The sequence below is a fragment of the Cibotium barometz genome, chromosome 18, assembly GCF_041138505.1.
Source record: "Cibotium barometz isolate CiBa-2024 chromosome 18, ASM4113850v1, whole genome shotgun sequence".
In the NCBI taxonomy this organism is placed as follows: domain Eukaryota; kingdom Viridiplantae; phylum Streptophyta; class Polypodiopsida; order Cyatheales; family Cibotiaceae; genus Cibotium; species Cibotium barometz.
The window spans coordinates 41,579,049-41,651,137 of NC_141063.1; positions in this window are offsets into that span (position 1 = coordinate 41,579,049).

The following is a 72,089-nucleotide window of genomic DNA, read 5'->3' on the forward strand; positions in this document are numbered from 1 at the left end:
GAAAGTTCTCTCAGACTCCAATGGAGGTCTAAAATTGATTTTATTCCTTTCTAAGACCATTTAAGATCACCAATACCATATCATCATCATCTACTAGTGATCTAATAAAAGCAAGGGCATCTGCAATCCCTTTAACCTTTACTAAGTAATTATTAATACTCATCTTCCCTTTAGAAATACTATATAACTCCTGCTTTAGCTGCATCTTTCGAGCTTAGAGTGTTTGTACCTGTACATCTTCACCAAGGTGTCTCAAGCCTTCTTAGGCATTTGTGCATCTTGTATATACATAATCATAGAGTCTATCACATTGAAATACAACTAGTACATCACTTTTTTTGCTCTTTCATGCCATGCTTTATATGCCTACCCTGTTGTGGGGTGGGATTTTCTTCAGTGATATCTGGCTCCTTTTCATTTCACCTGAATGAACTTTTAATATCCTCTTCCCATATGGTCATCCCTGAACTTCCATACTTGGAAGTTATTTTGTCCACCTTTTCATTGACAATATGGGATAGACTATCATACATGGTTACCTGCAATAACTTAACAAATAGCGCTTGTACATACTTTTGCACTTACAATAAAATTTGTAATCTTCAACCCAATGGTACCGTACACCTATTATACTACAACTATATATGGAACAATCACACAAACATACATCCACACTAGAAACCTACAAAGCTCAAATTCTCTACACAAACTATCTGACCAAATTTTTATGACTAATTTTCTCCAACTAGAACTTAAACATACACAGTCAAAATTGACACTTTCATAGTGTCCCTGCAAAAAATTTACAGAGCCAAAACGGGGCCTAAAATGCCACGAAACATGTAACATTTTGGTTCACAAACTTAATACACACAGTAGGGTCTTCTTCCTTCACCCAAGAGGATGTCTCAATCTGAGGGTATATACCTATACTACCCAAAGGTGTTGCTCCAAAATTAAAGAGGGAAAGAGATGGAATTACACTTACTTGTGTATCACTTTCTTTTCTTTCCTCTTTCTTGTCTCTTGAGCTCTTCACACAAACCCATGCCTAGATACCATGACAAGAATGTGGTGGAGAGGGAGAGCTTAATCTCCTTAAGCAAACACACACACACATAAGAGTAGACAAGCACATAAGAGAGATGGATGGCTGAATTTTCTTTCATTCTCTTCTCTTCTCTATAAAACTACAACATAAAGAGATAAGAGTACATCCTATAGGGGAAAGTACTCTCCTACCAAACATTTAGAGGTCGGTCCATAATGTGAATCGAACTACATAAGTTGGCACTATAACTATGCCGCCATAACTCTAATACATACTATAAGGGAAAGTTCTCTCGAACTATAACATACAAAGGTCGGTCCATAGTGTGAACCTGACTACATAAGATGGTGCTATAACTATGTCATAACTTTAGTACACCAAAGTGGATGTTGCACACAACTTGTAAACCACTAGCGGCATATCGCTCATAATCTCATCAACCATGCTAGTGGCATAAGTGTAGAAGCCATCACCCAGGTAGATCATCAATGGCTATAGCACTAGTTGAGCGTTATATCTTAATATTAACCTAGATTAAAAGTTCATGTATACATTAAATGTTATTTTTTCTTTAAACTAAATTAGGCTAAAGTTTTAACATAAAAAGAAGTGTTATTAAAAGTAGGTGTGCTTATGTTTCACCATTTTGGAAAGAAAAGTGTGTGTGCAAGTAATTTGAATTTAATATTCATAGTAATACCATTGCAATCTCATGCTCTTGAAATCTTGTTATAATTTTCAATTAAATCCCAAATAATATCAAGAATTAATGTATACACAACTAAACTAAGGACTAATGCCTAATAAAATGAATAAACAAGAATTAATGTATATGCAACTAAACTAAGGACTAATAATATCAAGAATTAATGTATACGCAACTAAACTAAGGACTAATGGCCAATAAAATGAATAAAGTAGATCCGGTTAAATAACTCGACGATCTTGGTGAGGTTATCCCCACTTGCGTTGAGTTAAGAGAAGGGAGTCCAAGGTATGACCCAATTTAAATTACGGTTCCTCCGACTTGGCATGTGTGAGACTAGTCAAAGTAGCTTATTTGGTGCTCAGGCTTGACAAGAGGCCCTTAGGCAAAGTATCCACTAAAGTGTTAGTCTTGCTAGCTGGTTCGACACCAATGTCAAGTGTTGAGTAAGAATTGAGGAAAAGCATGGTGAGCTAACGTACTAGCCGAGTTCAGGTCGGCCGGATGAGTCCACTGCTTTTCCATATGGATATGATAGTTTTTAAAATCTTTCAGTAGAAGTTGACATTAACATGATGTATAAACATAACACAAGGTTTTAAGTTTGCATTACCCTCTTGGGATCAAAAATAGAATTTTAAAACCAAAGGAGGAGGCCACCTAGACATGCCAAGTGATCGTTGGACCAAGGGCAAGTGGGTAGGGACCTCACAAATGGTATTAGAGCCATGCCTTGATATGGCTAAGAAATGAAAAACTAAAATTTTCTTGATGAAATTCCAGGTAACTATATTTTGGTCAAAGATCTCTACAATGAGATAATGGTTATACCGATTTAATAGTAGCCAAACTTTAGATCCATAACACCTATCCAAGGGCTCATCAATGCAGGGAATACGATACTTATTCTTAATGGTGCATTGATGATTGAGACTTAGGTAATCCACACAGTCTCAAGGTGCCTTCTTATTTAAGAAAAAAGAGAATGGGAGTACCCCATGGTGAAACAATTGGTTAAATAAAACCTTGTTCTATAAGCTGAGAGAGTTGTGCCTTGAACTCAATTGGTTTAGGAACGTACCATGGGTTGTGAACCTAGTTCAAGCTTGATCTCATGATCAACTTCTCGATGAGGAGGTATCTCTAAAAGATCCTTTGTAAATACTCCTCAAGCTAAATACAAAGGATCTCTGAACGATCCTTTATAAATACATCGGCATAGGCTAGTTATTTAAAACCTGTGGGCTTCACCTTAGATTTATTTAGTTGCACTACATAAATAGTAAGCCCCTTGTGAAGCCCTTTGATAAGAAGAAGAGCTTTATCCACATGTAAGAGAACTTTACCTTGGATTCCTTGACCTTGCACTTTATTTTGAAAAGTATCAAGGAAATTAATAAGGCCAAGGTTGCAATGGATATTTGCATTATTATTTTTCAGACAATTTATGCCTAGAATGCCATCAAAAGAACCTAGCGGGAATGACTTTAAACGCTTGCAACAAGGTTGGTGACTATGGTGGAGAGAAAAATTAATCTCACTAGTTTCAAAGTTATAAATTTACACATTCCCACTAGCCATTTGAACCTTCAAGAGTTTTCCATGAATGAATGAGAAGATAAAATCTTTACCTCTAAATTAATGAAAGTATTGCTTGTTTGACTTGTTCTTGTGTTCTTTGATGGCATCCTTATATATTCTAAGAATGAGTAAGGGCGTGCGACTCATGTAAGGAAAGTTCTTGACACTCTCCATAAGCACAAGTTGCATGCAAAAAAAAGTAATTAAGAAGGTGGATTATCTTGGTTTTATCATCTAAAGACTTGTCTCTAGATCCTGCCAAGATCCAAGCAATGATCAACATCTAACCTACTCCTAGGGCAAGGGAATTTGTAGCTTGTAGGATTTGACTAGATAGTGCTGAGAATATGTCAAGATTGCCTCTCCTCTGCCTCTCCCCTCTCCTCTTAACTACTTAAAAAGAATATGCCCTTTTCAATTTTAATGAAATTAACGCTTTTGGATTTGAAATAAATTCCCTTATGCATCTTTCTATGCATAAAATCAAAATTAATGAGAATAACTCCCAACATAGTACGAAAGTACTCAAACTTCTCCCTGGTAAGTGGCTTTGTAAAGATGTTGGCCACCTACTCTTCAGTCTTCACATACTGCAAATCCACTGTACCATCCAACACTTTCTCTTTGACAAAATGATAGTGGACCTCTATATGTTTGGTCCGCGTATGCAAAACTAGATTCTTGGCCAACTGTATGCTGCTCATGTTGTCACAATGAATGACAATCTTGCCATCAATAGGCTTATCCAAATTAGCCCCAAGAGACTCTTTAACCATACTCCTCCACATGTAGCAATGGTTGCACCCCTGTATTCAGCCTCTGTACTAGATAAAGCAACAGTAGGTTGCTTCTTGCTGCTCCAACTCACCACCACTACACTTCCAAATGTAAAGGCATAACCACTAGTAGACCTCTTGTCATACGAGCTACCTGCCCAATCTGCGTCTGTGTAGTCGTGTACATCCAAGCCTTTACCATGCTCATAAAGAAGACCATAATGTGCAGTGGCCTTTACATAGCACATAATGCGTCTCACTGCATCCAAATGAGGTTTTCTGGGGCTTTACATAAATTGGCTTACTAGCCCCATAGCATAACTGAGATCCGGGTGTGTGATAGTCATGTAAATAAGACTGCCAACCATCTTTCTATACATAGATGGATCATCCAACTCTTCATCAAAATCAGCCCGCAGCTTCACATTCTGCTCCAAAGGTGTACTCATTGGCTTACACCCTGTCATCCCATATTTTGCCAACATATCCCCAATACATATTGGCATTGCACTAACCATGTACCTGCATGGTCTTTGACCATTTCAATCCCAAGAAAATATCTCAATTCACCCAAGTTTTTTATATCAAACTGCCCACTCAATGCCTTTTTGACATGCATAACATCTATAGCATGATCTCTTGTGACAATCAAGTCATCCACATAGATGACAAGTAAGACAATCCCATGATCTGTTTTATTCACATAGAGTGAAGAATCTGCTGAAGAAACTTGAAATCCAAGGGAGATAAGATATCGGCTTATCTTATCACTCCAAGCACGAGGTGCTTGCTTCAAACCATATAATGCTTTCCTTAATCTGCATACATGAGTGGGGTACCTCGGGTGTACATATCCTTTTGGCTGTGCCATATAAACTTCCTCTTGTAAATCACCATTTAGAAATGCATTTTTCACATCCATTTGATGCATTTCCCATTTATTTGCTGCAGCCATAGCAATGACTGCTCTCACTGTTCCCATCCTTGCAACTGGACTAAATGTTTCATTACGGTCCAAGCCTTGGGTTTGTGTATAACCCTTAGCTACCAAACAACAACTGTGCTTTATGGCGCTCAATGGAACCATCTGATTTGCATTTCACCTTATAAACCCATTTGCAACAACCAAGGACATTTTTGCCTTGTGGTAAGGCAACCAAATCCCAAGTTTCATTATGAACCAATGCGTCCATCTCAACATCCATTGCCTTCTCCCATACATGCTTCCCAATAGCTTCTGTATAGCATGTAGGTTCCACATGCTTCACCAAAGAGGTCATATATGCGTAATGCATATAGCAAAGTCACAATATGTCAACCTGTCAACTGGATACCTGACCCTTTGGGACCTCCGCAATGCACCTGTCACTCTAGCATGTGGAGGCACATATCTATCCTGCCTTGCACCTGGTGTGCACTATGCCAAGTTCCTCATCCAAACTTTCTGAACTTGACGACTCATAACCTGTAATGTCAATTCCTTCAACCTTCTTTTTCCCTTTATCCACCACAGCACTACTCCCAGTGCTCACACTCTCATGTCTCAAGTGTCCTGACCATGGACGTATAGTGCTACTCTTAAACTCTGCTGGCCCAGACATAGAAATAGAACTTGCTTGTGGCAAGTTTACATGCACATCAGCATCAACGGAATCAATGACACCCTCATCCTTTGCCTTGTGCCAACTAGCAAGTTCATCAAACACCACATCTTGTGAGATAACCACTTGCCTAATTTGTGGGTTGTAACATTTATATGCCTTGCGATCTTGCGCATACCCAACAAAAATGCACTTTTCTGCCTTAGGATCCAACTTCTTCCTTCTCTCATCTGGCACATGCACATAAGCTATGCAACCAAACACTTTGAGGTGTCCAATGTCTGGCCTAAAACCTATAAGACACATCTCTGGCGTACTTCCATGTATGGCTGCTGTCTTATTAAGTACATACACCATTGTGGCACATGCTTCTGCCCAATAATAATTTGGCATGCTCTTTTCATTGAGCATCGCCCTGGCCACATCACAAATGACTCTATTTTTCCTCTCAGCAACACCATTTTGCTGAGGTGTGTACCTGCAAATTAGCTGCCTTCGTATGCCATGCTTTCTCAAGAAATTTTCAAAAGCATGTGAGGTGTATTCACCTCCTCCATCTGTCCTCAAACATTTTATCCAAGAGCCATATTGCTTCTCTGCAAAAGCTTTGAAGTCCATAAACTTTCCCAACACTTCACTTTTCTCTCTGAGAAAGTCATTCTACTGAAATCATCAATGAATGTCACATAATATAAGCTGCCTTTAATGGATGGGTTTTTTGTGCAAGACCCCATACATCCCTATGAACTATCTGAAGTGGCCTGCTACTCATGTTGCCTTCTTTAGGAAATGGCAACCTTGCTTGCTTTCCAAACTGGCAAGCATCACAAACATGCATATTCCCATCATACTTGAATCTAGGCAGTCCACTAACAATGCCTCTTGCCTACATGTTCTTTAACCTTTGTATGTTCAAATGTCCAATCCTTTTATGCCACATGTCAATGTCTTGTACCACATTTTGGCTTTTAGAGAACATGGCTAATTTCAACTCAGGAATCCCAGCATCCCAACTTAAATAACCTGCATTCTTTCTTGCCTTTGGCAATGACTCTACATCCATTTTTGAAATCCTCAACGAAGCAACCATGCTCATTGAAACAAAACTGTAAACCTTGTTCGACCATTTGACCAACTGAGGCCAAACTTTTTGTAATAGAGAAGGCACATACAAGACATCTGCCCATAGACTTTGTTTCACCATTGTGCATCACCAATGGTACTATGACACAAAGTTGGGGTTTTGACTTCGATCACTTCTTAGAATCAAAACACACTTGTATGAAACCTCACAGCCTCCTCACCTCCCTTTCTCTCCCTAGGTTAAGATAAAGGTTACACATCAAAGGTGAGATCATAATTCATGGAAGGAAAGATGAAAGGCTCAGGAGAAGCAAGAATTTCTGCCAGTCTTGCAGCTCCAAACAAGAGGGCAATTCTTTGTTGGAAGAAAATCTTCCGACTCAGGATTATGTGAACGGAAACATACGGGGAATGTTATAAAGGTTTATCCGTTCGAATCGGGCAATTTGGACGAAACATCTTAAAGTAAAAGAATATAGCAATCACTTACAAGAGGATAAGATACATGGGATTTGCTTTTTGATAAGAGATTAAGAGGAATTAATCATTATTAAGAAGAAATAATGGCCAAAAGTCTATAAAAACAGAGATACACAGAGAATTACAGTTTTAAATCCATATAGATTATACAAAAGAGGATTACATAGGTATGTAGAGCTTGAAGAGAGCTTCGCGCCTATATAAAAACTTTTGAAAACGGGCAACCGAGCGAAAAGTTATGAGCATTTTACTACAAGACTATAAAACTGTCAAAATTCACCTAGCAACTTTGGGAGAATTTTTGATCATCAATGAAGTAAAGGATTAAGAAATTAGTTACATGAGTGGAAAGAGCATATAAAGAGCTTCCTAGACATATGATCAATTTTAGAAACCAATACTCGAGTGATGAGTAATTACCGGTTGAAATTTGGGTATTAGACCACAAAACTGCACTTCCCTCTCTTTGCATGAAACCTCAATTTTCACATAGCCTCTTGCCTTTCATCTCCTCATGATTCAATCTAGAGGGTAAGGGTTAACATTGCTCAACGGACAATTGTAAAGATTTACCTATGGTCCCCAAAGTCTTTCCACACGCTCATTACCGTTAAAACCATTGGTACCTCCAAAGGAGGGCGGCAATAAGGCAAGGGCTACCTTGAGAAGTCACAGGCCCACCACGATAATAACTCCTTATCCCACTTATCATGAATCATCAAAGAGGTCCAAAATTGGGTTAAGCATGAGGAGCTAATGCTAAATGAGACATTCACATGTAAAGAGAGTGTTTGAATAAGGGTTTGAAGATAAGAGAATGGCAATGACACAAAATGCTCAATTGAGGAGGCTTCATTCATTGATTTGAAAGGGAGAGGAGAGCTCCTTTTATAGGTGGAGAATCACCCTCTCTTCCATTTTTACAAATTACAACATAAAAATCTTCAACCCTTCAGTGACATAAGGGTAGATGTCACCATCAATTGTCCTCTCTTCCATTTTTACAAATTACAACATAAAAATCTTCAACCCTTCAGTGACATAAGGGTAGATGTCACCATCAATTGTCCTCTTAGGCTAAGTCTTCCATTGATTATTAAATTGAAGACTTTTTAACTTTGAAAGTGTGATGAGATAATAGCCAAGTCTAAGTGGCATGTAGGTGGAGATCCCAGTTACACATGGCAAAATTCTCCTCTTCCATGTAGGCATTCTAGAAGAATCTTTTCCAATTATGCACCTACACACACTCCTCCACATGCCTTCCACACTCCCCAACTTGTAGCCTTATGGTGAATACTATATTAATAATACAATTAAAATCCATGTGAGCATGAAGGCCCACTTTTATTTTCCACATCACTAGCCTATCTCCCATACCAAAGTATTTATCAAGCATACTTGTGGCATTTACAATGTGTGCACCCTAAATCAAGTAAAACCATTATATTTGAAGATAGAATGCTGTTATCAGGGTAGCCGCCAAGCCGCCGCATCACCACGTCGTTATTCCATTGTGGGTGCGGCAATGTTCTTGGACAAGCTTCCACCTTATTACCATTGAGAAACCATCAAAATATGTAAAAAATTGAAAATGAAAGATATCAATTTTTCATGTCACATCTTTCCCCCCAGTAGATCCTCCATGCTTGTCTTGGGGGTCTGCTGGCCATGGTGCTCGAGGGTAAAATATCTTTAGCCAGTACTCATTGGCACGTCCGGGAACTTTCTGGCTACTTGCATCCTCTAGAAGATAGGTGTTATTTTTGAACTTTTGCTTTATCTTGAAGGGGCCTTCCCAGTGTCGAAGAAGCTTCTTATCTAGTCATTTCTCCACACGGCCATCATACCTCATGAATGACTAAGCTTCCTTGCTTGAGTTTTGGCTTCTTCTTCTTCTTCTTCTTCTTTATGAGAGTGTCATGTCTTGCCTTGCACCGTTGTTGTGCAGCCTCCAAGTTTTGAAGTGCCTGAAGTCGCCTCTCATCCAAGGTCTCCAGTTGTACTAGGCATTGGGCATGTGTTTCTTCTTCATTATTCAAGCGTGTAAAAGATATGCGATGGCTTGTGATTTCCAATTCTAGCCTCCATTCCATAAACTAACTGAAAAGGTGTGAAACCAAGAGAGAGTTTGTGAGTTGTCCTATAGGCCAATAGGACCTCTGGCAAATGCACGTCCCACTTTCTCTTCATAGTATCCACTAGCTTAGACAAAGATCCACAAAGCAGTCCATTAGTTTTTTCTACTAAACCATTACATTGGGGATAATAGGGAGTTGACATAGTATACTTTATTTTTAATTTCTGCACCAAAGCTTCAATCAAGTCATTCCTGAAAGACCTCCCCCCATCCGTAAGGATTTCTAATGGACACCCAAATCGGGCACATATGTATTCCCTGAGAAAGGATGCCACAGCCAATGCTTTATTATTGACCATGGTCTTTGCATCAGCCCACCTTGTTGCATAATCTGTGGCCACCAATATGTAATACTTCCCATGTGAGGAACGCGAAAGTGGGCCCACAAAATCTAATCCCCACCTTTCAAATGGACCATATGCTGGGATAGGGTTTAAGGGTGCGGGAACCAATTGCTTATGCCCATATGCCTCGCATACTTCACAACTTCTGCACCACTCATAGACATCTTTGCTGAGTCGAGGCCAATAATAACCTGTGGTAAGGATCCTCCGAGTTGTGCTGCTGAGGCAAAGTGACCTGAACATTCATGACATAATTCCATAATCCTTTTAGATTCTTCCAGGATCACTACCCTCCTATCCTTACCTTGCTTGTAAAGAACATCCCCTAGAATTGCATAAAGAACATACCTTGCTTGTAAAGAACATCCCCTAGAATTGTGTAAGGATGAGCTTTCCTTGTAAGCCTTTGCTTCTGTTGAGGATTCAATCTAGGAGGGAAGTATCTTGTATCTAAATAGTGTTGAACATCTTGGAGCTCAGGCCAACCTGTATCCATTAATGTAAGAATAGCTACTGTGATGAGACACTTGGGTTCACATAAAAATCCTCCCCCCACCTAGGAGACTGCACAATTGGACTTTGACTCATGCATTCATTGAGTAGCAAACAAAAAGATTGAATTTGATCGGGCCCCCATTGGAAAGAAACATTCTTCTTTGTCAACACATTTATAGTATACATCTTCTCAAAGAACATGTCAACAAAGCATTTGTAATACTTTGTTTTACCCAAAATCCTCTTTACCTCCCTTACATTGGTAGGTGGTGGGAGGGCCACAATTGCCTGGACCTTCTCTCAGGATCCATCTCTATGCCTTCTTCTGAGATAACGTGTCCCAAGAGAACCACCTTCCTTCGTGCCAAAACGGCATTTTCCAGGATTAAGACACCCTTTTGCATCATCAATACTTTGTAAGGCCAACCTCAACTTTTCCAAGTGATCCATGCGACTTGAATAAATGCAAAAATCATCCAAAAATACCCTTATAAACTTTCCCAAGTAAGGTGCAAATACCTGACTCATGAAGCGTTAAGTTGCTGGTGCATTGGTCAAGCCAAATGGCATCACCCTATAGGCATACACTCCCCAAGGGGTGATAAATGAGGTTTTCCTTTGATCTTCTTCACAAATTCGGATTTGAAAGTATCTAGAGTATCCATCACACACTGAGAATACAACTCATGACCTGCAACTTGATCCAAAATCTCATCCTGAAAGGGAAGAGGATAATAATCCCTCTTTGTGCATGCATTCAAAGGACGAAAGTCCACACACACATGCCATTTTCCACCCTTTTTGTTGGGAGTGGCTACAACTGGGTAAATCCACTCTAAATTCTCTACTAGAAAAATAAATCCAGCTTCAAGCAAGTTAGTTACCTCATTCTTAAATGCCTTAGCTGCTGTACCACTAGCTTACTTTGGGGCTTGAGATCAATCTTGTGCTCTACTAGGGTGACTTGGTGTAATTGTGAGTAGCTGTTTGCAAAAAGGCTAGGAAATCCATCCAACATTTTTAAGTAATTCTCCCTTTCAGTACGTGCTATGGATTCATCAACAAGAAGTTCATTCTATTGGTGAAGACTAGTGAGGTCCACATCTCCTTTCTTGAACATGGTTGAAGAAGCTTCCCCTTCCAGGGCTCCTTTTATAGGTGGAGAATCACCCTCTCTTCCATTGTTACAAATTACTGTTGAGAGTCTTGATATCCCAAGCTCATCTACATCTTCATCTATGGCAGTACATCATGAGCTTGAGAGGGGCTGTTGAGATTCAAGCTCGATGTCAGTGTGAGCCAGCTATGCTATGTGCTGGCATGTTAGGTAGGAACATGTGTGAGACATAAATGACCGGGTCCAGCTGGTCATAGTGTGTGGACATTAGCTAGGGTTAGATGTGTGTGGACACAACTCATAGTGTGTTGTGTGTATTATGGATTATGGCTTTATGCATTGTGTGAGAAGGGAGATGGCTTCCCTCTATGGTTAGGGTTTGCAATATACATTAGGGTTTGCTCCTGTGTGTGTGTCTCCTCTCCCTCTACCTATTTTTCAACATGGTATCAGAGCCTTGTGCTGTCTATTAGGGTTTATGAGTGAGTGAGTGAGAGAAGAGGGAGAAGAAGCTGTGAAGCTTGCCATTGAAGCTGTGAAGCTTGGAGCACACCGATTACTATCAGATCTGAGAGCTTGGCCTACTGGGTAAGGTCTTCTAAACATCCTTGAGCGGATTGCAGGTGATTTAGGCAAAAACAAAGCAAATTAGAGCAACTCAAAGCAAAGAAAAATTCTGGTTTTTTGGAAGCTTTCCATTAAAGCTTGGAAGCACTGATTTTTAAATTGATTTTGGAGCAATTTACATGCATTTGAATGAGTGAAAAATTCTGGTTTTTGAGCTCTCACAAAACAAAGAAAAGGAGGTCAAAATTTGATGCATTTGGAGCATGTTTTTGGCAAAAATCAAAGCATTGACTGGTTGCACACATACCTAGGTGTGTTGGGTACTTGTTTACCTCATCAATTAACCTTACAATCACTCCCAAATCCCTGTAGGGCAGGCGGCATAGGCTGGATAGCAGAAACAGAGCTTTGCCCCTCTCAAGCTCATGATGTACTGCCATAGATGAAGATGTAGATGAGCTTGGGATATCAAGGCTCTCAACACTCCCCCTCAAGCTCATCCCATGTACTCCCAACATAGTACGGAAGTACTCAAACTTCTCCTTGCTAAGTGGCTTTGTAAAGATGTCAGCCACCTGCTCCTCAGTCTTCACATACTGTAGATCAACTGTACCATCCAGCACCTTCTCTCTGACAAAGTGATAATGGACCTCTATGTGTTTGGTCCTCGCATGAAACACTGGATTCTTTGCCAACTGTATACTGCTCATGTTGTCACAATGAATGACAACTTTGCCATCAATAGGCTCACCCAAATCTGCCAAGAGACTCTTTAACCATATAGCTTCACTAGTAGCAATGGCTGCACCTCTGTATTCAGCCTCTGTACTGGATAAAGCAACTGTAGGTTGCTTCTTGCTACTCCAACTCACCACGACACTTCCAAGTGTAAAAGCATAACCACTAGTAGACCTCCTGTCATATGAGCTACCTGCCCAATCAGCATCTGTGTAGCCATGTATATCCAAGCCTTTACCACTCTCATAAAGAAGACCATAATGTGCAGTGGTCTTTACATATCGCATAATGCGTCTCACTGCATCCAAATGAGGTTTTCTTGGGCTCTGCATAAATTGGCTTACTAGCCCCACAGCATAACTCAAATCTGGGCGTGTGATAGTCATGTAAATGAGACTACCAACCATCTTTCTATACATAGATGGATCATCCAACTCCTCACCAAAATCAGCCGCAACTTCACATTTTGCTCCAAAGGTGTACTCATAGGCTTACACCCTGTCAAGCCATATTTTGCCAACATATCCAATGCATATTGGCGTTGCACTAACCATGTACCTGCATGGTCTTTGATCACTTCAATTCCAAGAGAGTATCTCAACTCACCAAGGTCTTTCATGTCAAATTGCCCACTCAATGCTTTCTTAACATGCATCACATCTGTACCATGATCACCTGTGATAATCAAGTCATCCACATAGATGACAAGTAAAACAATCCCATGATCTGTCTTCTTTTCACATAGAGTGAAGAATCTGCTGTAGAAACCTAAAATCCAAGGGAGATAAGATATCTGCTCATCTTATCACTCCAAGCACAAGGTGCTTGCTTCAAACCATATAATGCCTTTTTCAATCTGCATACATGAGTGGGATACTTTGGGTGTACATAACCTTTTGGCTGTGCCATATACACTTCCTCTTGTAGATCACCATTTAGAAATGCATTTTTAACATCCATTTGATGCATTTCCCAACCATTTGCTGCAGCCATAGCAATGACTGCTCTCACTGTTCCCATCTTTGCCACTGGACTAAACGTTTCATTATAGTCCAAGCCTTGGGTTTGTGCATAACCCTTAGCTACCAATCTTGCTTTATGTCGCTCAATGGAACCATTTGACTTGCACTTCACTTTGTAAACCCATTTACAACCAATGACATTTTTGTCCTGTGGTAATGCAACCAAATCCCATGTGTCATTATGAACCAATGCGTCCATCTCAACATCCATTGCTTTCTCCCATACACTCTTTCCAAAAGCTTCTATATAGCATATAGGTTCCACATGCTTCACCAAAGATGTCATATATGCATAATGCATAGCAAAATCTCGATATATCAACCTGTCAACTGGATATCTGACCCTTTGGGATCTCCGCAATGCGTGTGGATCACTCTGAACACCTGTCACTCTAGCATGTGGTGGCACATATCTATCCTACCTAGCACCAAGTGCGTAAAACAGGTATGCCAAGTTCCTCATCCAAACTCTCGGAACTAGATGACTCATAACCTGTAATTCCAATTCCTTCAACCTTCTTCTTTCCTTTATCCATAGCACTACTCCCAGTGCTCACACTCTCATGCCTCAAACGTCCTGACCATGGACGTACAGTACTACTCTCAGCCTCTGCTCTGCTGGCCCAGACATAGAAGTAGAACTAGAACTTGCTTGTGGCAAGTTCACATGCACATCAGCATCAAGTGACTCAATGACATACATCGCTATGTACTATCTCAAGTGGCCTCCTACTCATGTTGCCTTCTCTAGGAAACCGCAACCTTTCCTGTTTTCCAAACTGACAGGCTTCACAAACATGCATATGCCCATCATACTTGAATCTAGGCAGCCCACTAACAATGCCTCTTGCCTGCATGTTCTTTAACCTTTGTATATTGACATGTCCAATCCTCTTATGCCACATATCAATGTCCTGTACCACATTCCTGCTTTTAGAGAACATGGCTGATTTTAACTCAGGAATTCCAACATCTAGCTTAAACAACCTGCCTTCTTTCTTGCCTTTAGCAATGACTCTACATCCATGTTTGAAATCCTCAACGAAGCAACCATGCTCGTTGAAACGAACCTGTAATCCCTGTTCCACCATTTGACCAACTGAGGCCAAGCTTTTTGTGATAGAAGGCACATACAATACATCTGACATAGATTTTGTTTGACCATTGTGCATAACCAATGGTACACTTCCAACATGTGTAATGGCATGCTGAGTATCATCTCCTATTTCCACATAGCCTTTCACATCCATAGGCTTCATATGCTCAAACCATTCACCATGACAAGTCATATGGTTTGATGCTCTAGAGTCCATATACCAACAAAGTGTCATCATTTTCAGCATTTGTCATCATAGATCCAACATGTTTCATGGCAAACAAGTGATTTGCACTGCCATCATTACTGCTTGATGCATAATTTCCACCGTGTTGTGCATAATTTCCACGATGTTGTGTTCTACCCCCTCTTAAATCATTCTGTTTGCGGAAACAATCTCTTTCCATATGACCAAATTTCCCACAGTAATGGCATTCCACATCTTGCATAGATGTTTGTTGGCCTTGCCAATGTCCTCTACCACGAGGATTACTCTGCCTCTCTGAGGTGTATATCCACGACCACCTCTAGCACCATATGAAGGCTGAAAATTCTGTTGTGATGACCTGTCCTGCCAACCACGACCATTACCACGGCCACGTGATGCGAATCTCCCCTGCCTCTAAAACCTCTCTGCGAATAGAAAGCCTGATTTCTGCCATTATCATCATGGCTAGTAGATGCATCCTGAAATGAATCACTGAGTTTGATTTCCTCAACAAGCAAGAGTGAAACCAACTCATCAAAGTCTGGTAAACCTGTACTCCAAACTGAGATGGATGTATCAAAAGATTTATATTCCTTGCCAAGACCACGCAAGGTAATATCCACCAAATCATCATCAGGCATGGGGGCATTTATTGTTGCCAATGCATCTGCAAACTTCTTTATTTCTTGTACATAATCATGGATGCTCCTTCTATTCCGCTTCACATTATGTATTTGTTGTCGCAACACTGAGACTTGCGAGCACTCGTGTCTGTATCAAACAACTTCACCAATGTATCCCATGCATCCTTGGGATTCTCAGCATCATGTATGTGTATGAGCATAGCATCTAAAATATATATAGACAGATAATGCAACACTTTGAATGCTCTTTCTGACCATTGCTTATGAGTGATAACCTGCTGCTACTGTGTAGGTTGTCGGGGTAGCTCCGGCTCTGGCTCAGCACCTGTAATGAGATTCCAAAAACCTTTTCCCTTCAGAAAACTTTTGATCCTGTACTTCCATGCATGGAAGTTCTTCCTATCCAGCTTTTCACCAACAATCTGTACTGGATTATTGCGTACACTTCCAAATCTATAAACGAGCCTTCCTCAGCTCAACCACACTCCAATGAGTGTTCCAGATACTCCAAGGTAGCCAACAATCTTCAAATTTGATGTAGAAAATCAACCCTGTATGCATCCAAAATGAACTGGCTCACGCAGTCCGAGATACCCTGATTTGATGCACCTTCCAAGGCTCCAAATTGCAATGTAGTGGTGTAATCAAGTATGGGTAACTTGCTTTGACACCTAAACAACCTCAATGTTGAATATCAACACCATCTGACATGTGTACATATCAATTTTATCAAATCCCTTTCTCTGTTTTGGAAAAAACCAGAAAAACCAGAATAACCAGTAGCAAATTTGCTCTAATTTCTTCAATATTTGTCCAAATTGAGCAACCAGGCATTCATTAGCTTAGAAATGATGTCCACTAACTCCATGTAAGAGGAATTAGTCCAATTGTTTAAGACCAATGAGTAATTGTTCGATTAAACTCACTCTGTTTCTCTGCAACAACAACCAGTAGACAAGCTTTTTAATCAGCTTATTTCTAGCTCAATTAGGCATAATTGATCAAACCAACCATGTAGCATCCTTCTCACTAGTGTGTACCACAAATTTGCTAAGCCAATTGTGAGATTTATCAGTCACAATACTTGATTTTGAGCCTCCACCTATCAAATAATATGAAAAAAAGCTCTGTTTCTGCTGTCCAACCTGTGCCGCCTACTCTACAGGGATTTGGGAGTGATTATAAGGTTAATTGATGAGGTAAACAAGTACCCAACACACCTAGGTATGTGTGCAACCAGTCAATGCTTTGATTTTTGCCAAAAACATGCTCCAAATGCATCAAATTTTGACCTCCTTTTCTCTGTTTTGTGAGAGCTCAAAAACCCAAATTTTTCACTCATTCAAATGCATGTAAATTGCTCCAGAATTAGTTTAAGGCTTGCATAGGAGTTGCCAATACATTCCTCCTTGTCAGATACATGTGTCTTTTCCAGATTTACATGTATTTCCACCATACATCAGTGCTTCCAAGCTTTAATGGAAATCTTCCAAAAAACCAAAATTTTTCTTTGCTTTGAGTTGCTCTAATTTGCTTTGTTTTTGCCTGAATCACCTGCAATCCGCTCAAGGATGTTTAGAAGACCTTACCCGGTAGGCCAAGCTCTCAGATCTGATAGTAATCGGTGTGATCCAAGCTTCACAGCTTCTCTTCATAGCTTCTTCTCCCTCTTCTCTCACTCACTCATAAACCCTAATAGACAGCACAAGGCTCTGATACCATGTTTAAAAATAGGTAGAGGGAGAGGAGACACACACACAGGAGTAAACCCTAATGTATATTGCAAACCCTAACCATAGAGGGAAGCCATATCCCTTCTCACACAATGCATAAAGCCATAATCCATAATACACACAACACACTATGAGTTGTGTCTGCACACATCTAACCCTAGCTGATGTCCACACATTGTGACCAGCTGGACGCGGTCATTTATGTCTCACACATGTTCCTACCTAACATGCCAGCACATAGCATAGCTGGCTCACACTGACATTGAGCTTGAATCTCAACAATTACAACATAAAAATCATCAACCCTTGAGTGACATAAGGGTAGATGTCACCATCAATTATCCTCTTAGGCTAAGTCTTCTATTGATTATTAAATTGAAGACTTTTTGACTTTGAAAGTGTGATGAGATAATAGCCAAGTCTAAGTGGCATGTAGGTGGAGATCCCACTTACACATGGCAAAATTCTCCTCTTCTTCCATGTAGGCATTCTAGAAGAATCTTTCCCAATTATGCACCTACACACACTCCTCCACATGTCTTCCACACTCCCCAACTTGTAGGCTTATGGTGAATACTATATTAATAATACAATTAAAATCCATGTGAGCATGAAGGCCCACTTTTATTTTCCACATCACTAGCCTATCTACCATACCAAAGTATTTATCAAGCATACTTGTGGCATTTACAATGTGTGCACCCTAAATCAAATAAAACCATTATATTTGAAGATAGAATGCTGTTATCAGGGTAGCTGCCAAGCCGTTGCATCACCATGATATTATTCTATTATGGGTGCCGCAATCTTCTCGATAAGCTTCCACCTTATTACCATTGAGAAACCATCAAAATATGTACAAAATTGAAAATGAAAGATATCAAATTTTCATGTCACAGTGCACTTCCAACATGTGTGATAGCATGTTGGGAATCATCTCCTGTCTCCACATAGCCTTTCACATCCATTGGCTTCATATGCTCAAACCATTCGCCATGACAAGTCATAAGGTTTGATGCTCTAGAGTCCATATACCAAGTGTCATCATTGTCATCATTTGTCATCATAGATCCCACGACATGTTTCATGGCAAACAAGTGATTTGCGCTGCCATCATTACTGCTTGATGCATAATTTCCGCCATGTTGTGCTCTACCCTCTCTCAAATCATTTTGTTTGCGGTAACAATCACGTGCCATATGACCAAACTTCCCATAGTAATGGCATTCCACATTTTGCATAGATGTTTGTTGGCCTTGCTAGCGTCCTCTTCCACGAGGATTACCTCTGCCTCTCTGAGGTGTATATCCACGACTAACTCTGGCACCATATGTAGGCTGAAAATTCTATTGCGATGACCTATCCTGCCATCCACGACCATTACCACGACCTCGTGATACAAATCTCCCCCTGCCTCTAAATCCCCTTTGTGAATAGAAAGCCTAATTTCTGCCATTATCATCATGGCTAGTAGATGCATCATGAAAAGAGTCACTGAGTTTGATTTCCTCAACAAGCAAGAGTGAAACCAACTCATCAAAATCTGGTAAACCTATACTCCGAACAGAAATAGATGTATCAAAAGACTTGTACTCCTTTGCCAAGACCACGCAAGGTAATGCCTACCAAATCATCATCAAGCATGCGGGCATTGATAGTTGCCAATGCATCTGCATACGTCTTTATCTATTGTACATAATCATGAATACTCCTTCCTTTTCGCTTCACATTATGAATTTATTGTCTCAACTGAGACTTACGAGCACTAGTATCCGTATCAAACAGCTTTACCAATGTATCCCATGCATCCTTGGGATTGTCAGCATCATGTATATGTATGAGTATAGCATCCGAGATATATATAGACAAGTAATGCAAAACTTTGTATGCTCTCTCTGACCCCTGTTTATGAGCTACAACTTGTTGTTGTGTAGGTTGTCGGGGTAGTTCCCCCGGCTGTGGCTCCACACCTGTAACAACATTAGAAAACCCTTTTCCTTTCAGAAAGCTTTTAATCCTGTACTTCCATGCCTGGAAGTTCTTTCTATCCAACTTCTCACCCACAATCTGTACTGGGTTGTCTGACATATTTGCTCAATGATGCAAATGCACCTTCCGCACACGTCCAATTCTATAAACGAGCCTTCCTCAGCTCAACCACACTCTAATAAGTGTTCCAGATACTCCAAAGTACTCAACGAACTTCACTGTTGATGTAGAAAATCAAACTGATTGCATTTAAATTGAACTGGCATACGCAGTCCAAAGTACTCTGTTCTGGTGCGCTTTCCAAGGCTTCAAATTACAATGTAGTGGTTCAATCAAGGAGGATAACTTGCATTGACACCTAAACAAGCTCAATGTTGCATATCAACACCAACCAAGGTGCATACATACCAAAAATATCAAATCCCCTTCTCTGTTTTGAGAAAAATCAGTAAAACTAGGAAAAACCACTAGTAATAGTGCTCTAATTCCTTTGATTCTTGTCCAAATTGAGAGACCAGGCATTCATTAGCTTAGTAATGATGTCTACTAACTCCATGTAAAAGAAATTAGACCAATTGTAAAAGTCGAGAGAGTAATTAGCCGATTAATGTCCCTATATTTCACTAATCATTGTAGATAGCCTGTTTAATCAGCTCCATAATGCATAGTTGTTCCAACCAATCACATAGAAACCTTCTCAAGTATGTGCATCACAAAATTGCTAAGCAAATTTTGGGTTTACTCAATCACAAAACTAGAATTTGGCCTCCACTTTGTATAGTATTGACAAAACTGCTCTGTTTCTTCACTTCTGTCTGCGTTGCCTGCTCTTGAGGAGAATTGGGAGGTTTGTAGTGGCTATTGAAGGTATAGGTGAGTTCCCAACACTCTTAGGCATGTACCCAATCCATCAATGAGGTGATTTTTATAAAAAATCGGCTTTAATTTCATCCACAATGGACATCTCTTCTGTGTTTTTGTGTGAGGACTTCAAACTAGTGAATTTCCACTCACTAATATGCATCAACTTTGCTCCAAATTCAATGTAGGGCTTGCACATGAGTTGCTAATACATTCCCATTTGCCAAATACATGATTCTTTGTTAGATTTGCAACTATTTGCCTCATACATTCACTACACTCAAACTTCAATGGATGAGCTTGCAAAACAAAATTTTTTCTTTGCTTTGGGTAACTCAAATCTAGTGTTGTTTGTGTTTTTGCACTTGCAATCCACTTAAGGATGTTTAGTAGTCCTTACCCGGTAGGCCAAGCTCTCAGATATGATGAAAATCGGTATGCTCCAAGCTTCACAACTTCTTCTCCCTCTTTTCTCACTCACTCATAAATCCTAATAGAGAGAACCAGGATCTGATACCATGATGAAAAATAGGTAGAGGGAGAGGAGACACACACACAGGAGCAAACCCTAATGTATTATCAAACCCTAACCATAGAGGGAAGCCATCTCCCTTCTCACACAATGCATAAAGCCATAATCCATAATCTACATTTGAGGTGCTTCTTGATGTCTCACACATGTTACTACCTAACATGCCAGTGCATAGTGCAACTGGCACAAGCTGACATCGAGCTTGAATCTCAACACTCTTGCCTACCATCTAATATTGATGCTTCTTGATTTTAATGGACCATTTGAGGTGCTTAATTGATAATTATGGTTCTTCCATTGGGGCTATTCTAATGCAGGGTGATGTAGTGTAAGATTCCTCCCCAGCCTCTTAAGAAGTCCAGTATCTTTCCCTGTAATCAAATCCCTCTTCAGAAATATAAAAGATCTTGTTTCTACCTGTTTTGGCCTAGAGAGAGAAAATCTTCTAGAGAGAGGTGATTCAGTTTTTAAATATTTTTGGATGGAAAAATATCTCATCTTATTAAAATAAATTCCCCCGAAACAGAAGTTCAAAAAGAATTTCAGAAGGTGCATTAGAAATAAATTATAATCTGTTCAAAAAGCCTTATCCTAAGGGTCCAAATTTTTTGAAAATTTTAAATTAAGGTTCCTATGGACCAATAAGATTAATCCAAATGTAGGGAGGAGGTAAATTGAAGAAATAAAGAAAATCTCCCCAAAAATGAGTAAATACTCACATAAGATGAAGAGTGGACTAAGGACCAAAGGAAATACTAAAAAAATAAAATTTTGACACCTCAGAGTGGGGATTCCCCCTCATGAAGTAGGCGCCTTTTTCCCATCATTGCTTTTGAATTTTAAATCAATAAAATTAGATATTTCATCTCTCCTCTCTCCTAATTCAAAACTGGATCCAAAAAGTGAACTAAACTGATCCAAAAATGGTCAAAAATTGACCAAACTGATCTGGAAAATTCTAGGATAAGTTTGCTTGGTTAGAAGCTCACTTTTTCCTATAAATAGAAGCCTCCCCCTTTGTAGAAGCTTAATAGTGTTTTATGCGCACTGTTACTCTACTCCTCCCAGAGCCAAAAATAGTGAATTTATTGATAATTCATTAGTTTTTGACCATTTCCTCTTCAAAAGAATTGGTGGCCACTCTTGTTGCAAACAACAATAGATCCCTCAAACCATCAAGCCAAAGGAAAGCTCACAAAAATTCATGTAAGCTAGAAATCCTACTTTTTCTTTATTCCATTTAATGGTTTTCTAATTTTTGTTTCCTTTAAAATGAAAAATGATGTTATGCCTTGTTGGAAAGGCTTTCCCCCTCTCTTCATTCTTGAATTTAGCCTTTCTTTATCCTAGATATGTAATCAAATTCTTAGAATTAAACTTTTCATATTGTTTCTCTTTAAAAAGTGAAATTTGATTAGTTTAAAATGCTTAAAACCATTTGGGATAATTTCTAAGTAGCTTGAGAAGGAAAAAAATGGAAAAATGGTCAGCCATACAAAGGAGGTTATGGTAAAATTTTCTTAAATTTTGTGAAATAAATTTTATCTTTTATTATTCAAAAAGAGTAATCCCCACCATTTGTGTATTCTAAAAGTGTTATTTTCATTCTAGGCATAGAAAAATGCATATTAGAAATATTTTTATTATAAAAGTGTTATTTCCATTAGAATTAATTTCTATGCATAGAAAGATGCATATTGAAGAATTTTTTTTTATTCTAAAAGTGTTACTTTCATCAAAATTGATTTTTATGCATAAATAGATGCATAAAAGATTTTTTTATTATAAAAGTGTTACTTTCATCAAAATTGATTTCTATGCATAAATAGATGCATAAAAGAATTTATTGTATTATAAAAGTGTTACTTTCATCAAAATTGATTTTTATGCATAAATAGATGCATAAAAGAATTTTTTAATTATAAAAGTGTTACTTTCATCAAAATTGATTTTTATGCATAAAAGAAATTTTTTATTATAAAAGTGTTACTTTCATCAAAATTGATTTTTATGCATAAATAGATGCATAAAAGAATTTTTTTTTAAATTCTAAAAGTGTTACTTTCATCAAAATTGATTTTTATGCATAAAAGATTTTTTTAATAAAAGTGTTACTTTCATCAAAATTGATTTTTATGCATAAATTTTTTTTTTTATTATAAAAGTGTTACTTTCATCAAAATTGATTTTTATACATAAATAGATGCATAAAAGAATTTTTTTTATTATAAAAGTGTTACTTTCATCAAAATTGATTTTTATGCATAAATAGATGCATAAAAGAAAAAAAAATTAATTATAAAAGTGTTACTCATCAAATTTGATTTTTATGCATAAATAGATGCATAAAAGGATTTTCTTTTATATAAAAGTGTTATTTCCATAGAAGTTGGATTTTATGCATAAATAGATGCATACAGAATTTTTATATCAAAATAAGAGTTCTCTTTAATCCTATGTTTAAATCCCATGAATATTGGTAAATAAATAAGTAAATACTCTGTGAGAGAAAATTCTACCGTTTCATATTCTCTAGGATGGTAATGAGAAAACTCAGAAAAACTATCGAAGTCGGAATTTTAGATAAATGATTAATTTATTCCTCATAGGAATTCATGATTAGTTTTGAATTCAATTAATCAAATACTCAATGAATGAAATTCAGTAAAGTAGTAATTGAAATATTACCCTTCGAGAAAGATAGTTCAGGGAAAACCTTTCCAGACTCAAACCCTGAATCAGACTATGACCAAGACATAACTCCTTCGTCAGTTTCAAGAAAAGACAATGTGACCAGTTCAGGAAAATTCACTCAAATCACCACTGAATCTGAAATCAAGTTAAGACCCTTTGATTCTGATCTGAGGATTAAGGTTACAGAATTTGAGGAATTCTGTTTGGAATTTAGACCTGCGATCAGAAAGTCTTGGGATATGGATTTAAGATATACTCATTGTATTCAAAAGAAACTCAAAACTAAAAACTTGCATAGAAACCCTGTTTTCTTAAAGGACTGTCTTACGCCAGAATGCTCGAGGGAGCATTTGGTATATGTGTTTTTCTAAGGGAAGTTTGGTTGCAACAGCTTGCGGGGAGTGTTCAAAAGACGGCTTACGTGGCAAAAACCTGCCTAGGTCTTGACCAGCCTTGGTATGGTGAAAAATGGTGTGCTTCCGGTACGATGGGCGAGGGTCGACGAAGTTGTCCCTGAGTGAAGTACCAGGACACCTAAGGAGGATCCCAGAAGGTTCTGACCAAGCGATGCACGGGCTCGCGGTGCTTAGGACACCCATGTGTATGTTGTGGAAGATATATATGTATGATGACGAAAAATTATTGTAATCTGTTTTACTGGATCTCGTTGTTTGCTGACCAGTTGGTCTCGACGGAGAGTCCAAAGTGATACCTGTTTTTGAGAAACAAGGAATTGGATGGAAATTTTGAGTTATGATATCTGTAACCATTGTTAATGGATTGTTTTATAAGTTAAAGTTTAAAGAGGAGTGTGTGCGTATCTGTATTCCAAAGCAAAAGTTAAGAAAGGCATTCAATTATGGGTGGGTGAGTACTTGTCTGGTTCTACCAATTCCAGTGGTTGGGCGGTGGCTAACCCATGGGCCGGATGGGGTTAGGCTGGAATCAGTAGAGTTTTAATAATAAAATTGATTAATAGGAATAAGCTTAGAGCTTGAGTAGTTAAATAAAAGCCTGAAGACTTCTCTAATGAATAGATCAATGGCTGTGCCTGATTCAATTAGGAAAAAAGCGTTGATCCCTTCAAGTTAAGTCTGTAATAGTTTCCGTTCTATCTGGTTTATTCAGATGAAGGTTAGTTCAGTATCTTGACCTTGTTAGAAAAATTCGTTAAGAAATTCAAAATGGTGGAATCGTCCCCGTTTTCGGGTATGGGAAATTTTCCCGGTTTTGGTTTTCGGAATGACCACTAGCTTAGTCTCATGCCCAGACATTCGAGGGCGAGGCCCCGAGTGGGAAACCCTGCCCCGTGCATGAGGGAGCTGCTTCCGCTCTGCCAGCTTACCGGGAATCCGGTGTGCGGAGGGGACAGTGGGATCTCACAGTTGGTATCAGAGCGCTGGACCCGAGTAAGCAGAGTGAGACTCGCACGTCATTTTGAGAGTCTTTACTTTCCTATCCTGTAGAGCGACGTCGGTATATGTGGTTCTTTGGAGGACGATGTATTAATATCAGTACCAATCAGCGTCAGAGACTCAGGCAAAATATTTCCTTAGCCATGATCTTGATAAGGCTAGGGTTTGTTCAGCATGTACAACTCTTTAATCATTCACCCAGGAACTTCAGAATTTAGGCTTCTTAGCTACTTTATCCCTAGAAGTAGAATTACAGCACCTCTTTCTGTAGTGAATCGTGTGTACCATGGCATGTCTCCTTCGTAGTTTCACTTCTTTATGCATACGCGATTAAGGCAGTGACTTTGGAGCCGTGATGCTCTATGTATATATCGAAAACTTTTGATAATAAATGAGGTTTTGAAAAAAAAAATCCCAAATTGCTTTCATGATTATGAATATGGTTAATCTTGTTCAAAAAGTATGATGAAATAATTATCTGTTTAAAGATAAATCTCAAAAATTAAATAATCATAAATCTATTGTCAAAGTTAAGTTGACAAAAATCTCGTTTTGTCAGAGTCATGAGGCGCGCGGCCTGTGCAAGGCAACCGGATTCCTCTAACTGATGACGAAGAGTTAGATCCGGATGTTCGAAAAGCACTGCACAGATCCCAACCTAGTCCCTTCAAGGGTAAAGGGGAGCAGTTAGGTGAAGTAGTGGAAAAGTGGATTGAGGCTATGGAAGAATACTTTGATGTAACTGGCTACAATGAGAGAAGCAAGATGGCTCTCGCTAGGTTAAAGATTGTGGAAACGGCTAGGGTTGCCTGGAGGAATCACTGCGAGACTGGAATACCCAGACCTAGACCGATCTTAAAGCTTACCTCAGAAAGAGGTTTTGTCCTCCGGGCTTCCTTGAAACTAAAATGAATGAGTTCTTAGAACTAAAGCAGGATAGCCGGACAATTGAAGAGTACCATCAAGCTTTTGCCCTTCTCCTCAAATATTCTCCACAATTGGATGAAGAGCAGCTGATGGGTCAGGTTCATTCGAGGAATGAACGAGCCATTGGACACCTTAGTAAAGAATGCCAAACCTGTCTCAATGGCCGAAGCAGTAAAAGAATGGCAAAGGACTTTGCCAAAGCCTTTGTAGTTAAGGTCTCGCCAAAGCCTGCACCCTCTAATTTTAAAAGATTCATAACCCCAGGAAGTACTTCAAACTTTCCACCCCCAAAGAGGCAGCAAGGCCCAATTCAGAATCAGGATGCGAGAAGATTCAAAAGTGAAGGAAGACCCTTACCCTAGAACACTTTCTCAGGAGCCCCACCTCTTTCAAAGATTCAGAAGGACGAGCTCACAAGTGAGAATCGGTGGTTTGGATGCCAGGGTTTTGGTCACTAGCTAAAAGACTGCCCGACTCCTGCCATGCCAAGGGGGCAGGGAAGTCAAGGACCCAGAGTGCTCAGACCAATCCCTTCATATCAATCAATCAGGGTCCGTCTCACACAAATCAGGGAAATCCCAAGAGAACTCTAGAGTAGCCTCAAAACTCCAGAGTAGCCTCAGAACTCTAGAGTAGCCTCAGAACTCCAAAGTAGCCTCAGAACTCCTTCCCAAAATTGGGGGAACCAAAGAGAAAGAGTTCCGCCTCAAAGCAGTCACAATAGTAGAAGTAGTGGAAGAGGAAAGAGGATAGATTTATGCAGCGCGATTGAAAACCAAGGACCAAATCGTCAATTCTCAGTCATCCATACTCCAGATGAGTATCAGGGTAAGCCTTTTAAGCTTTTGATTGATTCAGGCAGTACTCATTCTTTCATTTCCCCAGGATGCTTGTGTAAGCTAGTCTTAGAACAGAAATCAAGGAAACCTATGCAAGTTGAATTGGCCAGTGAGAAGATTCTTTTCACTCACCTTGAGACAGATCCTATTCAGTTCAATCTAGATGGGAATTTATCTGACTGTCAGTTCAGAGCTATACCTTTGGGAGTTTTTGACGGGATCCTTGGAATGGATTGGTTCCACAAAAATCAGGCTAACATTCACTATCATAATGGAACCATTTCCTTCCGTGACCTTCACGGAAATAAAGTTCAAGGAACCGGAATTTTAGGATCCCCAAGTCTGCAATATAGTAAAAGCTTCTAAGTTACTAAAAGGACTTAGAAAGAAGCAACTTATTTATGTTGTCAAAATGAATCCAGTAGACTCAAAGTTAAAAGCTAAAGAACCTGAATGGTTAAGTGATTATGATGATTTATTCCCAGCAGAATTAACTGAGATACCTCCAATTCGGGAAGTAGATCATGAGATAGAATTGACCCCCGGAGCTTAGCCAATAGCCCTGCGCATGTACAAAATGCTAGTTCCTGAAGCCATCGAACTCAAGGAATAGCTTAGACAGCTATTAGAACAAGGGGTTGTAAGACCTAGTGTTTCACCTTGGGGTGCGCTAGTTATCTTTCAGAAAAAGAAAGATGGAACGCTAAGACTCTGTGTGGACTACAGAGGTCTCAATCAACTGACAGTTAAGAATAAGTATCCTATCCCTAGAATTGATGAGCTTCTGGACAGGCTAAGTGGAGCCCAAATCTTCACAAAGATAGATCTCAAATCAGGGTATTATCAGATCAGGATTAATGAGCAAGATATCCCAAAGACAGCCATCAATACTCGGTATGGGCATTATGAATTCACTGTCATGCCATTTGGATTGACAAATGCCCCAGCTACATTCAATCGCCTAATGTAAGACATTCTCAGAGAATACTTGGATGATTTTGTCATGCCGTTTGGATTGACAAATGCCCCAGCTACATTCAATCGCCTAATGCAAGACATTCTCAGAGAATACTTGGATGATTTTGTTCTTGTTTTCTTTGATGATATCCTCATTTACTCAAAGAATGCAACTGACCATGAAGCTCATGTCAGAAAAGTTCTTGAAATTCTAAGGAAGCACCAACTCTTTGCAAAAAAGAGCAAATGCACTTTCTCTGCCGACCATGTTGAATACTTGGGCTTTCTGGTATCCAAAGATGGAATTTTTCCAGATTTCGCAAAAGTCCAAGCAGTCATAGCTTGGCCTAAACCAAAGACAGTGAAAGAAGTCAGGGGATTCTTGGGATTGACTAGCTGGTATAGAATTTTTATACCAAAGTATGCTCTCATAGCTTCCCCCCTGACTAATCTTCTCAAGAAGAATACCCCGTTTCAATGTTCTGCCAGGTGCCAGAGTGCTTTTGATAAGTTGAAGACCACCTTGGTAACCAATCCCGTTTTGAAGTTGCAAGATTTCTCTCTACCCTTTGAGGTAGTAACTGATGCCAATGGTTTTGGGAGGTGCACTCATGCAAGAAGGTCATGCAGTGGCCTATGAATCCTGAAAACTCAGAACGCATGGGAGGAATTATGCTATCCACGACTTGGAACTACTTTCAGTAGTACATGCCCTGAAGTTGTGGAGACATTACCTAGTGGGTCAAAGATTCACTTTGATGAGACAGATCATCAGAGCTTAAAGTGGATCTTCACTTTAGAAGGATCTCAACATGCGCCAAAGAAGGTGGATGCAGACCCTGCAAGAATTTGATTTTGAAATCAAGTACTGCCCAGGCAAAGAAAATGTGGTAGTAGATGCCCTCAGGAGAAAAGCCTCCTTGCTTGCAATTACTGTAGTGTCAAATCCTTTGATTATTGAAGCAAGAGAGAAGATCATGCAGGATAGATTCTTTGGCTCTATTGCTACCCTACTTATGCAGGAAAGCAAAACTCCACAGGAGTTGAACCGAGTTCAAGAGTACAGCCTGGATGATGGAATTATGTATTATAATAGCAGGCTATGCATTCCCAATGATGAGGGAACTAAGGGTCAAATTCTGAATGAAGCCCATGACAGCCTTATTGCAGGACATCCAGGTTTCATCAAAACCTACATGTCTATGAAGAAAAGCTTCTTTTGGCCTGGACTAAAAAAGGACGTACTTAATCACGTACGTCAATGTCTGACATGTCAGAAAGTCAAGGCCGGCAGAGTAAAAATGCATGGGAAGTTGCATCCATTAGACATCCCCCAGATGAAGTGGGAATGCATCAGTATGGATTTTATTACTGGATTACCTTCAGTGCAATCAGGTTACAACTCCATCTTCGTGGTAGTTGATAGACTAACCAAAGTTTCCCATCTAATTCTAGTAAAAGAAACCTACATTGTAGTGGATGTGGCCAGAGTGTTCCTTAAGGAAATCTTCAGATCGCATGGCCTACCTAGAAGAATAGTAAGTGATCGAGACCCCAAATTCACGTCAAGATTTTGGACTGCATTTTTCAAAGTAGTAGGAACTTTCTTAGATCTTAGCACAGCTTACCACCTCGAGACCGACGGTCAAACATAAAGGGTAAACCAAGTAATTGAAGATATACTTCGGTCATGCTATGGCAGGGAACCCAAGAAGAAGTGGCTAAGTTATCTGCACCTAGTCGAGTTCGCCTACAATGCTTCTTATCACCGAAGTATTGGGATGAGCCCTTTCAAAGCTCTGTATGGACAAGATTGCTTAACTCCATTAACTTGGTCCGACCCATTGATTAGGGTCAAGATGTCCAGACAGATGCTTGACGGCATGGAGCAAGTATTACTGGTCCTAATCTTGATTTTGAAGTGTTTTTCATCTACATGAGGTAGCCATAAACCTCATACCCGTCAAGCTTCAACACCGACATCAAGTTTTAAGCATTGAAAGTGATTAAAGTGTGCTTCTAAGCACTAATTGTGTTGTTTAACACTAATCACTCTGTTAATCCAGTAAAGGGAGGTTATCTTAAAGTGTTTTTAAACACTCATAGTGTTATTAAACACTAATGGTGAGTTAATCACCAAAATAAGTGTTATTTTACACTAAAAATATGCTTTTTAGCACTAATTATGTTTTATACACACAAATGGTGATATTAATCATCAACTAAAGTGTTGCTAAACACTAAGGTAGTCTTAATCATCAAAGGAGGAGGTCATCTACATTACGGAGGCTCTTCTTCATCAACATGGAGGCCGGGCACACACCATAAGTGCTACATTTCAAGCCTTCATCAACAACCGCTTCTTCCAAAGAGGAATGGTGCAACCATGAATCAATTGCCTTCATCTCATGAGCTAAAGAGGTTGAAGATTTCTGGTTTTTTCATCATGAAACTCAGATTTTTGAGTGGCTTTAAAGTTGAACACATGTACACTAAGTGTTCATCTTCAATGTTGTTGTTTATTACCCTTGTTTGTAAAAGGCATAGGCATGCCATAAGCCATATGTTCTCGTTTCCTAAGCCCAAGGCACTTCATTCCGCTGCATATTCTGCATTTTCATCGTATAAGATGAGTTGTAAGGTTGAGCATAGAATCCCTAAATGCTCTACCTTGTTGGTTGTCATGATTTTAAGCATTTTTTGGCATTACTTTTGTAAGAGGCATTGGCAACACTATGAGCCATGCCCTCTCTTTCTTAAGCCAAAGATGATAATCCTTATTTGTTTGAGTATTTACCTCAACCAATTACTCATTAAGCTTGTAACTTCAAACCCTAAAGGGTATCATTTAACTAACATGCATAAAAGCTATTGTAATTGTGGAGTAGACACTGCAAGCTCAACAAAACCATTGAACCTAGTAAGGAGACAGAACCATCTTGGCTCCAAGAATTCTGTGACATCTTCCCTGACGAGCTTACAGGGCTACCGCCTCCTCGAGAAGTCGATCATGAAATCAAGGTGATCCCTGGGGCTCAACCCGTCTAAAAAATGCCCTATAAAATGTCCCTTCATAAAGCCATTGAACTTAAAGAGCAACTTTCCCAACTCATTGAGCAAGGATTTGTACGCCCCAGTAGCTCTCCTTGGGGGGCACCTATCCTTTTCCAAAAAAAGGACAGAACTCTCCGCCTCTGCATAGATTATCGAGGGCTGAATCAAGTCACTGTCAAGAATAAGTATCCTATCCCTCGCATCGACAAACTTCTTGTGACAGGCTTCATGGGACCAAAGTCTTCTCAAAAATAGATTTGAGGTCTGGTTACTATCAAATCAAAGTCAAGGAAGCAGATATACCCAAGACAGCCTTCAATACCCGTTATGGCCACTATGAGTTTACTGTAATGTCATTCGGGTTAATCAATGCTCCTGCAACCTTCAACCGCCTCTTTGATGACATCTTAATTTACTCCAAATCAATGGAAGTGCATGAGGAGCATGTGCGTAGAGTTCTGCAATTGTTGCGTAGACACAAACTCTATGCCGAGAAGAGAAAATGCACCTTCTTTACTTAATCAAATTGAGTATCTTGGGTTCATCGTCTCCAAAGATGGAATTTCAGTAGACCCTGCCAAGGTCAAAGATATTCTGGAGTGGCCATCCCCTAAATCAGTTCGTAAAGTTTGTGGGTTTTTGGGAATCACAGGATGGTATAGGATTTTTATCAAAGATTATGCCTTGGTAACTGCACCTTTGACGGATCTTCAGTTCGTGAAGTTCGTGGGTTTTTGGGAATCACGGGATGGTATAGGATTTTTATCAAAGATTATGCCTTGGTAGCTGCACCTTTGACGGATCTTCTTAAGAAGGATTGCAAAAATAGTGTGGCTGCCAATCCATCAAAAAAGCTTTGATCAGCTCAAAGTCATTATTACTTCTGCCCTAGTCCTGAAACTTCCTAATTTCACCAAGGAATTTGAAGTGGTTATTGATGCCAGTAGTCTAGCACTTGGTGGTGTCTTAGGCCAAGAAGGAAGACCAGTCGCTTATACTTCCCCCGCAAGCTGAAGCAATATGAAGCAAATTATGCTACCCATGATTGGGAGCTCTTAGCAGTTGTTCATTGCCTCAAATTATGGAGACATTATCTCTTGGGGGGCAAATTCCAGCTTGTAACTGACCATAAAAGTCTGAAGTGGATCTTCACCTAGCCTAACCTCAACATGCGGCAAAGGAGATAGATTGAAATTTTACAAGAATATGACTTTGACATCGAATTTCACCCTGGGAAAGATAATGTGGTAGCAGATGCACTTAGCCACAAATCTTTCTTAAGTGCAATTTCAATGCCAAATAATCCCATACTGGTCAAGGTGGAAGAAGTCTCATCTCATAATCCAGATTATCAGAGGATGATGAAGTTAGTAGAAGAAGGGAAAAATTCAGAGAAAGAGAAGAATCTAATCAAGGGATACTCCACTCATGAGGGAAGCCTCTACTTCAATCACAGGCTATGTATCCCTAAGGATCCTGCTTTAAAGAAACTAATCCTCTACTTCAATCACAGGCTATGTATCCCTAAGGATCCTGCATTAAAGAAACTAATCCTCCATGAAGCTCATGATAGTCCTACTGCGAGACACTCAGGCTATGCAAAAACATTAAATGCCGTAAGAAGGAGCTTTCATTGGGCAGGCTTGAAAAATGATGTCCTTCATCGGTACTTGAAGCAATGTCTCTCATGCCAAAGGATCAAAGGTGAAAGGGTCAAGATGTCTGGGAAACTTCAACCCTTGGATATTCCCCAAATGAAGTGGGAGTGCATTAGTATGGATTTTGTCACAAGTCTCCCCACTGTTCAAGGAGTACTCCATTTTGGTAGTAGTGGACTTACTTACCAAAGTAGCTTAGCTTATACCAGCAAAGACGACCTTCAAAGCTTCTGATGTTGCTTGAATATTCATCAAGGAAGTCCTTAAACTTCATGGTCTCCCAAAAAGGATAGTAAGTGACCGGGATTCTGACTTCACTTCAAAGTTCTGGCAGTCCTTATTTCAAGCCCTGGGAACTCAACTTTGCCTTGGGAACTCAACTTTGCTTTAGCATAGCTTATCATCCAGAGACCGATGGCCAGACTGAGAGAGTCAATCAAGTAATTGAAGACATTATCATAGCATATTGTGGATGGGAACCAAGAAGGTGGATTCAATACCTTCCTCTGGTAGAATTTGCCTACAATGCATCTTATCATCAGAGCATAGGAATGTCACCATTCAAAGCACTCTATGGGCAAGAGTGCTTGTCTCCTCTAAATTTCTCTAATCCGACCATAAGAGTTGAGGCATCCAGGAAAATGCTCGAAGAGATGGAGGAACAAACCAAGGCAATCCAAAAGGATATTAAAGCTGCCCAAGATCACCAAAAGCATTATGCTCACACCAAGAGGTCTGAAAGGATCTTCAAGAAATGAGACAAAGTTCTTCTACGAGTGTGACCCAAACGAAGTTCTCTATCACTTGGGAAATATAAGAAGCTCAGCCCTAGGTATTGTGGTCCCTATACAGTTATCAAGTGTCTAGGTAAAAGTGCCTATAAACTCCAACTCCCAACCCATATCAGAGTCCACAATGTATTTCATGTAAGTTTGTTAAAACCTTATGTACCCAGTCTCGATCATATTCTTGATGAGGAACAAGTTGTAATCCCTACTCAAGGAGTCCTTGAATTACAGCCCAGTAGCATCATAGATTCTAGGGAAAGGCAAGTCCGAAATAGAACTCTTGTAGAACATCTAGTACAGTGGAAAGATTACCCTTAAGAGGATGCAACTTGGGAAGATGAAGCTACAATCTTAAAGGATTATCCCCAATTCATGACGAGATGAGGACATCTCGATTTCTTTAAGAAGGGAAGGATGTAACATACCCATCTTCACTAATAAAGAAATGTCCATGTAATAGATAAATTTATGAGTTTTTATGGTATAAAATCAATGATTTTATTAAATGAGTCATTTCTACTTAGAATCTTCAAATTCTAAGCCCAAATTTAGAATCTGCGTGCAATTTTACCATAATATAGGATTTTACAGTATCCAAAACGGACACCGGATCAAGCTTATACGTAAATTTCAGTCATTTTTAGTTAAAAAGCAACGACCTTTAAACCTTAATAAATGCACGACCGGGCGTCCGATTGATGAATGGTCTGCAACCCAACGACCAGGAGAACCTCTCGGACAAAAAAAAATTTCGCCTCCCCCGCCCCAAAATTCGGACCGTACACACTTACCAAGGTGCCCATACGATGGCCGCACAAGAACCAAAGGACGGCTGCCCACTGTGTGGTCCACACGTACCGCTACGTGGACACCTATGCTGTCCCAGACCAGATAAGGTACATGCGTACCACTCCTTTCCCTTTTAACCAACACCGTACCTTTCCCATAGAGCCGTGTAGGCCACTGATCTCCAGCCTTTGCTGGTACACCGTCCTTGCTTTGCACAGCACCCGTACCCATACCCCACAGTTATATAAGCCCCCGGGGTGCTCCATGGGCAACACGCATTTTTGCATAGCGTATGCTCTGTTGTGCTGCTATCCGTACCGCCGTCTATCCCAGTGCAGTGTACTTGTTGTAGTACAGCCGCCCCTTGCAGCCACCCCTCTCCACACCCCCTCATTTGCCACTTTTCAGATAAGGCAATTTTCCTCCATCCCCCTCTTGCTAGGAGGCAGTGTCCTTAACTCTTCTCCCCCTTCCCCCCCCCCCCCAAGCCCAAAATATGACCCATCGCTACCAAACTCTTTTCTAGCACAGCATGTTGTTCCTTAATGTGAAGCATATAGGTGCTTACACCTTTCAAGCATATGTATTAGGCACTCTTAAATTGTTTTGTCCCGTGCACACACATGGGAACTTGATATTTAAAACCTCATCTAAAACAACCACCTTTGAATTGGTTCAAACCCTAGAGGTTGACTAGAAAAGTAGTGGCTCACATTGCTACTTGTCACGTGCACCATGCATTGGGGTACACAGTGACACACTGGCATGATCATTAGTGAAATATTTGTACAAAAGTAATACCTTTTTCTAGGATTATTTGCCATACACTATAACCCCATTGTGAGTTAGTCTAGGGACAATTAGGCACAAGCTACGTAAGTCTAGGGACGATTAGGCACAAGCTACGTAGGTCAGTCTCCGAGCCATAGAGGTAAGTCAGGAGAGCTAGTCCTCTTAATGCACGTGGAGAATTCATCAGATAGGGCATGTAATGTAGTTTCATTAGCAAGTTTGTAGAGCACTACATGCCTATGGGACATCGAAAGGGCTAGCCCATGGTGTCATCAGCTTGTCCAAGGGCTTTTCATAGCCCTAGACAGCAGACAAGGCCAATCGCAAAACAAGTATCTACAAGCCAGTATGCTCTAGTCGGCTAGCATTTGTAGCAGGTCGACAACCTATCTTTGCATGTGCACCAGTGAGCCAGTTTTATGACTTAGAGAAGCAAGTAAAAAGACTAGAAACGCTACATAATTGAGCGCTAAGAATTTAATGCTATTTTAGCTTTTTTTAATCTAACATGAAATTGGCTAACAACATCTGTTGGCTGTAGTAACATATATAAGCAAGCGCATCATTTCCTCATTCATCATTCAGTATTCATCAATAAAAGTCTTCAGTAGTTCAAACAATAGTAAGTCATCCTATCATCTCCAGGCAATTATTCATTAGGACCTCAATGGAAGGCTTCTTGGGCCCTTTTATTTGGCAATTTAAGGAGTCAAACCTTTTCTCTTAAGAAGAAACGTTTTCTAATTAGAAGCTTCAAAACGGCTACTTTATTCGAATTTGAATTTTGGGGGGAAAATGGAATTTAAAATCTAGCGAACAAAACCATATCATGTAACATATCTATGGAAAGCTCTTGATGCGTAGATCACGGATCTATAATCTCTGCTCAAATCGGAGCTTGTATGTAGAAGTTATGGAGGTCCGAAAATTGTAAAATTGCCTCCCCCCCTTTTTGGGGGAAAAAGTGTACCCTTTGACCACTCTTACACCTCTCTTACAAACCCAACATTTTAGTCCACATGGCAACCCCCCATTTGGCTATTCCTTAATCACCTTGATTAGGCTTGGGCAAATTAAAGGGCCCAAGAAGACCTCATTCACTTCCTAATGAAAGTTACTCTTCCATTGTCAGCTAGCATATGTGTAGTCCTACAGCTATCTGAACTTGCATAAGTTGCCCAAAGAGTCTTTTGCAGTGCCTTGGATTGGTGGATACTCAGTTGACATACAGTCTTCCTCGTCCTTGCGTTGGGCAGTCATATCGCTTGTTCTCAAGAACTGTAATAGTTCTCCATATAAATAATATCAGCAAAATGCTCCTACTTGCAGGGGGGCCCATAGGACCCAATATGGTGTCATCTACTTCCCTTCTATTCTCTTCTCTATTCCATATATTCTTCATCCTTTGGGCTTCCTTTGACCTTTTGAACCATAGTCTATGACTTATGCAACTCTTATAAATCTTTTCCCACTTGTTCTAGGCACCTACTTTTTGCCTTGTGGTCATTCCACATATTCTTCATCCTTTGGGCTTCCTTTGACTTTTGAACCATAATCTATGAATTATGCAACTCTTCCAAATGTTTGAAGGTCATATACCACTCCCCCGTGCTCCAAACATCTACCCCACATCACTTGCTATTTCAACTCTCCCCCTTAAGTGATGAACTACTACCACCATACATACATTGGACCTACACTCTTAGTCATTTGCTAGAGTGGTCTATCATAGGTGCCTCATAGGCTAAAATGTTGGCTTAGAGCTTGTAGTTTTACATAAGGGTAGGAATACAATGAGTGGGTATAAACACAAGGTGAGAGGAGTGCCCTTTTTCATCAACTAGAAGAGTATTTATTGGGAAGCCCCTTCATTTGGTTTTTCTTTCATCATGATGTTTTCTTGACTATTGTTTGGAGCCTTTTTCTTACTCTAACAATCTCTCTCTATGTGGCCTAGCTTGCCACAAAAGTTACACTTCACTCTAGCTCTTGGTCCTTTGGGTGAAGAAATATTTTTCTCCATATTATGATGTATATCCACCTATTTTGACTTTGGGTCTCTTTTCTTCCTCGATCAAGGCTCCTTCAATGTCGGTGAAGGTTAGGTGAGGTAGGTTCTTCAAGGTAGCACCACCAATGGGTTGAATGCTTACAAAGTCATGCCCTTGAGAATGATTGCTATGGAATCCTCCTCTTCCACTTTTATTTTATTTAGATGTGCTTGGAGTGACTCACTATCTTTGATGTTAAACCCAAAAATCTGGGTTTTTAGACTACTTTAGAGTTCTTTTATTTAGTACAAATAGTTTCTCTAGTTCATCCCATGCTCCTTTAGAGTTTTCTTCTAATGCAATGTGATGGATGAAACTATCACTAGCCCTAATGTAATGATAGCTAGAGCTCTCTCATCTCTTCCCAACCAAAATATTTTATCTACCCCTTCTAAAGCATGACATTTCTTCCTTCCCTTTTAGTATCCCCCCAAAGCCCATATTGCATGAGAACAAACTTAAGTTTTACTTGCTGTGTGTATAGAAACCTTCACCATTAAATTTATCTACTATGAGTGGATTTTCCTTTGTCACTTATGGGGATGGAAAGGTCTTTGGAATGGGGTTACTCAAAGCCAGTGTCTAGTCCCTTACAAAAGTGGACATATGCATTTGATATAATCACACTTCCTAAAAAATCTTGATTTGGGAGAGTGATTTAGAGTACTAAACCAGGGGCCAAGTAAAGTTTGATGATGCACAAGTATTTAGCAACACCCCAATGGTAAAGTAGAACCCTCAATGGATCTAAAAATTAACAATAATTAGTACTAATTATCTTATTAATAGAGGTAATTTTCTACTAACAAAGCACATAATGATTTGTCAAATTAAAGCTTCAATGATTGTTTGTGCTCAAAAAATCCATGTATACACCCTTTATAGTATATGTGTTGAACCTATGAAGTAAATGATTGTAAGTATGATGTAAAATTCTGTGATTTTTACCCTTCTAGGTTGGAATTTTGTCACCAACTACTTATGTGCTTTTGAGCCTTTGATTTTATCAATGTTGATCTCCTTTAATGAGTTATAGCCCTTTGGGTTGATGTACCAACTCCAAGTTAAACATTCAAGAGAATGAACCAAAAGCACTTGGTTCTTGATGATTTTGGAGCTTGGCAAAAGAGGGAAAAAATATCTTGAAAGCTAATTAGGAAAACTAATCATTTTTCTAATCTAACATATCCTAGGGTGAGAAAATATCTTGAAAGATAATTAGGAAAACTAATCATTTTTCTAATCTAACATATCCTAGGGTGAGAAAAATTATCTTAGCATGCTAGATATCAAGAAAGAGATTAACACTAATGATAAAAATGAAGCATAATGATAAGGCAAGAGGTTTAGTTCAAAAGCTCATACATTTGATCCATTAGATAGAGTGATTTTTAAAGGCTTGAATAAACCAAAAACACTTTGTTCTTGATTAGTTTCATTAATTATCTTAAAATGTAATTAATGAAACTAATCATTTTGCTAATCTAACCTATCTTAGGGAAATTTATCTAACCTATCCTAGGAAAAGTTTTCTTAATTATCTTAAAATCTAATTAAGAAAACTAATCATTTTGCTACTCTAACCTATCCTAGGGAGAGAAACATTATCTTAGCATGCTAGATAGCAAGAAAGAGATTAACACTAATGATAATGCCAATGATAAAATGAAGCATAATGACAAGGCAAGAGGCTTAGCTCAAAAGCTCATATATTTGATCCATTAGATAGAGTGACTTTTGTTAAGCCTGAATGAACCAAAAACACTTAGTTTTGGAGCTTAACAAAAGAGGAAGAATAGCTTAAATGTAATTAAAAAACTAATCATTTTGCTAACCTAGCCTATCCTAGGGTGCCAAAAATTATCTTAGCATGCTAGAGCAAGAAAGATATTAACACCAGTAATAATGCTAATGACAAAAATGAAGTATAATGACAAGGAAAGAGGCTTAACCAAAAGCTCATATATTTGATCCATTAATAGATAGACCGCCTTTTTATAGCCTTGAGGATATCTCCATTATCCATTAAGCATAAACATGGACCACAAGCTTGTCCCATAATCTTTTCAAGATTTAAGCACCATCTCCCTTGAAGTGAGCACCCATTTGGCATCTTTTCCCACTTATTCTAGGCGCCTACTTTTGGCCTCCACATGGGCTTGCCATTCTACATATTCTTCATCCTTTGGGATCTATTTGACCCTTTGAACCATAGTCTATGACTTATGCAACTCTTACAAATGTCTAAGGGGCACATACCACTCCCCCTTGCTCCAAACATTTACCCCGCATCACTTGCTATTTCAATGAGAGAGAGAGAGAGAGAGAGAGAGAGAGAGAGAGAGTATTTTTATAGTTTTTTAGATATACCAAAGATGGTCTATTAGACTTGCTAGAAACAATACCAAAAGATGTTCTGTTATACGTGCTAGAAACAATACCAAAAGCATACAAAAGTATGTTGATAGTTTGTTAAATACCAAAGATGGTCTATTATTGGACTTGCTAGAAATAATACAAAATCATGCCAAATAGTGTAGGATATTATGTGTACTAGGCACATTCCTTGTGTATGCTATTATGTATGAATTTGGTTGTGTTGCTAGTCTTCAAGCATTTAAGTATCTTAGGGAGTCTCTTAAGGAATCCCTTGAGGATTCCTAAGCCTTTAAGTGGGCTTAGCATGAGTAGTCATTATAGGAATCCCTTTAAGTAGACTAAGCATTTAAGTAAGCTAATGAATCTATTTAGAACATGTTGAAATATTTGTTTAATCTACAAGGAATTCAAGTTAAAGAGAAGGGTGTGTTTGTTATTGTACCTCATTCCTATCAAAAAGGTCTCAAAGTTGTGTCTCTTGTGTTATATATGGCAATTTATATACCAAGGAGTTGTAGGAGCTATTTGAGGTGATTTCCCATCTAATGAAAAAGTATTTACCACAATGAAAATATCCCTTATTCAGTATCTTTTATTTTAGGAGCCACATGATCTTAATAGCAATTGATATTGAATGAAAAACATTATATTTCATGAATTTGATTCTTGGTCTTCATGGAGATGCAAAACTGTAAGTATTTATTTTAAGGTAGGCAAGGTTTTATACAAATGAGGCCCTATACACATACTGTGGAATCCAAATTCTTCATATGGGGTTAGGAAAGCAAACCAAACTATGAAAGCTTGTGGATTTCCATGACTGGTTCTAGTAGCCTCCCTATGCACATTTTCTACAATTGGGTATTTGGACAATATGGGTAGCTACTTGAGTTTAGCCTTATACAAACAAATCTAGCAATTTGCTATTTTTGGTGACATGATTTTATGGGTCTTTTTGCTTGGCTAAAATAGCACTTTTGTAATGTAGATATGGATTACCAACAATGTTAATCATTGTACCCATTATATGCCTACCAAATTTTGTGCCAGTTGAACCTAGTTTGGCCCTGAAAAACAAACTAGACCAAGATCCCTCTACACTCAAGTGTGTTGACTGAAACTTAAGTCAACATTGAAGAATTTCCTAGTTGATTTATAGACCACTTTCACCTAGCTCTAGTGGTTTGTGCTTTATATGATCCAAAAAACACTTTACACCTAGCTAGACATATATAAGGCCTACCTGAACATTAACTTGAAACTTGGAACTGAGACCCTATGCATTCCAGAGGCCTATAATAAGAAACTATCCTCAAAGGCCAAGTTTCCACGCCTCGCTCTAACTCTCTCCTTGGACAGTAAAATTCATATTAGATTGGACATAAGTGCTCACATAAGCTTGGAGTGATTACCTATCAAATTTGGTCCTGATTTGATAGGGTTGGGTCATTGCCTAGTTTTAGCATTTCTTACTAAAATTAGTTGTTATTCTCAAAAAAGTGGGATTGAGGCATCCATAGTGTCCTTGACACTCCAAGAAGCCCACTTGTCAAGTTTGGTCTTATTTGGACTAGTTTCGAATGAGATAGAAGTCTTTTTTGGTATCTTTTGAGTTAAATGCCTAAATTTTTCCAAGTTTGGAACTTAGAAATTCTTGGAAAAGCTAATTTTTGGTGAGGTTATAACTTATAACCTAAGATTACATTACAAATAATTATTTGCATAAAGATATTAACTTACTTCTGTGAGACAAGGTTCTTAGAGCTTATGCAAACCTATCAAAGAAACTGTCAAGTGAGGTCAATTTTCCACACTTGGCTCCATAACACTCATTGTGAACCTGTTTTAGAAACTAACCATCATAGGGTTGTGCTCTTGACACATTGGAGCATCTGCACATCAAATTTGAGCCCGTTGTTCTGAGAACTTTGGTATATTTGCTATTTTTAGCCTATTCTTCCCTAGCTTGGCTTAAATTAGTGTATTTGTAAACCAAATTAATTTGGGAGTGAGCCTATAAGCTAATATCATTGAGAACAAGAGCCCCAAGCTTCAAATTACATGTAAAAATATATTTTTAGCACTTTGTGAAGGTAGCCCCCTAGTGGGATACTATTTTTTGGACTAGTGCTTAGAAAAGTTCTAAGTCTGTTACAATCAGAACAAGTTCTTTAGGCCAGTAATGCTAGGGATCTTGGATTTGAATCCCGAGTCATACAGAGCACGAGGACATTTCTCCGAGTGAAGCACCACAGGACTTTTATCCAAATCTGAACATTTTTATATTCCCAATGTTTGAATTTCATTCCAAAACCTAAGCTCATGAATGGCATGTGATTGTAGATCCATTGTTTGCATGTATGAGAAATTTACACGATAGTATCCAATTTAGAATATTGAAATTAATTCCTTGATCTTGCACAGTTGAGCTAAGAGGAACCACCTTGTTAACCTCAAATATATCAAACCTCCACCCAAGTTGACACCATTTAGTATGTTTTTTGAGCTCTCAAAGTGACCCTCGGATAAAAGTTCACTCTTTGGTTAATGGCCAGCACTTAGATTTCTATTTTTGGTCTGAAAAAGGTGCCTAGATGTTTAATGGATACATGAACTTGTATGATTATTAATCTACACACAATTCACTATGGTACAACTATTAATCTACATACAATTCATTGTCGTACCAAATTTGGGGACAATTTGGATGCAACAGACATATTAGATAAGGACTTATGGAATGAGTCATCTCTAGTTAGTGATGAAAACCAACAGGCAGGTATTTCTCAATCATCAATTTATGTCCCATGGAAGGTGCTTTTCGCCCTTTGCCAAGGAAGATGCTCTACTATGTAAAGAGAAATCTTTGGGGGCCCTTGGATGCCTTTCTATCACACTGTAGGTCACCTCCATAAATTTGTAATTAATTCCAATCTAATGGACTATTATTTTTATCAGCTTGAGATTGAGGATACTAACACGTTTCTTAGACAAGCTGTTGTAAACCCAAGAGGAAGAATTGTTAAGGAGTCTGGGCTTGGTCATTATATTTGTAAAATGAACAAAGAATTTCTTGCCATTTTTCATTGTAAACACTCCAATAGCCCTGAGGTTGCATTACTACCACTTAAGCAGTTACAAGGTATTTGGGTTGGTCTATTGTCCCCTCAAATACTGATAGATTTATAGATGTAGAGAAATTTGAAGCTATTAGGATCTTTGGGTATGTAGTTGGGAGTTGGGCTATGAGATCATCTTATTTTTTAAATTATACCACATGGATGCAAAACTCCTAGTAGGATGTACAAAACAGAAGTATTTGAGATTTAGAGGTGAGATTGAGTTTACATGTATTGAAGAGCCATCACCATCCTCAAGCAAACTCAAAGCAAAAAGAAGCTACCGAAAGAGAAAATCATCTTTGTACCAAAATACCGTAATTGTCTTAAGATGTATAAGTTTCATAAGACCGAGTTTTTATGATGCTGCTTGAGCTCCAAATTTGTCAATTGATTTATAAATGGCGAGCATTAACAACATATCTTTGATCTTCATGTGATTCATCAGTAGTAGACTTTAACACCTTTTGCTCATTTCTAATTTCTGTTCTTCTGTACCACTTTGAACAAGTTGCCTCATTGGATTAAGATCATGTATTTAACCTCCATGTGATGTTCCCTTTGTTGAGAGATAGCAATTGCGTTTGTGCAATGCTACATTGTATGGATGATGGATGATGGGTGAGTTGTGGAACACCTCGATTAAGAGGGGGTGTTGAGAGATGTAATCGCGGTGTTGTGTGTATGTGGGAAAGCACTCTAGAAGTGCAAGATATTGTGGTGAGATGGAATGCCACATGTAATATTGCATGGTGTGTGAGAGTTGACTAAAAGAAGTGGAAAAGGAGTTGCCACATGGATGATGATGTGTAAAGTGGGATAAGGCTAGAGAGCCTATATCATTGTATGGTTCATTGTGATATGAAATACAAGGGAATAGTGTTGAGTGTGCAATCTCTCTCTCTCTCTCTAGTCATGGAGTTTTTAGTGTGGTTTAATCCACCTTAATCTTATGCTTAATCTATGTCCTTCACCATGACCAATCCCATTTCTAGATTGTGAACATGGTATCAGAGCCAAATGGGCTCTTGGTCATGGGTGATTATTATGTATATTAGCTTGTTTGTGTGTTTGTTTGATTAAGCATTATTTTCAGTTATTATGAAAAAAAAAATATGCACACTCATATTATCATTTGGATTTGCATTTGTGAGGATTTGAGAGAGATTTGGTGCTACCATTCTCAAGTTAGAGAGGAGATTTGCAACAAGGAGGTTGCATAGAAGCTGCCCAAGAGAGTTGCAAATGGAGTTTTGCAACATGGAGAGCTCTCATCATCAAGAAAGCTGAAAATGGAGATTTCAGCATTATGAAGGCTATGGAGTCTTCATCACCGTCAAGGAGAAGCTGCCAAGAGAAGATATGCTGCTGATTATGCCTCAAGAAGGTTGGTCTTGTGAAGTTTTGCCTTAAGTTTTGGTTTTGAGCATGGAAAAATGCTCAATGTATAAGGGTTGCTTTATGGGATGAGAAGATCCCATGGTTCTTTGTTGCAAATGGGCAAAGAGTGTAAGGAGGTGCAATCTTATCCAAATGAGGGGTAAGATAAGGAGTTATGGGCTGAGAAAAGAGCCCATGATTGGGCACACCAAAGAGGGTGATGCTTGTTGAGTTTGCTCACAGATTTGAGCAAAATTGTGGAGGCCAATGAAGGCCATTCATTCTATTTTGGCACCTATGGTTTCAAGAGAAACCACTTGAAGAGAGTACCCTTAAAAGACTGATTGTATGCAATAAGGAGCATGCACTTTTGGAGCTCAATGGGGAGCTAGCTACAGTCATATTGAAGGCTATATGTAAACCTCAAGAAACAGGTTTGATGGTTGAGGCAAGAGGAGGTGAGTTCCATGGGAGCTCAATGTAACCATTTGGAAGGAGGCCCTCTACTGCACAAACCAAAATAAGGTTTGGTTATTACAATGAGAATCTAAGGCAAAAGCTTTTGAGGAAGGGGAGAAGAAGAAAGCTTGGTTGAAAGCTTTCAACTGAGAGAGACAGTCCCAAGGCAGCATCGAAAGAGAAGTCTTTGGTGTGGAAGCTCGCCTTTGAGAGCAATGAGACCAAATGACGGTAGATAAAGCTCAATAGAAGATGGGTGAGCATCAAAGAAATTGAGCAGGGCTCTTGAAGGAGCTAGAGTAGCTGATCAAAGCTCGCATGGTAAGCTCAGAGCAGCAGAAGAAAGCTGTGGATCCAGTCGCCTGGTCGAGGAGATTCTCCTTTGCATGTAAGATGCATGGCGAGGGGCCAAGTTGCAGTCAAGCAGCAGCGCCAAGTTGCAGTCAAGCAGCAGCAAAAGCCCATGGATGCTTTGCAGCTGTGCAGGCCAAGTTCGGGTCCGGGAGCCTGCAGTTCGTGGACGTTGGTGAGATGCAGAGTTCAAGCTGAGAATGGGAACCAGCCGGCGTGCTCCTGCACGAGGCCCGCGCACCAGCAAGTGGAGGAGAGAGCGAGGGTGGATAACGGCCACCCACCACGGTCCATACAGAACTGGCAGGCGGCATTCAATATTAAAGCCAGCCGTCTGCAGCAGATGACACACTGACAGGGCGGTGGCAGCACGGTGGCAGCAGTGAATGGTTCACAAGTGTCTTTAATTAAAGATTGCAGAAGAAGGATAACTTTCAAACATAAGGCCTAAAATTTTCCTTGTTAAGCCCCCATTCACACAAGTTATTTGTAAACACTTAGGGCCTTGTTCACATGCATAAAAGATGCAGCATGTGTCTGCCTTGTTTGTATAACATATCCATGTGTATGTGTTGACACATGGGTTCACTGCTTGACCTCGGCCAAAAGACTTTGTAATTTTATTTTTCACCCAAAAATGATGATGGACAAATGTCCACGAGCATGCGTGCTCAAAACAATAATTTTGTAATCATCCATGGTATGAGGGTAACCATGCCCGAGCTCACCGAGAAGCTCAAAATGGTTGTCGTGTGATGTGTGCAAGAGCGATGCACGTGTGAGGTGCATGCGCATGGGTTGGATCCCACCCGAACTTCCATGTTCAAATCGGACTCAGTGGTTCCGCTGTGAGCGATGAGTCGGCTCAAAATGGACTAGGTGTCTAAGATGGTAGACACGGGCACACATGTTTGGTTAATGGACACTCCAATGTATCATTGAGGGGGAGTGTTGAGAGATAGCAATTGCGTTTGTGCAATGCTACATTGTATGGATGATGGATGATGGGTGAGTTGTGGAACACCTCGATTAAGAGGGGGTGTTGAGAGATGTAATCGCGGTGTTGTGTGTATGTGGGAAAGCACTCTAGAAGTGCAAGATATTGTGGTGAGATGGAATGCCACATGTAATATTGCATGGTGTGTGAGAGTTGACTAAAAGAAGTGGAAAAGGAGTTGCCACATGGATGATGATGTGTAAAGTGGGATAAGGCTAGAGAGCCTATATCATTGTATGGTTCATTGTGATATGAAATACAAGGGAATAGTGTTGAGTGTGCAATCTCTCTCTCTCTCTCTAGTCATGGAGTTTTTAGTGTGGTTTAATCCACCTTAATCTTATGCTTAATCTATGTCCTTCACCATGACCAATCCTATTTCTAGATTGTGAACACCCTTTTGAAAACCACATCTAGCTTGCCAAATGAGATTGTTCCATGACTTGAGTAGACCATATGCTAAGGTTCCCTCTTTGGCAAAGTAAGGTCCAGGAGCCTCCAAAGTGTGATGCAAAGTAAGGTCCATATCATAAGTACTTTAAAACTTAAAAAAGAACAAAAGCACTTTTAGATATAGCTTTATACAAATTTGAAAAATCTCTTACCATGTATTGGGTGATACTACTATAACCCCAAGCTTCTACCATTGACTTGTGAAAGTTTCTAACAACATTCTTGAAATTTAGTGCATCATCCATTGTAAATGTCATCAACAAAAGAATTATCAATAGGTCAAGCGGAGCCCATACGTTTGCCATTGCCAATGGAGTCTTTCCTCCATTGCTCCTCTCAGGAACAACCATATACAACTTTTTCCATGCATTATATTTCTCTGGCCACTTCGCTAGTAAATCTCCCTTTTCATTTCATTGGTGGAGAAAGAAACTTTCTCTGACTGCTTCACTATTGGATAAATTGACTTTAATGGTTAGAGCAAAAGCCAAAGGTCATTTGGTACAAAGGTTAAAATCAAATACCACCAATGAGTAAATATGAAAAAGATCTCATCTTGTTAGGTGAAAGGAACTCGGAGCATCTTCTAGTTTGAGATATTCTGGGGCTTGATTATAGGGAATACTTGTTTACTTTATGGAGCTACATCTAAGGAAAGATTCTAAGGACTTTGATTATCACCTAATCATGGATTAGGAACTCATAATGTGATGTACCTTTTCCTATTTAAAGAGGCACTCATCTACTGCAAGTACAACTCTTTTTTCCCATATCATTATGTTGTCATTATGCTAAGTATAGGTGATTAACACTAATCTTCTATTTATGAGGCTCATTAAGCATAACTAATCATGCTAATCCTCATGTTTAATCCACCATAGCTGCTCTCAATTGGTAGTAGAGCATAGGTAGTGATTCTAGTTACACTTGCTAGTAGGATTAGTGACTAATATTGGCATTATAGTATATGCTCACACCCCTGTCTAGTGGAGGATCTATAGACATTTATTTGTGCAATTAATGCCACAACCAATCATATGGAAACTTTCCCAACTCACAGGAGCCCAGCCTAGTCGCTTCAAATCATCAAACCGCTATCAGATCTACGAGAAATCGGGTCTGCCAACAACAGGCGCCGATTTTCTCTGCAAAATCAACAAAATTGGCCTATCCACTCCGAATTGAGCTGCAAGGAGCTGACGACAGGGGTTTTCAAGGATGATGAACTTGATTGTGGTGTCCATTTTGCTCGAAATTGTTTCTGTAATTCAGTTCAAGACTGTGACAGCAACAGCGCACATTCTCTGGTAATTACAGTGGCTAATTGGGTGTTTTTTCTCACAATTGATCACTTGGCGCATTCAATTCTAATAAGGGAAAGAGGTTTATGGTGTTATAATCTCACTGTTTTCACCCCTTAACTCTTGGCATTGCAATTTTCCCAAATTTGATCCTTGGTTAATCTAGTGATTAACATCACTAATCTCAATACTTGGCTGTTCATAGCTATGTTCCACAGCCTAACTTATTGCTACTCAAGCTTAGAAACTCTTTGTAAGCTAATCATAATATTTCTTGAAGATGTTGAGGCTCTAAGAAGGGTTATTTTTATGCAAAGGGGAAGGAGGTGAAATTTAGGGCTTGTTTTAACAATACCTTCCTCATGTGAGTCAAACAACAACAGTTATCTCAAGGCCAAGCAGGAAATTAAGAAAAAAAAACCCATAACAACCTCAAAACCATATTACTATGCATATGTAAAGGGATTTGGACTATCAGATTTTCTCTGTCTCATAACATAAAAGTAGTTTGTAAAGGGATTATACACTGCCTTATCAAAGGTAAGACCTTCCTTCATGGCCACTCAAATCAAAATAGATAAAGTTGAAGAAAATAACTTTCATACATGGCAGACAAAGATTAATGAAGAAAGGTTTGTGGAACATTGTTAATGGAAAGAAAAAGAAACCCTCAACTAGAGATGCTGAATCTATATGGTTAGCAAAAAATGAGAAGGCACTTGCCATCATAGCATTGGGATTAAGTGACAATTATATACATCACATTGATGGGAAAGAGACCGCATTTGAAGCTTGGGAAGAGTTAGTCAATCTCTTTGGTGCTCAAGCAAAGAGCTCTAAGATTAGTCTCCTCATCAAGCCCTTTGAACTCAAAATGAACTAGGGAGATTCTCTTCCTGCACATTTGAACTACATGAAAATCTTAACTACCCAACTTGCAGGTATTAAAGTAGACATCAAGGAAGATATTAACATTGCAGTTCTACTAAGGAGTCTAAATAATTAAATGCAAAAAGAGAAATTCCCATGGTATTTGAGATCCATGAAATCAAATGGGAAGAAGATGAATTTTTAATATAATTCAATTTAAGATCGTTCATCACAAAAGTGAAAATATGGGTAGAATTGATTTTTGTAAATCCCATGAATTCTTTTATTCAAAAGAGGAATATTAAATATAATTCAATCGAGGAATTAAGAAGGAATATTAAAATAGTCGTCGAGAAAAAGAATCTTTATCTAAGCCAAGCAATTGGAAGAAATTTAGAAAAAGTCCCATTATCGGTATCAAAGTAGAAAAAAGCTACTAAATGGGAATAGGATGTGGAATGGATGTGATAAGATGTAAACAGGATGCGATAGGATGTAAATAAATGTGATAAGATGTAAATGGGATGTGATAAGATGTAAATGGGATGTGAAAAGATATAAATGGGATGTGAAAAAATGTAAATGGGATATGATAAGATGTGAATGGGATGTGATAGGATGTGGTGTAGTAAAAATGAATGTGGAAGTAAATGGATGTGGATGTGAATGACGAGATGAGAATAAGAAGAGAGGATATGTGAAAGGGTGAGATTGGAAGTAAATGGATGTGGATGTGGATGTGTATGTGATAAAAATGGATGTGAATGTGTATGTGAAGAATGGATGTGGATGTGTATGTAAAAGAATGGATGTGGATATATGTGAAAGAATGGATGTGGATGTGTATGTGTGAGGAATGGATGTGGATGTGTATGTAAAAGAATGGATGTGGATGTGTATGTGTGAGGAATGGATGTGGATGTGTATGTAAAAGAATGGATGTGGATGTATGTGAAAGAATGGATGTGGATGTGTATGGATGAAAATGGATGTGAATATGTATGTGAAGAATGGATGTGGATGTGTATGTGAAAGAATAGATGTGGATGTATGTAAAAGAATGGATGTGGATGTGTATGTAAAGAATGGATGTGGATGTGTATGTGAAAGAATGGATGTGGATGTATGTGAATGAATGAGATGAGATGTGTATGAATGAGACATGATGTGGATGTGATGTAATATGGATGGGATGAATGAGATATGATGTGGATAGATGTGATGTGATGTAATGTGGATAGAATGTATGTGATGGGATGGTGATGAGAATGAATGTGATGGATATGAATGAATGTGATGTGATGGATGTAAATGGATTGAGGTGATGTGATGTCAAATGGATAGATGTGAGTGAATGAGATGTGATGTAATGTGATGTGAATGGATGTAAATGGATTGAGGTGATGTGATGTCAAATGGATAGATGTGAGTGAATGAGATGTGATGTAATGTGATGTGAATCGGGATGTGAATGAATGAGATGTGATGTCATGTAAATCGGGATGTGAATGAATGATATGAGATGTGAATGGATGAGATGTGATGTGATGTGAATCGGGATGTGAATGAATGAGATGTGATGTAAAATGAATGTGATGAGATGTGATGTAAATTGGGATAGATGTGAATGGATGATATGTGATGTGAATGAGTGTGATGTGTTATTGGGGAACCATGGCATAGCATGTACCATTTTCCTGCCATAAAATAAAGGAGAAAATTCAAGCACACGCTGCTTCTGCAAGGCATCGGTGAGGTGAACTTCATAAAACCCATGGGAGGCAAAGTACACCCCCTCCACAAAAGAGCCACCAAGGATAGACTGGTTGTACCAAAGATGGTAGCTGCAATTTATAAGTAACCTGAGGAATAGGCTTGCTCCAATCCTGGCGAGATTGATGGAAGTCCTCTTTCAGAGTATCAAAAACATATTGAGCCTCTTATGGTGCGACATTGTATAACCTATGAGAGAGGGTTGAATCCATCTTGAGACAATGGAATCTCCCTTGAATCAAATAATAGGGTGGGCATCTGAACATATAATGCTTCTCAATCTGCACCTCCCTAACTGTGTACCTTGCATAACTATGCCTCTCAAGTAATGCCCTTTGCTCTACCAAATTCAATCTGATTCAATCTACACATAGCAGGATGATACTCTTTATTGTGGCCGATGATAATATGGCATGTGATCTTCCGATGAGGGTATCTAGGGCTGACAATGAATCCATCCTCAAAAACTTGCAGGAAGTGCTCTTTATAAAATTAGAGTTTTATAGGGAGATATAGTGGTAAAAGGAATCAAAAGATATTGATATCTAGATTACCTATCATCTTCTTGGAGATTTCAATTGTGTGCCTCAAGGCCACGTGATCTACTTGCAAGGCTGCCACAATGTGAGGAAGGGAGCTGGTCGGCCAGTCCAGAAGGCTGTTGGCTGGAGAACACCCTGAGATATTTAAAGAAGATGAAGAACTCCTTAAGCTTAGGGTTCCCAATACAATAGAGGATGAAATGATGGGCTCTTAAAGCGAATGTTGAAATATAGTGTTGCATGGATGATGACCTATAGGAAGCCTAATCAATGCATAACCAGCTAGATTCATCTCATTCATAGATGTACAAGCCATTGGAAATCCTAAAGCTTCATTCCATTGTCAGTGGTCACCTACTTTATCTAGCTCAGAATCCTAATTCTAATGGTCACTTCATAGAGAGGGACATGTTAGCTACCCACAAATAATAGTGGAAGAGGAACTCATTGGAGGACCTATCTAATTAGAAAGTCACATCATGTGTGGCCTAAAGAATGGGATATGATAGATGCACAAATTGTGTTGACCACACTGACTGTCCCACCATAAACTTTGCATTCATTATTTTACTTGCAAATAAATAAGGATGTTGAGGATCTTCAAAGGTAGTTGCTGCTAGAGAATATAGATTACATTAACATATTTCACAGATGCAAGGCAGTGGTGGTACATCATCTTGAAGATAATATCTTTGACAGCCTAGAATCTTGGGAATATGACTTCATCACATGAGGCAAGATCCATCAAAGGCCAGATCTTTTGTATAGGGTTGTAAGGCAGGTATTCCCTAACATATCTGCAATTTGATTCAGCCAATAGAGGAGGGACAAAATTGTGAGTCAAGACACCTTACCTGGCCGCCGTGAGCGTGGATTGAGAGATGAACTGCGCGCAACGTGGAAAAGTTTGAAGATGCTACAGTTCGCGCGAAACGGGGAAGAAAATGAACACATTTTAGTTTTTTTAAAAATTTGCGATGCATAAACAACTCCAAAAAAAAAGGTGGCTTATGCATCGCAAGTCCGATGCATAAACCACTCATTTCGTCATTTAGAAGGAAGCTGCTACTAACGGTTCGAGAGGTATGCCGCAGAGTCCCATGCATTCGCAGCAGTGGACCAGCTTCTGGTCCTCATACCCAGAGGGGAAGGAGTCGAGGCGCGCGGAGTACCCAGAGGGGAAGGAGTCGAGTATTCACATTTTATTTTTTAAAAAAATTCGCGATGCATAAACGACCCAAAAACAAAAGGTGGCTTATGCATCGCAAGTCCGATGCATAAACCACTCAATTCCAGTTTGCAAGGGTCGCTACAATGGTGGCATAAACAACTGCAATTTAAACGTGCATAAGCATCCACAAAAGCGACCCCCGCTATTTTCTTCATATTTTTATGAGGGTCGCTATGTATAGACCATTCTTGTAGTGTTCCCTCTCTTTGCAAAATGAAACCTCAATTTTCGCATAGCATCTTGCCTTTCATCTCCTTCATGATTCAAGCTAGAGGGTAAGGGTTAACATTGCTCAGAGGACAATCGTAAAAATTTACCTATGGTCCCCAAAGTCTTTCCATATGCTCATTACCGCTAAAACCATTGGTACCTCCAAAGGAGGGTGGCAATAAGGCAAGGGCTACCTTGAGAAGCCACAGGCCCACCAAGATAATAACTCCTTATCCCACTTATCATGAATCATCAAAGAGGTCCAAAATTGGGTTAAGCATGAGGAGCTAATGCTAAATGAGACATTCACGTGTAAAGAGAGTGTTTGAATAAGGGTTTGAAGATAAGAGAATGGCAATGACACAAAATGCTCAATTGAGGAGGCTTCAGTCATTGATTTGAAAGGGAGAGGAGGGATCCTTTTATAGGTGGAGAATCACCCTCTCTTCCATTGTTACAAATTACAACATAAAAATCTTCAACCCTTCAGTGACATAAGGGTAGATGTTACCATCAATTGTCCTCTTAGGCTAAGTCTTCTATTGATTATTAAATTGAAGACTTTTTGACTTTGAAAGTGTGATGAGATAATAGCCAAGTCTAAGTGGCATGTAGGTGGAGATCTCACTTACACATGGCGGAATTCTCCTCTTCCATGTAGGCATTCTAGAAGAATCTTTCCCAATTATGCACCTACACACACTCCTCTACATGCCTTCCACACTCCCCAACTTGTAGCCTTATGGTGAATACTATATTAACAATACCATTAAAATCCATGTGAGCTTGTAGGCTCACTTTTATTTTCCACATCACTAGCCTATCTACCATACCAAAGTATTTATCAAGCATACTTGTGGCATTTACAATGTGTGCACTCTAAATCAAGTAAAACCATTATATTTGAAGATAGAATGCTGTTATGAGGGTAGCCGCCAAGATACCGCATCACCACGCCGTTATTCCATTATGGTGGGCACCGCAATCTTCTAGGACAAGCTTCCACCTTATACCATTGAGAAACCAACAAAATATGTACAAAATTGAAAATAAAAGATATCAAATTTTCGTATCACATCTTTCCCCCCAGCAGATCCTCCATGCTTGTCTTGGGGGTCTGCTGGCCATGGTGCTCGAGGGTAAAATATCTTTAGCCGCCGGTACTCATTGGCACGTACGGGGCCACTTGCATCCTCTAGAAGATAGGTGTTATTTTTGAACTTTTGCTTTATCCTGAAGGGTCCTTCCCAGCGTCAAAGAAGCTTCTTATCTAGCCGTTTCTCCACACGGCCATCATATCTCATGAAGCTTCCTTGCTTGAGTTCTGGCTTCTTCTTCTTCTTCGTGAGAGTGTCATGCCTTGCATTGTGCCATTGTTGTGCAGCCTCCAAATTTTGAAGTGCCTGAAATCGCCTCTTATCCAAGGTCTCCAGCTTTACTAGGCATTGGGCATGTGTTTCTTCTTCATTATTCAAGCATGCAAAAGATGTGCGAAGGCTTAAGATTTCCAATTCTATTGGCAAAATAGCCTCCATTCCATAAACTAACTGAAAAGGTGTGAAACCAAGAGAGAGTTTGTGAGCTATCCTATGGGCCCATAGGACCTCTGGCAAATGCACATCCCACTTTCTCTTCATAGTATCCACTAGCTTAGACAAAGATCCACAAAGCAGTCCATTAGTTTTTTCTACTAAACCATTACATTGGGGATAATAGGGAGTTGACATAGCATGCTTTATTTTTAATTTCTGCACCAAAGCTTCAATCAAGTCATTCCTGAGAAAGACCTCCCCCCATCCGTAAGGATTTCTAATGGGCACCCAAATCGGGCACATATGTATTCCCTGAGAAAGGATACCACAGCCAACTGCTTTATTATTGACCATGGCCTTTGCTTCTGTTGCCCACCTTGTTGCATAATCTGTGGCCTCACCAATATGTAATATTTCCCATGTGAGGAACGAGAAAGTGGGCCCACAAAATCTGATCCCCACCTTTCAAATGGACCATATGTTGGGATAGGGTTTAAGGGTCCGGGAACCAATTGCTTGCCTGGCATACTTCACAGTTTCTGCATCACTAATAGACATCCTTGCTGAGTCGAGGCCAATAATAACCTGTGTTAAGGATCCTCCGAGTTGTGTTGGCTGAGGCAAAGTGACCTGAACATTCATGACATAATTCCATAATCCTTTTAGATTCTTCCAGGCTCACTACCCTCCTAAGAATCTTATCCTTACCTTGCTTGTAAAGAACATCCCCTAGAATTGTGTAAGGATGAGCTTTTCTTATAAGCCTTTGCTTCTGTTGAGGATTCAATCCAGGAGGGAAGTATCCTATATCTAAATAGTGTTGAACATCTTGGAGCTCAGGCCAACCTGTATCCATTAATGCAAGAATAGCTACTTTGAAAGAAGCCAAAGTTTTAGTAGCCAGTTCATCAACCTTTTGAGTTTATGTGTGGGGCTAGCAAACTGGGGTCGGGCAACATGTACACATAGCACATCTCATTTTCCAAAGCTTCCAGATGAAAGACCAGAGACAAAGATAGAGTAGCAAAAAAATACAAACATGTTACGCCTGAATGTTTTTCTACAAGTCCTCCCCCTTACAATAAGGCCCAAGATGTATATTCTGTGAGTTTCCAAATCAAGCGCTTGCTTAATTGTATTCCAAAGACATTTCCAAATAATGAAGTTGCTACATTAATCGCTCTAATAAGAAAAATGATGAAATTAGCGATGTTAATATATCCTCTATCAAGGCCATCACCAAAACAGATTTAGATTTGTGTATACATGGAGCTCAAAAAAACTGGGTTAGACATTAATAGGTTTCTTAGGCTTCCAATGAGTACACCTTTGGAGCAGAATGTGAAGTTGCGGGCTGATTTTGGTGAAGAGTTGGATGATCCATCTATGTATAGAAAGATGGTTGGAAGCCTTATTTACATGACTATCACACGCCCGGATCTCAGTTATGCTGTGGGGCTAGTAAGCCAATTTATGCAGAGCCCCAGAAAACCTTATTTGGATGTAGTGAGACACATTGTGCGATATGTAAAGACCACTGCACATTATGGTCTTCTTTATGAGCATGGTAAAGGCTTGGATATACATGGCTACACAGACGCAGATTGGGCAAGTAGCTCGTATGTCCTCCACTGGCTGGGGGTGCAGAGAGCTACTTGAAAACAACTAAAAAAGTGATTATTTCTTAATCATCTACTAATCCTAATTAGTTAGATAATGGGCTCATAAATTTGATGGATTCTAGACTAGGCTCTGATGCATAAAAGAAATTCTTTCATATTAAAAGAGTGATTTTCATCATAAATGATTTTTATGATGATAAAAGTGTGACTTTCATCAGAATTGGATTTTATGCATAAATAGATGCATATAGAATTTTTATATTTAAATAAGGGTTCTCTTTAATCCTCTGTTTGTTTTTCGTAAAAATTAGAAAAATAAATAAGTAGATAATCTGAGAGGAAATTCTACCATTTCATATTCACTAAGATGGTATTCTTCCTGTTAACATGCGCAAATTTACAAAACTCAAAAGCTTCTTTTAACTCCATTGCCCTTTTATACAATTCTTGGAGATTAGGACTCCTTGCCTATTCTCCTTTCATTTGTCGCCAATTGTGAATCCCCTTTAACCTCTACCTCTTTAATTCCATCTTTTATGCCGTCTTCTAATCTCCAAATTAATGCATTGTACTCAGCCACATTATTTGAAATAGCCTTTGGAAATTCCCTACCTTTGGCCCATACCTCTTTTCCTTCTGGATCAAATAAAACTATCCCCCCAGCCCCACATTGCCTGGAAGGGCTAAAGGCTCCATCAAAATGCATAGTGAAAGCAATTGGTGGTGTCTCCAAATCTTCATATACTTCTTCCTTTGTTCTTGTTCCTTCTTCCTCTTCCTTCCTTTGTAAGCAAATCTGCAAGAGAGGCCCTAGTGGTGTTTTCTGTAATAAAAGTGAAAGAGAATTCTTGAAGCTCACAAATCCACTTTGCAAACTTCCCTCCTACAGGATTGGGTTTGCGGACCAAGAATTGTAAAGAAGGTTGAGATGTGAGGAAGAAAAAAGGGTGAGGTAACAAGTATGACCTAAACTTCTTTACTGCAAAAACAAGAGACAAGGGAAGACAATGAGGGAGACAATGCAAGATGATGGGTTGCAGGGACGAAGTTTGGTTCAAGTTTGGTAAGCAAAGTGGGCTTGGTTCCATTCAAAAGTGTAATGAAGAAAGAGAGTGGTGACTTTTTTCAATAAGATAAGGCACCATAGTGGGAATAAAAAACTATACTTAAGAGGCATTGTTTTGAATTAAAAAACACCCTACATGACACTAGTTGCATATGCCCTTGCTCTCCCTTTTACAAGAGTATAGCACCCACTGAATGTGATGAGACACTTGGGTTCACATAAAAATCCTCCCCCCGCCTAGGAGGCTGCACAATTGGACTTTGACTCATACATTCCTTGAGCAAACAAAAAGATTGAATTTGATCAGGCCCCCATTGGAAAGAAACATTCTTCTTTGTCAACAGATTTATAGGATACATCTTCTCAGAGAACATGTCAACAAAGTGTTGGTAATACTTTGTTTTGTCCAAAATCCTCCTTACCTCCCTTACATTGGTAGGTGGTGGGAGGGCCACAATTGCCTGCACCTTCTCAGGATCCATCTCTATGCCTTCTTCTGAGATAACATGTCCCAAGAGAACCACCTTCCTTCGTGCCAAGCGGCATTTTCCAGAATTAAGACACCCTTTTGCATCAGCAATACTTTGCAAGGCCAACCTCAACTTTTCTAAGTAATCCATGCGGCTTGAATAAATGCAAAAATCATCCAAAAAGACCCTTATAAACTTTCCCAAAGTAAGGTGCAAATACCTGACTCATGAAGCGTTGAAAAGTTGCTAGTGCATTGGTCAAACCAAATGGCATCACCCTATAGGCATACACTCCCCAAGGGGTGATAAATGAGGTTTTCCTTTGATCTTCTTCACAAATCCGGATTTGAAAGTATCCAAAGTATCCATCACACACTGAATACAATTGATGACCTGCAACTTGATCCAAAATCTCATCTTGAAAGGGTAGAGGATAATAATCCCTCTTTGTGCATGCATTCTCAGAGGGCGAAAGTCCACACACACATGCCATTTTCCACCCTTTTTGGGAATGACTACAACTAGGGAAATCCACTTTGAATTCTCTACTGGAAAAATAAATCCAGCTTTAAGTAAATTAGTTACCTCATTCTTAAGCACCTCCGCTTGCACTCCTCCCAAACGCTTTAGCCGCTGCTGTATCACTGGCTTACTTTGGGGCTTGAGATCAATCTTGTGCTCTACTAGGGTAGGTTGGCGTACTTGTGAGGAGCTATTTGTAAAAAGGTTAGGAAATCCATCCAACATTTTTAAGTAATTCTCCCTTTCAATCAGTACTTGCTATGGAATCATCAAGAAGAAGTTCATTCTATTGTGAAGACAAGTAAGGTCCACATCTCCTTTCTTGAACATGGTTGAAGAAGCTTCCCCTTCCAAGGCTCCATTGTCTTCAGCATCCCCCTCCATCCCTTCCCAGGAAAAGACCAAATGAAACTCCCTCCACCTCCCCTTCTGAGATGGAATCCTCGGAGCTACCACTTGTCTCCTCTTCATCGGATGACTCTGACTCTAAACTTTCAGGAGTTGAAGGTTCACCTCTTACCACTTTCTTGCGAGACGACTCTTGATGTTGTAATGGACCTTCTTATTCTCACCATGTAGAATAAGATCACCTGTCTCCCACTTTTGAATTGCCTTCACTTGGCGAAGCCATGGCCTACCCAATATCAATGGGTAATAAGCCCTAGCATCAGGCTTTGTGGGAATGACCTGGAAAGTTGTAGGCACAGAAATACCACATACATCCACTCCCAAATTCCTGACAATTCCTAAGGTGTTCACCCTAAGATTATCAACAAGTTTGATGTGATAGGGATAGTTAGTAGAAGACAACTTTAAATCGACACCTTTCATTGTTTTTTCATTCATGACATTGATTGATGCACCTCCATCAATGTATGCATTAGAAATTGTTTGCCCCTCAATGATGACATCAATCACAGGCACATCATCTCCTACATCAATATCCACCTTTTGAGCCATAGGAGTCCCATTCTCCCTCTTCTTCTTTTTCTTAGATTCCCTTGTGCTAGCCAGCTTACCCCATTCCTTTCTGAGCTTTGTAGAGAGTGCCAAAAGCTGCCCAAATGTGATTTGTGCCGTTTTCTCCCTAAGATCTATTAAGAGGTCATAACTAAGAGATCCTTGTCCAAGAGGAAAGTCAGATTGTCCAATTTTTCTCCTAGACGACTTCTTATTTTTCTCCTCTTCTTCAGAACCTATCTTTGTTGGGGCTCTCATTAGATGTTGGGTCTTGTTCTTCTTCTTCTTGGCTCCTAGTTTTATGACCCCTTTTTGCCATTAATGGCATCAATGTTTCCTCTTCTTCTTCTGAGCATGTTTCCTCTAAAAGTGCTAAACTTTTATCCTCTCTTTTCCTCAATTTTGGACACTCAGTGCGATAGTGCCCCTTCTCTTGACATTCATAGCATGTGACACTACTTCTATCCCTAGGTTTATCCTCAATTCGTGGAACCCTAGGTGGCCTTGCATTGACTAAGTGTAACTTCAAATCAGCAAATTCTGCCATAAGTTGTGCAATGTTATGATCCAAGGATGGAGCTTGTACCTAAGATGTTGAGACTATCTCTACTTGTGGTGGGGTCGGCACACTCGGAGAAGATTGGAATGTGGACTTAGTATGAAGAGTGACCTCCTTCTTCAAAGCAATACGAAGAGCCTCTTTAAAATTATTGGGATATTTGCTTAGAACTTTTCCATGCAAGCGGGGATCCAAAGCCATGATAAACTTGCTCATCTTAAGATGCTCCATTGCTAAAGAACTCTTTGAATCTCCCATAGAAGGTGAAAAAGAAGAAGCAACAACATGTAAAGCAGCTTGTTGATATTTGATGAACAAGGCTTCATACCTCAGTGAAAAGGCAGAAACTGTCTCTCCTTCCTTTGGAAAATCTGATCCAATTGCAATAGTAAAGCATTTGGATGTGCTTCATTCAAGCATGAAACACAGGGTTCTTGGAGATAGCCATGTAACTCTGATTGTCGCACCACAAGACTATAGCCTCCCTGTGATTTGAACTCCCATGTGAACCAAGATTCTCCTCAGCCATACTACCTCACATGCAGCAAACCAAACTTCCTTATACGCAGCCTCTGTGGAAGAAAGTGCCACTATAGATTGCTTTTTGCTGGTCCAAGAGAAAGCACTGGAACCAAGCAAAAAAAATATCCAGAAACTGATTTCCTAGAATCACAATCTCCTGCCCAATCTGAGTCACAATAACCTGTCAGAGTGTCACCCATGCTGTAAGTGATGCCATACTCAAGAGTACCTCTGATGTACCTAAGTATCATCATCCCTTCCTTCCAATGACTCTCTCATGGCTGAATTGACATCCATGTGAAAGACTGACCACTTTTTGTGAACAACCAAGGCAAATACCACCCTGATAATTATCATACGACTGTGGGAGCAAAGTTTTCATCAAAATCAAAACCCCCTACCTGTGCAAATCCCTGTGCAACCAACCTAGCTTTGTATTTTTCAAGTGAGCCATCAGTCTTATACTTAGCTTTCCAAACCCATTTGGTACCAATTACCTTTTTGTTTGGTGATCGGTCAACTAGCTCCCAGGTGTTGTTCTTTATGATGCTGTCATACTTCGATTGTGTCATGGCTTTCTACTTTGGATTTGCTAAGGCTTCATCCAGGGTGGCATGCTCCTTCACTGTTCCCATTATCTCAACCATCAAGGCCATATTGACAATGAGATGAGATGCTCTTCTCTGCTCCTCTATTCTCCTTGATCTGCGTGGTCCATCTGCTGAAGATTTTGGCTTCTCAGGTACTAGATTACACTCATCAAAGAGCTATTGTGCCCACTTTGGAAGTGGCTTTCCTCGTGGTGCAACAACAGGCTATTGTGATGTGTGAGAGTCTTCATCCTATGAAAAATCCTCCTCCTTGAGAGGAAATCTGACTGGTGGGTCATGGTGGAGAGTGGACGGACCTCCTTCCTCCACTAAGTGTGGTTGTTCTGTAAATACCACATCTCGGTTGGCCCCACAATCTTCTTTGCCTCTGTATCATAGAGCCGATATTCCTTGGTATATCCAAGAAAGATACACTTCTTGCTTTTGGCATCTAGCTTTGTCCTGGATACATCTGGAATATGCACATAACATTCATAGCCAAATGTTTTGAAATGAGAAACTGAAGGTTTCTAACCAGAGTAGACCTCTTGAGGTGTAACATCCTTGAGTGCCTTTGTGTAGCTCTGATTGAGGACATAAACTGCTGTGTTGATTGCTTCAGCCCAAAATGTATTGGGCAAACCCTTTGCCTTCAGCCATCTCCATAACAATTCGATTACGGCATTCTACAACACCATTTTGTTGAGGTGTGTGAGTAGTGGTGAGTTGGCGCTTGATGCCATTCTCCTTGCAGTAGCTATCAAATTCCATTGAAAGGAATTCTCCTCCTTGATCTATACAAAACTTCTTCACCTTCTTTCTTGTTTCATTTTCCACAAGCTTATGCCATTGTTTGAACTTGCCAAAAGCTTCAAAGGAAATAAACCCACATCTTCCTACTGTAATCGTTGACTAACATCATAAAGTAAGAAGAGCCCCCTAATGTAGTAGTAGACATTTTACCGTAAAGATCAGCATGTACCAGCTCTAGAAATGCCTTGCGTTGTTGCTTGCCCATCATACAAGCTTCACATGGTTCTTGCAATTTTTGAAAATGCAGGCAAATTAGCTACCATACCCTTTTTATGCATCTCCTTTAGCATGACAAATCCAATGTGACCAAATCTCTCGTGCCAAATCTTGCTTGTGCTCTTATCTGTAGACACTGTAAGGGCACTCAGCTCATAGAGATTGTTGCACCTTACTCCTTTGCCAACTACCTTTCCACCGTGTCCCAACAGCATCTAGAATTTCTACTTTAGTTTTCTTGAAGCATACTTCAAGCCCACGATTTGTCATCGCAGTAACTGATAGTAGATTTCTCTTTATCTGGGGCACATAGAGCACATTTGACAGCTTCTTCTCTTCACCTGTAGTTGCCACAAAAGATATGGTTCTAGACCCTTCGGCTAGACATTTAGCATTATTCCCAACAACAACACTGATGGGTTCCTGTAGAGGCTTCCAAGAACTATACTAGCCCTTCTTACTGGTCATGTGTCGGGATGCTCCACTATCCAAAATCCATGAATCATCAACTAGAGCCTGAAGCAGATGAACATACCTCTTTAATGGTGACCCAAAGTTCAAGCTCAGTCTCGACATTGTTGACTGACTCCTTTCCCTTCCATGTGAAGACTTCAAGGTTCCGTTCTTCTTGTCAACTTGCTTCTTTCTACAGTCTTTGACAAAGCATTACCCTTCTTGTCATAGTAATAATAGCTCCCTTGAAACTTCTTTTTCTTTGGCTTCTTCTTCTTCTCATCAAAAGATGGCGTGCCTTTGCCTTTAGTATTGGCCAAAAATGCAGCATCACTACCATCATGGGTCTTTAGCGGCATCTCCTCCTCCTTAATAAGTAGCATAGCACTAAATTCTTCAAATGATAAAAATGTTACTCTTACATGAGTGTTTAGTGATGTAGCCAAGCCATCAGACTTCTGTGGAAGAATTCGGATGCACCTCCGGGCCACCCCGAGCCAACTCCTCTCACTAGTGTGTGTAATCCCTATACCAACATTTAATCTCACAGAATTGTGATCTGTGAGAGATAAATGCTTCAGCATCTTATCCTTTAGCAAACTTTTTGAGCAGCAAGTTGATTCTCGAGGTTCAAAATCCTGGTCTGATTTGCGAGTCTCATACTGATTTCTCAGTATGATCCAAGACTCTGTAGCCTTGGTAGTATGTTGAATTAGAGTGAATAGAATCACTTACGTTGCTGAACGATGGCACAAAGTGCATTAGCATTGCACCGAAGAAGTGTAGCATCTGGCGGAAGTATGTTTGCAGGGTTGTTGGGGTCGAGACTTCCCACCACTGGTTCTACATCCATTCCCAAAATAGTTTATGGGAGCTCATAAAAGTGTAGAATGGCATTGATTTTGAATTTCCAAAGAGTATAGTTCATCCCATCAAACTAGCCTTCTATGAAGGCAGGTGGACGAAGGCGCAAGACCAGTGCAGCAGCAAAGGTAGAAGCCATCACTCCTAGGGTTCTATGTAAAGAAAGACTAAACTTTATACAGTATTCCTACTAAGAGAACCTAAGCTCTGATACCATATAAGAATATGGCACATCAGAAAGAGATAGCAAGACAAAGCATAATAGACAATGCAATAGATACACAATGGATAGAATTTAAAATTCTAATTATACCAAAGAGGTACAAGTGATGGTAATATCCACCCGTGCGCTCTCAAGTAGAGCTTAGATGGCGATCTAGATAGACTTTGGATGGAGTATGTATGAAGAGTAGAAGGGGTGGATACTCACAAGCATTGGATGCCTTAGGTCATGGCAACCATTTCCATATATAGAATTGTAGGCAGTGTGGTAGACGCGCATACAACGAGGGTGGTTACACTGAATAAAAATAGTCACCGCCCGTGTATCAACAAGGATGCGGCCCACCGACCACCGTCCACCGCCCACTAATGATGGACCTGGTATCCGATGAAATATTTTAGGGAATATTCCTCGTACTGTCGTTGGACCCTAGCTAACACTCTTGATCATCTCCTAACCATCATCAATGGTCACAATAATGACCCCATCGATGCCTAAGCCACAGTTCCCACTAAAGACATATGCACCATGGCTACTCCTCATAATGGGGGACTAACAAATGTGCATTATACATCAAAGTGGGATACATGCTGAGAGGCGGGCATTGAGTGTATACTAACACCTTCATCATTAGCATCCTTTGTGACAAAATCTAAACTCTTTACACCTGACTAGCAAGCCTTGTTGTGTAACCAAGCAAGCCAACATTTCCCTTAAACATATTGATTAAAGAAGTTAACCTTGAAAATTTAGGTGGTTGTTGGGTCGAGGGATTAGGTGGGTAAATTGATCCTTCCACCCATATAACATGCTTTCTCTCTGACCTGTTGTATTATATTAGGGTTGACCTGTTGTCTTATAGAGAGGAGCATACTCATCATCCAGGTCCACATGTATAAATTGCTTCTTAAAATTGTTTCTGATGTTCTACATACCATAAACAATACTGAAATTACAATTAACTTCTTTCTTTGCAAAAATATAATTGTAGTAAAACATTGTCATTAATTTCAGACTCTTGCATTTTAAATAACATAAAAATTAATACCCTCTAAACATATCCATACCTCCATTAAGCAAATAACACTTCTTGATGCCCTTCTTGATGTAATAACACATCGTCATAGTAAAAGAATTGGGTAGAGAAAATCAATGAAGGAAAATATGACTTTTTGGTTCCCCTTGAAGGCACCAGAAAGTCAAATCTCTCTTCATTGTTGTCCATGCATAAACAATATGTGAGGAAAGAGGCTCCAAATCTACCATTTTTCTCAACTGAAGTATGGTATTGTAGGCTCAATTGAGGATAGAGGCTCCAAATCCCTACATTTCCATGTCTTCAATTGAGCCTACAATACCCTACTTTTAGCCTAAAAATAGCTATTTTCAAGCCTAAAGAACCCTAAAATTACCCAAAAAAATCTAGAAAATTCTAAAAAAATCTAAAAATTTTCTTGAGCTTTTGAGATAAATTGGGAAAGCTTTTAGGAACTTAATTGAGCTGAATCAAACCTCTTCACTTCAAATCAATGGATCCGGGTGTGCCAATTTCAATTAAGCCAGCAATAGACAACACCAACTATGAAGCTGCTAATGTTCGAGATGGTGGATTCTCCAATTCTCCACTTCCACAACCAACCTTTGAAGATTAAACTCCTTGGGTAGTTACTTTAAGATGAGCAACAAAAATGCCTCCAAGAGCAATGTGTTGTCAGCTATGAAGTTTCTACTCCTACTCTTGAAGATGCATGCATCGCCAAGATCATCAAGGCTACTTTCAATGCTCAAAAAACTAAAAAGGACAATAATATTAGTTATCATATTTTTTCTTTGATTAGTAATATCCGTGATAAACCTACTACTTGTGGGAGAAATTCCAATGCAATGTGAAGGCCAACTTTTTACCACCACAATTTACTCTCAAAGCTCATTGTGCATGGGACAAACCTCCAAATGATACCCCAATATTGTGAGATCCCTCTGCCCCCTACTCCCGGTAGTAGCTGACAGTGGAAGCAGCCTCCTCATGCGCAGGGCAGGGTTTCTCACTCGGGGCCTCGCCCACGAATGTCCGGGCACGAGACTAGGCTGGTGGTCACTCCGAAAACCGAAATCGGGAAAATTTCCCATGCTCGAAAAGCAGGGACGATTCCACCTTTTTAAATTTTCAACAAATTTTTCTAACGAGATCAATTCTAAACTATCCTTCACCTGAATAAACCAGATAGAAGGAAACTATCACTGATATAATTTGATCATCTGAGTAAATTCAACGTTTTTTTCCTAATCAAGATCAAGCACAGTCGTTGATCCATACGTATGTCGAGGAAGATATATATATGTATGTTGACAAAGTGATTATTGTAATCTATTACTAGATCTTGTTGTTGCTGACCAGCTGGTCCCAATGGAGAGTCCAGAGTGGTACTATTTTTGTGAAACAAGAGATTGAATAGAAATTTTGAATTATGAAATCTGTGATCATATCTGTTTTGTCAATGGATTATTTTATATTAAAGTTTTAAAGAGGAGTGTGTGCGTATCTGTTTTCTAAAGCTAAAGTTAAGAAAGGCATTTCAATTATGGATGGGTGAGTACTTGTTGGTTCCACCGATTCCAATAGTAGGGTGGTGGCTAACCCATGGGCCGGATGGGGTTAGAGGCTGGAATCAGTGGAGTTTTAATAATCAAACTGAAAAATCTTAGGATTACACTAGGATTCGAGTAGTTAATTCCCTGATAAATTTCTCAATTGAGCACTGCGAGCCTGTGCATCGCCTGGTCAGAACCCTCAAGGATCCTCCTTAGGTGTCTTGGCACTTCACTCAGGGACTGCTTCGTCGACCCTCGCCCATCGTACCGGAAGAACACCATTTTCCACCATACCCAGGCTGGTCAAGACCTGGGCAGGTTTTTGCCGCGTGAGCTGTCCCTCGCCCATCGTACCGGAAGCATACCATTTTTCACCATACCCAAGCTGGTCAAGACCTCGGTAGGTTTTTGCCGCGTGAGCTGTCCCTCGAACACTCCCCGCCAACTATTGCAACCGAACTTCCCTTAGATAAACATATATGCCAAATGCTCCCTCCAGCATTCTGGCATAAGACAGTCCTTTAAGAAAATACGATTTCTATGCAAGTTTTCAGTTTTGATTTTGTTGGAAAACCATGAATAAATCTTAAATCCGTATCCCAATACTTATAGATCCAGGTCTGAATTCCAAACAGAATTCCTCGAATTCTATTAACTTGATCCTCAGATCAAAATCAAAAGTCTTAACTTAGTTTCAAATTCGGTGGGGGATTTGAGTACATTTTCCTGAACTGGGCACATCCTCTTGAAATTGACAAGGGAATTAGGTCTTGGTCAATAGTCTGAATCAGAGTTGGGTCTGGAAAGGTTCTTCCTAAACCATCTTTCTCGAAAGGTACTATTTCGATTTCTCTTTTTCTAAATTTCGTTCGATAAATATTTGCTTACAGATTTCTAAAACATGAATTTCTTATGAGGAATAAAATAATCATTTATCTCGATCTCCGACTTCGATAGTTTAATTGAATTTTCTCATTACCATCTTAGTGAATATGAAACGGTAGCATTTCTTCTCACAGATTATCTACTTATTCATTTTTCCAATTTTTACAGAAATTAAACAGAGGATTAAGGAGAATCCTTATTTAATTATAAAGATTCTATATGCATCTAATTATGCATAAAATCAAATTCTGATGAAAGTCACACTTTTATCATCATAATAAATCATTTATGTTGAAAATCACTCTTTTACCATGAAAGAATTTCTTTTATGCATAGGTTTATGCATATAAATCATTTATGATGAAAATCACTCTTTTAATATAAAAGAATTTCTTTTATGCATAAAAATCATTTATGATGAAAATCACACTTTTAATATAAAAAAATATCTTTTATGCATATGTTTATGCATAAAAATCATTTATGATGAAAACATCTTTTATGCATATGTTTATGCATAAAAATCATTTATGATGAAAATCACACTTTTAATATAAAAAAATATCTTTTATACATAAAAATCATTTATGATGAAAGTAACAATTTTATTATAAAAATTATTCTTTTATGCATAGAAATCAATAATGATAAAAGTAACACTTTTATAATAAAAAAATATTCTTTTATGCAAAGAATTCAATAATGATAAAAGTAACACTTTTATAATTAAAAAAATATTCTTTTATGCATACTTTTATGCATAAAAATCAATAATAATAAAAGTATCACTTTTATAATAATAAAATATTATTTTATGCATAGAATTCAACAATGATAAAAGTAACACTTTTATAATAAAAAAGTATTCTTTTATGCATAGAATTCAATAATGATAAAAGTAACACTTTTATAATTAAAAAAATATTCTTTTATGCATAGAATTTAATAATGATAAAAGTAACACTTTTATAATAAAAAAATATTATTTTATGCATACTTTTATGCATAGAATTCAATAATGATAAAAGTAACACTTTTATAATTAAAAAAAATATTCTTTTATGCATACTTTTATGCATAAAAATCAATATGATGAAAGTAACTCTTTTGTAATAAAAAAATATACTTCTATGCATTATTTTATGCATAAAAATCCATAATGGAGAAAGCAACACTTTCATAATAAAAAATTATCAATAAGTATCTTTCATAAAATTTAATTCTATTGAAAATCATTCTTTTATAAAAATTAATCAATATGCATCTTTCTATGCATGAATGAAAATGACACTTTTAGAATACTCTAACGATGGGGATTACTCTTTTTATTAATAAAAGATGAAATTTATTTCACAAATTTTCAAAAAATTTTGCCATAACCTCCTTTGTATGACTGACCATTTTTTAATTTTTTTACTCACTAAAATTAATTAGAAGTTTACCAAGAGTATTTAAATCATTCTAATATAAACATTTTCTACTTATTTAAGAGAAACATTATGAAAAACTTGATTTTATCCAATAATCAATCATCTAGGATAAAGAATGGTTGGATTTACTAAAGAAGAGAGGGGAATGCCTTTTTTTTCAATGAGGCATAACATCATTTCATTTTAGAGAAGACAAAAATCATAAAAAAACCATAAAAGAAATAGAAAAGAGAAGAATCTCCAACTTACATGGATAATTTGAGAGCTTTCCTTTGGCTTGATGGTTTGAGGGTTCTACTCTTGTTTGAAACCAGAGTGGCCACTAATCTTTTAGAAGAGGGAAGGTCAAAAAACTAATGAATTATCAGTAAAATTCACTATTTTTGGCACTTGGGAGAGGTAGGGTAGCAGTGTAAAACACTATTGAGTTTCAACAAAGGGGAAGGCTTCTATTTATAGGAAAAAGTGAGCTTCTAACCAAGCCAACTGATTCTAGAATTTTTCAGATCAGTTTGGTCAATTTTTGACCATTTTTGGGTCAGTTTTGCTCACTTTTTGGATCTAGGAGAGAGGAGAGATAAAATTATCTCATTATTTGGGAGTTTAAAACTCATTCAAGCATGTGAAATAGGTGCCTCCTTCATGAGGGGAATTCCCCCATACTGAGGTGTCAAAAATGCATCATTTCATCTAAATATCTCTCTTTTTTAACTATTAACATTGTCCTTAGTCCACTCTTCATCTTATGTGAGTATTTACTCATTTTTGGGGGATTTTCCTTTTATTTCTTCATTTATCTCCTCCCCACATTTGGATGAATCTTATTGTTCCATAGGAACCTTAATTTAAAATTTTAAAAAAGTTTTGACCCTTAGGATAATGCCTCTTAACTCTTGAATAGATTATACTTAATTTCTAATGCACCTTCTGAAAATCTTTTTGAACTTCTGTTTCAGGGAAACTTATTTTAATAAGATGAGATATTTTTCTATCCAAAAAAATTTAAAATCTGAATACTCTCTCTCTCTAGAATATTTTCTCTCTCTAGGCCAAAACTGGTAGAAACAAGATCTCTTATATATCTGAAGAGGGATTTGATTACAGGGGAAGATACTGGACATCTTAAGAGGCTGGGGAGGAATCTTACATTCTCTCCCACTTGAAAAACGCGAGATGTCCTCATCTCGCAAACTGGGGGTAATCCCGCAAAAACAGATCGGCTTCATTCTCCCAAGTGGCACCTTCAAAAGGATAGAACTTCCATTTTACCAATAATTCTCTGAGAATTCTATTCCTGAGAATCTTTTCTCGAACATCAAGAATTTCTTCAGGTTGGAGTTCCATTTTCCCTTGGGTTGAAGAGGATAGGATTTCATCAAAAAGCACATGATTTGGGCTTGGTACATATTTCTTTAGAAGGCTTACATGAAATACATTATGAACTTTGAGATGAGGAGGCAGAAGAAGCTCGTAGGCTAAGTCACCTACTTTCTTTGTAATCAAATATGGCCCACAATATCTGGGGGATAATTTCTTGTACTTCCCAAGAGATAGAGAACTTCTTTTGGCTCATACTCTAATGAAGACCATATCTGCTTCTTCAAACTTTCTGTCTGTCCTCTTCTTATTTGCATACTGCTTCTGTCAATCCTGGGCAGCTTTAATATCTTTACGAATGGACTGCATCTACTGCTCCATGTTGTCAAGCATCTGTCTGGACATCTCAACCCTAATCAATGGATCAGACCAAGTTAATGGAGTTAAGCAATCTTGTCCATACAGAGCTTTAAAAGGGCTCATCCCGATACTTCGGTGATAAGAAGCATTGTAGGCGAACTCGACTAGGTGCAGATAACTTAGCCATTTCTTGGGTTCCCTGCCCACAGCATGACCGAAGTATATCTTCGATTACTTGGTTTACCCTTTCAGTTTGACCATCCGTCTCAGGGTGATAAGCTGTGCACTGAGATCCAAGAAAGTTTCCACTGCTTCAAAAAATGCAGTCTAGAATCTTGAAGTAAACTTGGGATCTCGATCACTTACTATTCTCCTGGGTAGGCCATGCAATTTGAAGATTTCTTTGAGGAACACTCTGGCCACATCCACTGCAGTATAGGTTTCTTTTACCGGGATCAGATGGGCAACTTTGGTTAGTCTGTCAACTACCACGAAAATGGAGTTGTCACCTGATTGCACTGAAGGTAATCCAGTAATAAAGTCCATACTAATATATTCACACTTCATCTGGGGGATGTCCAATGGATGTAACTTCCCAGGCATTTTTACTCTTTCATTGGTATAAAAATCCTATACCAACCAGTCAATCCCAAGAATCCTCTGACTTCTTTCACTGTCTTTGGTTTAGGCCAATCTATGACTGCTTGGACTTTTGTGGAATCTGGAGTGTGGAATCTAGAGAAATTCCATCTTTAGATACCAAAAAGCCTAAGTATTCAAGGTGGTCGGCAGAGAAAGTGCATTTGCTCTTTTTGGCAAAGAGTTGGTGCTTCCTTAGAATCTCAAGAACTTTTTGGACATGAGTCTCATGGTCAGCTTTCTGCATTCTTTGAGTAAATCAGAATGTCATCAAAGAAAACTAGAACAAAATCATCCAAGTATTCTCTGAGGATATCCTGCATTAGGCGATTGAATAATGTAGCTAGGGCATTAGTTAATCCGAATTGCATGAGAGTAAATTCATAATGCCCATAGCGAGTATTGATGGCTGTTTTCGATATATCTTGATCATTGATCTTGATTTGGTAATACCCAGATTTGAGATCTATCTTTGTGAAGATCTGGGCTCCATTTAGCTTGTCCAGAAGCTCATCAATTTGGGATAGGATACTTATTCTTAACTGTTGCTGATTTAGACCTCTGTAGTCCACACAGAGTCTAAGCGTTCCATCTTTCTTTTTTTGAAAGAGAACTGGCGCACCCCAAGGTGAAACACTGGGTCTTACAAACCCTTGTTCTAACAGCTGTCTAAGCTATTCCTTGAGTTCAATGGCTTCAGGAACTGGCATTTTGTACGTGTGCAGGGCTACTGGTTGAGCTCCGGGGGTCAATTCAATCACATGATCCACTTCCCGAATTGGAGGCATTTCAGTTAGTTCTGCTGGGAATAGATCATCAAATTCACTTAACCATTCTAGTTCTTTAGCCTTAAGCTTTGAGTCTACTGGGTTCATTTTGACAACATAAATTTGCTACTTCTTCTTAAGTCCTTTCAGTAACCTGGAATCTTTTACTAACTGAAGGTCTGGGGATCCGGAAACTCCAGTTCCTTGAACTTTGTTCCCGTGAAGGTCATGGAAGGAAACGGTTCCATTGCGACAGTGTATGTCAGCTTGATTTTTGTGGAGCCAATCCATTCCAAGGATCCCGTCAAAAACTCCCAGAGATAAGACTTTGAACTCACAATCGGCTACATTACCATCTAGATTGAACTGGATAAGATCTGTCTCATGGTGAGTGAAAAGAGTCTTCCCACTGGCCAATTCAACTTGCATAGGTTTCCCTGATTTCTGTTCTAAGACTAGCTTACACAAGCATCCAGGGGAAATGAATGAATGAGAACTGCCTGAATCAATCAAAAGCTTAAAAGGCTTACCCTGATATTCTGTTGGAGTATGGATGACTGAGAACTGAAGGTTAGGTCCTTGGTTTTCAATTGCAGCAAAGATCTGACCTCTTTCCTCTTCTACTACATCTGAAATTGTGACTGCTCTGGCTACTGCAGTCTGAGGTGGAACTCTTTCTCTTTGGTTTCCCCAATTCTAGAAAGGAGTTCTGAGGTTACTCTCTGGACAGAGGCAGATGGCTGAGCTGGAGTTCTTTTGGGGTTTCCCTGGCTTGGGCAAGACGGACCCTGATTAGACTGGTATGAAGGGGTTGGTCTCTGAACTCGGGGTCCTTGACTTCCTTGTCCCCTTGACATGGCAAGAGTCAGGCAGTCTTTCAACTGTTGACCAAAACCTTGGAATCCAAAACATCGGAGGAGTTCCCAGAAGCTCTAGTACACCCATTCCAACTAATCAAGCCCATCACCTTTTTCCAATTTAAACATAGAAATTTACAAAAGGGAGAGTCCACTATTTTCAGAGGGGCAAATGATAGTAGCAGCTTCTCCCTCTAATCCAACCCAGTCCACTTGCCTTTAAGTTTCACCTCTCATTCTTCCACCACCTCTGTGCTCAAGCATCTTGGTCGAAACTCCTTCTTGTTGGAGAAATTTGGGAAGACTAACTACCACTTTAGCCTTGGCATGTGTAGGCAAGTGCAATATCCCCAATCCTCCCAAACTTTTTGGTAGGGTAACTTTGTCCCAGGCTAGCCAAGCAGAAGCCTTTTTTTACCATTATTGCAATTTCTCCACAAAAAGTCTCTGATTTGAGCTATAATCCTTTTCCAGTGACATTTCCTAAATTCTAACATAGGACAGAGGAACATGATGTAAGATTAAGAACTGTATTCACAATAGCCATCCTATCATGAAATGAAACTCTAATCCCTTCCCATTTTTCTAAGTTTGCCACATAATCTTTCAATAGCCCAATTGGTCAGGTCCTTGTTACTCACTCCCACCCCAAAAGGAACCCCTAGATTTTTGATAATCCTTCCCTTTTTAATGACTTCAAAACCCCATCTTTCCATATCAAAGCTGCCCTCCTCATTCAAGCTTATAATCCTAGATTTATGTATATTGTGCTTAGATCCAAAGGCCTTAGCAAACAACTACACTATTTGAAGAGCATTCCTCACATTCTCATTGTCAGCTTTTTCAAACACCTTGGCTAATGTCTTGTATATTATTGTGAGTAAAGTAATAGGCCTCCCATGGTTAAAGTGACTACAAGCAAGTTGTGTGGGAATTAGTTTTATACCATCCTTTCCATCAAATCATTGTCCATCCTCCCTGTGAAAAAGGTCTTTTCCCATGGTTAAAGTGACTACAAGCAAGTTGTGTGGGAATTA